Here is a 64880-nt window from a genome sequence, read left to right as displayed (position 1 = left end):
TGCTATTAGGTCTGTTCTAGAAGATATCGACAGCAAATTAATTTTAAAAGAGGAACAGAGAAACGCGATCAAGACTCATCTTCTTATTCTAGGCGTGAAACTGCACGCTTTGATTTTTGTGGACAACAACTATGCTTCGCTTAACATACGTTACGCACTCCGTTGCTCTTATTGGTTGTAGGTCTATCCAATTGAGTGCAGAGGCATTTTTTTTCCTGGTTCGTTCGAAACACGCCCCATAATCACAGCTCTATGGAGCAGCATCAGACTCATATTCTGACTAGAATTGAGTCGGACTACGTCAGGCTAGCCAGGCCCCTCCCAAAGAGCCCCGGACTGACACAGATGTCATTGTTAGGGTTGTAAGAGTGCCAATAGTGGTCATGGAGAATCTGAGGGTCAACAAACAGGACGTTCATGCAGACGTGCTCTGACCGCAACCTTTGTTGTCATGGTGCATCTTTAAATTTTCTGTTGGTAATCAGGTTTCCCCTTAACCCTTTTTAGGGCAAGTTAGACTAATGGAAGTTTTGGACTAATGGACTGTCTGTAGAATAGGTCTAGATCTAGTGCTGAATTTACCACAAATAGCATCAAAAAGTGGGAGTAGAAAACTGTAAGATAAGCTTAATGGGTCTTTTTGAAAATGAAAGAATAAATGAGAGTTTTAGCTATTTTCTGCATGGAGAACAGGCGGTAAGCTCTGCTCACCAGCAGTCAGCAGTAGCCAATATGCTTTAAGTGTGGAGGCAGAAAGGTAATAGCGTGGCACTGCTCTTACGAACACATTCTTTCCTCTGGTTGGAAGAGAAACAGTTGCTGTAGCTGATTAGGTGCTGGATTTATTTTTTGGTTGTGAATCATTCAGAGTTTGATGTGAGGAAACATCAGCGACACATCTGGATGCTTCTAAAACTCATTTCCTTCAGCCTCTCATCTCAGCATTTCTGAATATCTCTCCAATCATGGCAAACTCTGCTGGTTAGCCTGAGGCATGACTGGCCCCTGTCTGCCAGCGGAGCCCAGCAGGACTCTGCTTTTTCCATCTCACCCCTAATTATGAGCAGATTAAGACTACTGTAAGGTTCATAATGAGCTTATTAGTGGAAACAATGTAATCCCTATTAGTGGCTGATTCCTGGAGTTCATGTTACTTTTTTTTATTCCTTTCATTTGATGCTTTTCTAATCTCTAGTTTCATCCAATATGTTCATTTTATGAATGGAAGGTCAGTTTTTTGCAGAACTTTTCAAAACTTCCAAGTTTTTCATAGTTTTTTTGCATTTTAATCACCTTTTTTTTTAATTATTTTAATTAGAATTCTAGATAATAAATCAACATAAATGAGACAAAGCATACTTTTTTATGTTTTAATAAAAAATACTGTATGTTTGTGTTTTTATTCCTTCTGCTAAATCAAAACTTTTTATTGCATTTACTGCTGCTGCAGATTTTCCTAACAGCTCAGACTCAGACTGGGTAGAGAGAGAATGAGTGGAAACAACCATCAGGTGTGACACAGGATTTTAATTGGATTCAGAGAAATGTCCTCAAGCTTGGAAACAAAGTTCAGTGGATTGTTTTTCTAACTTTAACTTTTTGAAATGACTATGACCTGGATGCCTGAGAATCTCCACCAGCATAAAGCCAGCACTAATTCATCTGTGGCTCTGTTCTGTGATAACAAAGAGAGCATGAGCAAACCGCCTCATCTCCTATTTACAGTCAGCTGACTCATTTTGTTGGTTTTCTGACGTATCCGGCTTTGTAATTCACCTGTCCACATCACCAACTTCAGCCTGTTAACAGTAAATGGCATCAATAGAGCGCGGTGCGACCTGGGATGATACCCAGAACAATGCCTTCTCTAACAAACAATGAAATATCACTAATATAAACAAACATAAGTTCCTGAATGTTATAAACGCCGCCGTTTTTGTTTGAGTAATTCCTGTAGTATGGTGGCCCGCCAATAGGAGGCGAGGAGCTAGCCTGATGTGTAAATGGTCATAAGGACGGAGCTCGGCGCGGCTAACTGATCCAAGCTCAGTCTGAACTCTGCATGCATCGGTTTCATCGGGCTGGTGGAAATGAGGCGATATTGAAACACGTTTTGTCCTTTTTAAAAGGACCAGGTTTATTAATCCTTAATCCTTATTTATCTTAATATACTGTATGTATCTGGATATACTGTATATATACTGTTTATTCTTAATGCACCTTTTTCCTCCTTGTTTTGCACCTTCTTTAATTACTATGCCAATATGTGACGAGTGAATTTCTCCGCTGTGAGATCAATAAAGCTCATCTAATCTAATCTAATCTATTTTTCCCACCTGGTTCAAATAGTTTGTGCTGAAATAATCGCTGATCCAGAGTCTGATCCGCTAGCGTCTGCCTGGAGAGAACATTTGGTAAAGTCTTGAAGCAGACTATGTTGCAGTTTGCTTCTGATGTGAATACAAACCAGCCTCAATCTGATCCAAGCATATTCCTTTTTGGCCCTAACAGGCAACCGTAGCAGGACCTGAAGCAATGATCCAAGGAAGTAATACAAACTCAAGGCCTTTTGCCTATCAAGGCTGCTGCCAGCATGCTGTGGGTCAGGCCATGGTTTCCTTCATCCAGCAGCCTGCGTTCACTGACACCCTTCCAAATTTAGAAAGAGAATGTCACAAACCATCAGTGAATGAGCTCCCCTTGACACTCCCATTGATTCCACAGCTGTGATAACAGCACAAATATGCAAGAAAGAAAGGCAGGACCTCTATAATAGCTTTCTTCTAATTTCACACCAGAAAACAATATTATGATCTGCTTTGCCAGGAGGATTACCTACGAAAAAGAAAGACGTTTAGTTTTCTCTGGTGCAGCAGCGGTTTAACTTTAGAGGATTTTGCTTTATGTGACGATATAATGTGCAGAAACAAGCTGATAGCTGATTGTGTGCTGTTGGTATGAACACAGCGGTAAACTCATTCTGTGAATAAAATGAGTGAAAAGGCATCTGGGCTGCAAAAAGAAGGATTTCAGTGGAACGTTTTTGGGAATATTATCTCTTCCTGACTAGCACTGATAAACTCTTTCAGTTCCTTTAAGGATCTCTGTCATAATTATTCTAAAAAATATTATTGATGCTTTATTTATTAGAGTAAAACATTTTGATCACAATAAACCAGATGTTTATATTCTTCATTAAGGCAAGCAAATAGATAGGAAACCATGTATTCCTAGAAATGTAGTATAATATATAATAAAAATACAACAGTTATGTAGTATAATATATAATAAAAATACAACAGTTATGTAGTATAATATATAATAAAAATACAACAGTTATGTAGTATCATCACTGATTGCAGTTATTTTATCGTAGTTTATTTTCTGTAGTGTACATAAAAACTGTCCTAGGTTACGTGTTTTAGGAATTTTTCCCACTCAAACTCAAATGAGCCGGCATGATCAAATGTCCATCATTTAGTGTTTGGTGCCAAATATAGTTTAGCAACATCCTGGCAATCTGTAACCAGACTTAATTAAAAACTTGGATATCTACATTATCAAGCTCTGTTGCCATGGAGAAACTCAGCTTTATGATTAAGGGTAGGGTTGATGCCATTTTTTGGCCCTGATACCGTTACTGATACCTGGCTGTGCAGTATCGGCCGTACCAATACCATCTGTTTGAAATTGATGTGTGTGTATATTTTAGTGCTGGATCGGGGCCCCGCCCCATACTGGTAGCAGTATTGTTGCAACTCAAATTTTTTTTTTTTTTTTTTATATTTTTTATTGAATTTTATAACATAACAAAAAAAGCAAGTGACAGTGATACACTTAACACAGATTCTCATTAAATAACTTGGTCCCCAAAACAAACAAACACAAATAAACAATAATGAACAATGAGAGAAAGAAGACGAAAAAAAAAACCCAGCCATCTCAGCACAGTTCTCTTAATGTCCTCTGTAACGTTTCAGAAACTCGGTCAACGGTGACCATGTCTTTTGCTCCTTTTCCTCTGACAATATAAGTGAGTCGCTCCAGAGCCATACACGATGTCATCTCCTTCACCCACATGTGATTTGATGGTATATCCATTTTTTTCCAGTATAGAGATATTAATCTCCTGGCCTGCAGGAGTCCAAAGATAATCAATTTTAACTGTCTGGAATTAAAGGCACAGTTCTCTGGATAAATACCCAAAACACACATTTTGGCCCCAGCAGGTACATTCACTCCAACAATCTCTGACAAAGTTTGCATAACCAAGTTCCAATATTGTTGTAACTTTGGACACTCCCATACACAGTGAAAGAGAGCACCCTTTCCAACCAAACATTTACAGCAGATATCTGGGATGTTAGGTGCCCAGCGATTCAATTGGACTGGCGTTAAGTAAGTTCTCATTAACCACTTGTACTGAAGGAGTTTCATGCTTATATTGATCGATTGCTTTTGGGCCTTTACGCATGCAGTATTCCAATCCGCTACTTGTATCTCTTTTCGAATGTCGGTGCAACACTAATTAAGGGTAAATATTGTTTGTTCACAAAGATATGGGAACAGATTTTCCTATTCTTGGAAAATATTAATACTTATGATAATTTATGTAACAGCTGATGTTGGAGCAGTTAGCATTTAGCAATGTTTTGCATTTGATTTTATTTCTGTCCATCTACCTTATTATGATTTGTATTCTTTATTGTTATATTTCTCCTTTTCACTGCTGTTATAAACATGTTCGCAGTAGGGGTATCCCGATATCACCTTTTCATTTCAGATATGATACCGATATTGGACCTTTAAAATACGATACGATATTAGCATATTTCATACCAGCTTTTATTTCTCCATTTTTTAGGGTGTTAGAAAGGCTGGATAAAATAATATTACTAAAACAAGGAATGCAATTTTCAATTCTATTCAATTTATTTCTATAGCTCCAATTCACATCATGTCATCTCAGGTCACTTTCCAGTTCACCAGATCATCCAGTCAGATTGATTCAAAGTTTTCTATCTAAGGAAAACCAGCTGATTGCATCGACTCATTGACTCTTCAGCAATCCCTCACACTAAGCATGCTTGCAGCGACAGTGGAGAGGAAAAACTCCCTTTGAACAGGAAGAAACCTCCAGCAGAACCAGGCTCAGTGTGAGCGGCCATCTGCTGAGGCCCACTGGGGTTCAGGGAGACAGAAGCAGACATAGAAAAAGAAGCATAGATACAAAAGGCAACTGTCAACCAGCTCCACAGGCGGCCCCGTCCAGGAAACACACAGCCAGGCAGACGAGCTCCGAGCCAGCTCCCATGTCAGAGGATGAAGAGAGCACATCCAGTTAGTCACAGTCAGAGAAACAGGACTACACTGGAAAACAGGCCAAGCTCCAACATCTAGAAACAAAGGTGTTGATGGCAGCATTCAATTGAACTGAATCAAATATTCAAACTGGAACTACTGTTTTAATTCAAAGACCAGTTTTAGTTGAATAAATGCTAAATAAAATCTGTGCATCGCCAGTAAACAGGTTCACAGGGAGTTCTCGGATCACTCCCCCTCCCCAGTGAATCTTAAAATGAGAGGTCAGAGAGGAAGAGGAGGCCGTATGCTTGCATCCTCTCGCTGTGGACGGGTCTGTGGATCATCGCTCACACAGTGGTCCACTGTAGCCACGGCCACTTGACTCTCCAGACCATCAGCGTGTTTTTGTTTGAAGAAAGAGATGAGATAAGTGGGGACAGCCGCAGGATGGGGGGGTCAGCACACAGACAGTCTTTGTCCTATAAACTGACTCTTTATTGTTCTCATGGGATCAATAGCTTGTGTAAGCCGTGAACCGCCAAGACCCTCAGCACACACACTCACAAAGGTTTGTGGAGGAAAACATAATTAGATGTGTGTTTTGTTTCCCTTTCAGGCTAACATTGGCCAGATGGACACAGCCAAGGACATGTGGAAGATGATCATGGGGAACTTAGCCCTCATCCAGGTAAATAAAGCAGTGATGTGTTTCAGCTCCCCAGCAGAGATCAGGTTGACTGTCCTTACATAACTTTAACAACCTATAGATCTGGATCTGGAATGCTTCTCTAAGTTCTGAAGAAAACCTTTGACTGATGAGAAAGATTTAACCTAAGAGTTAGGAAGAAATATGCTCTCATTAGAATCAGACTTTTTTAGACAATTCATGGATAACACTAAATGTTTCCATGGCACCTGAACTATAGAACTCCAAAAAGCAGAAGTTCTTTGTTGAAAGAGTTATGGATGAATATTTGGTTGCTCTAATGTTAAGGAACCTGATCTCTGCCCAGTAAGCGGTGCTTCATGTGACGGAGCGTATGTGAAGCACTATGGTGCAGGTTGCTTTGACCCCACTGAATATGGGTTGAATTTTGTTCCATTATTCCTGCTATGGAAGCCCGTTTCCGCCACTCTGTAAAAAAAAAAAAAAAAAAAAAAACTATCTCAATATAATGAGATAGTAACTCAATATAATGAGATAGTATCTCATTATATTGAGATACTATCTCATTATAATGAGATAGTAACTCAATATAATGAGATAGTAACTCAATATAATGAGATAGTAACTCAATATAATGAGATAGTAACTCAATATAATGAGATAGTATCTCAATATAATCAGATACTATCTCATTATAATGAGATAGTTGTTTTTTTTTAACCAATTTTTTAAGTTAAAATTGAGTATTTTTGGTCAATAGCTCCCAGGTCATGTGACTTATTGATGCAAAATCAGTGTGAAATTGTTCTACTAGTCTCTGTAGATGGGGCACACTCATTTGTTTTTCATTTTAACTCTTTTTTTTTATTTTTTAGCAATTTTTTAAGTTAAAATTGAGTATTTTTGGTCAATAGCTCCCAGATCATGTGACCTATTGACGCAAAATCACTTGGAAATTCTTCTACTAGTCTCTGTAGATGGGGCACACTCATTTGATTTTCATTTTAACTCTTTTTTTTATTTTTTACCAATTTTTTTAGTTAAAATTTAGTATTTTTGGTCAATAGCTCCCAGGTCATGTGACCTATTGACCCAAAATCAGTGTGAAATTGTTCTACTAGTCTCTGTAGATGGGGCACACTCATTTGTTTTTCATTTTAACTCTTTTTTTATTTTTTTTTACCAACTTTTTAAGTTAAAATTGAGTATTTTTGGTCAATAGCTCCCAGGTCATGTGACCTATTGACCCAAAATCAGTGTGAAATTGTTCTACTAGTCTCTGTAGATGGGGCACACTCATTTGTTTTTCATTTTAACTCTTTTTTTTATTTTTTAGCAATTTTTTAAGTTAAAATTGAGTATTTTTGGTCAATAGCTCCCAGATCATGTGACCTATTGACGCAAAATCACTTGGAAATTGTTCTACTAGTCTCTGTAGATGGGGCACACTCATTTGATTTTCATTTTAACTCTTTTTTTTATTTTTTACCAATTTTTTTAGTTAAAATTTAGTATTTTTGGTCAATAGCTCCCAGGTCATGTGACCTATTGACCCAAAATCAGTGTGAAATTGTTCTACTAGTCTCTGTAGATGGGGCACACTCATTTGTTTTTCATTTTAACTCTTTTTTTATTTTTTTTACCAACTTTTTAAGTTAAAATTGAGTATTTTTGGTCAATAGCTCCCAGGTCATGTGACCTATTGACCCAAAATCAGTGTGAAATTGTTCTACTAGTCTCTGTAGATGGGGCACACTCATTTGTTTTGCATTTTAACTCTTTTTTTTATTTTTTACCACATATGGACACCCTTATGCTTGAACATGGTGTTCGTTATGGACAATCCATGACGAGCACAGAAGTCCAACAACAGAACACCACTTGAGTTCAGATCGGGGGGGCGACCATTCCTCCCAACCATGCCCCTCCAGGTCTCACTGTCATTGCCCACGTGAGCGTTGAAGTCTCCCAGCAGAACAAGGGAGTCCCCAGGAGGAGCACCCTCCAGTTCTCCCTCTAAGGACTCCAAGAAGGGTGGGTAATCTGAACTGTTGTTCGGCCCGTTAGCACAGACAACAGTCAAAACCCGTCCCCCCACCCTTAGGCGGAGCCCTCTCGTTCACCGGGATGAACCCCAACGTACAGGCGCCGAGATGGGGGGCAACAAGTATGCCCACTCCTGCCCAGCGCCTCTCACTGTGGGCAACTCCAGAGTGGAAGTATGTCCAGCCCCTCTATAGGAGACTGGTTCCAGAACCAGAACCATACGTCGAGGTGAGACAGACTATTTCTAGCCAGAACCTCTCAGCCTCACACACTAGCTCCGGTCCCTTCCCACCAGCGAGGTGACATTCCACATCCCAAGAGCCAGCTTCTGCAGCCGAAGATCGGACCACCAGGGTCCCCTCCCCCGGCCAACACACATTGCATACGACCCTTATGGCCCCTCTCACGGGTGGTGGGCCCATGTAAGGGGGGACCCAACAATTCACACTGATTTTGGGTCAATAGGTCACATGACCTGGGAGCTATTGACCAAAAATACTCAATTTTAACTTAAAAAATTGCTAAAAAATAAAAAAAGAGTTAAAATGAAAAACAAATAAGTGTGCCCCATCTACAGAGACTAGTAGAACCATTTCACACTGATTTTGGGTCAATAGGTCACATGACCTGGGAGCTATTGACGAAAAATACTCAATTTTAACTTAAAAAATTGGTAAAAAAATTAAAAAAGTGTTAAAATGAAAAATAAATGAGTGTGCCCCATCTACAGAGACTAGTGGAACCATTTTACACTGATTTTGGGTCAATAGGTCACATGACCTGGGAGCTATTGACCAAAAATACTCAATTTTAACTAAAAAAATTGGTTAAAAAAATAAAAAAAGAGTTAAAATGCAAAACAAATGAGTGTGCCCCATCACAAGAGACTAGTAGAACAATTTCACACTGATTTTGCATCAATAGGTCACATGACCTGGGAGCTATTGACCAAAAATACTCAATTTTAACTTAAAAATTGGTAAAAAATAAAAAAAAAATTATCTCAATATAATGAGATAGTAACTCATTATAATGAGATAGTATCTCATTATAATGAGATAGTATCTCATTATAATGAGATAGTAACTCAATATAATGAGATACTATCTCATTATAATGAGATAGTAACTCATTATAATGAGATAGTATCTCATTATATTGAGATAGTTTTTTTTTTTTTTTTTACAGAGTGGCGGAAACGGGCTTCCATACCTGCAGCATGTTTTGTGAATAGAAATTTGAAAAAAAAAAAAGTAATCTAGAAATTATACTTTTGAAAAACATCTTAATAAAAAGAAAGGAATGTAGGGTAACTTTTATTGTTTTTTATATATTCTTTTCATATTTAATGTCTTTCAACTGTTTTTAAAGTCATTCCTTTAAGTTATACAATTTGCTTTCCTTTCAAATTTCCTTATTCTTTTAACTTGTGGCACAACACAAATGCTCACATTTGATGCTCACGTTGACCAATGAAAATAACGTCCATTAGGACCAATAGGATAAACTCTGGGCTCTAATCTCCAGAGGAAATCCCTCCCCCAGAAGGGCGGCCTAGTGGTTAGAGCATTGGGCTTTGGTCCCAGCGGTTCAGACTTCAAGTCCAACACAGTCCCACAGACTGCCACTCTTGGTCCCTGAACAAGACCCTTAACCCCACCCTGCTCCCCGGGCACCGCACCATGGCAGCCCACTGCCCCCTAGATTCATTCAAGAGAATTGTATCTGTAGCATGCAGTTTGAAAAGAATGTTGATAATTGAAAAAAAAAATACAATTTATAAGAAAATCATATATTATAATAAATAAAAGAATGCACTTCGTTGGTTAAAATAACACCTCACTAACACTGAATGTGTTGCACCTGTGGCTCTGCAAGGAACCCCATTTGTTAAAATCCACGCTCTCATCAGCCATGGTGCAGTGCTGGTGATCAAAGTGTTTCTACAGAAAAAGAAGTTTGGCCAGAGGCTGCAGCCGTCCAAACATTGGGCTCCTGAATTTCACTTGCTCAACAGGAAAAGCTGACCCCAGAGGGTAAAATAGTGCAGCGGAATTTCAGAATAGAATCAACCCACCAACCTAAGCTAGCTTCACTAATCAGAACACAGAAACAGTGTAAACCCAGATGAGAGAAAGCCTGGTCGCAGCATACCCTGTGCAATAACCTGTTTCTCTATATTTGACACCCAGTGCAATAACAATATGGAAAAATATACATTTTTATCTATATAAATACTCATGTAAACACCCTGTGCAATAACCCTGTACGATAATATACGGTATATACTGTATATATCCCATGCACCTTTTCTTCCTCCTTTTGGACTATTTGAGCTGATGGAAGGAGTACATTTCTCCACTGTGAGATCAATAAATCAGTCAATCAATCATATAGAGTGACTGTCTCTCTGCAGCACGGCTGCAACGCGTTCAGTCTGAGCCTGACATACAGCAAAGTTTCATTTCTAAAGGATATATTTTTCTCAAATTGTCATTTAACAATCGAGTTCTTTGCTTGCAGGGAACAGAATTGCCTCCATCAACATAGTAGCAGATTTATTTCTGCAGCTACAGAGTTTTCTGCAGATGAATTTCTTACATGTCTCTTTTTGAGGGTCGTTGAAGACCTCTAATCTAGACGGTGGGCTTCCACTCACCTGGGTTCAGTACAGATTGATCACAGCTCGTCAACCTCACTGAAATACTAGTGAAATAAAACGGAAATATTCCAGGATGTACATTATATAAAGTCTGCTAAAGTGGTCCTCAGCTTCTAAACTATAAGACTTGTCTTTACTGAAACAGTGCATTGAAGGAATTGATTTGGTTGGAGTTTAGAAATAATCTTCCAATGGAAAGATAAGTCTAAGCATATCTAGTTCAACAAAACTGAAGGTTTCTCAAGGTTAAGCATCATCTCTCCTGCAGCTCTGATGAAACTCCTGCAATGTGTTCATATCAGTAAACGTAGATTAAGAAGGTAATCCTTGCAGCATCTCATAGACAGGACAGGCTTTGGCGTCTGGAACATGCCTGACCGCGTTTTTACACCCATCGTCTTTCTCATCTCATCACCCATGTTTCCCCTGATTTAAATGAAACTCATAAAGCATCTATGATTTAAACTTTTAAAGGTTATCTTTAAAAAAACAAATGAAGTCATTGCTTGATAGTGTGGATGAATGCAAACACAACTGGCCACATTATTAAAATCATACCTGTAACCTAGCAACAGAAGTGTAATTTACTCAGTGATATATTACATGGAACAGAAAATACGACATGACTAAATAATCTAGATTGCTTAATTATAACTGTGTGAGGTTTTATTATTTCTTTATTTAAGGTTAGTCAGTGAGCTTTAGAGATGAAGTAATCAGCCTGTTTCCAAACCTGGGCAGAGATTGAGTTTAAGAAATCAGTAAACAGTGTTAGAAAGCTGTTATGTGGACTTAGGTTCTCAGTCTAGTGTCTGCTGCTCTGCCTCACCCTCTGCTCAGCAACACCAAGCACAGCTCAGTTCTGAGCCAGAGCTAAAGGAAAGAAGAACACAGACATATGTTTATGTCTGTGTTCAGTCTCATCCCCTTGTTTAAAGGAAACGTCCGGTCAGCCAAGAATAATCCATCGAACTTCTGGCCAGAGAAAAAACCCGTAATATGTAGCAAACATTTGGAAGAAGAATGTTTTCAAGATGACTTGCATAATAGCGCGTTGTGACAAACACCAGATACAGCACTGGGACTTGATCAACAGCCGATACCACACCGTGACGTCACAAACCAGTAGGTGGCAGTAGTGTTCTTTGACAAACATGGATGCCTCCAGTAAAGCAAATTCACATGAAAATTACTCTGAATTAGAAACACTGATCATTTATTGAACAGGATGGAATAATTTCAGATTTAATGAACTTTCAGAAGTTTGAATTCTGAATATTGAGCGGACTTTTCCTTTAAAGTGCAGGTGCAGACCGGTTATGGTAGGTGCTTCCTAGCTAAAGCTATTCTCCATCCGCTCATTTTTCCAAATCAGAGAGCTGAACTCATAAGGATTACTTAGACGTGAAAGAATCCAGCAAAATACAGCTTTATTTAAGATTTTGAGAAAGTAATAGCATTATAACTAAAGTTGTGTTTCCATCATCCGTTTACATTAAAAGAGCTTAATAGAAACAGTTCAACTGAATCAGCTAATAATCATAACAAAGACGTTTTTAATGTTAATTGAATTTTTTTTGAAAAAGAAGAAACTATTTTTTTCCAAAAAGTTCAGGAGATAAAAACTTTTACCTGACATGACTGATCACCTCTTTCCGCCGCTGCTGGCGTCCTGAATGCAATTCAGTTTGATTCAATTAAATTTATATAGCCGCAAATAAAAACACGTCATCTCAGCTCACTTTCCAGTTGACCAGATCATCCAGTCAGATTGATTCAAAGCTTTCTATCTAAGGAAACCCAGCTGATTGCATCGACTCATTGACTCTTCAGCAATCCCTCACACTAAGCATGCTTGTAGCGACAGTGGAGAGGAAAAACTCCCTTTGAACAGGAAGAAACCTCCAGCAGAACCAGGCTCAGTGTCAGGATAACATTTCTCTCTCAACGTCTCTGGATGGCATGAAATGTCACTGATGCTAGCTGATACGCTAAAGAGAAGTTGGCCATAAGTGACATATTAGGTAAAACTTCGCTCCACCACTGTGGTCTGTGCTACGTTGTTGACTCTACGGCCAAGCATATGATCAAGGTATGATGACCTAACACCAGCATGGCCTCCTTAATTCCTCCTTTCTTTATTTCCAGTAAATTTGTTTCACATTGAAAACTTGAATATCGCAAAAAAGGTCCTTTTAGCTTGAAAGGAGGCTTTTTAAAAAATTGTTATGAAACTATCATAAATAAATCCAATAACTCCTTTGAAAAACATCATAAATAATTCTTAACGTAGCACAAATCTGCGCTTTTAGGTAGAAAACATCAACCTGAGAAGCTTAATCACGAAGCAATGCTAATTATTTAGATTTAGCTAATGAAATCAGCTTTTTTATCTCAGGATATCTGACTTTTCTAAGTCTGCTCCTTCCAGGTTTCTGTAAACTGGTCTTCACCCATTTGCAACACGAGGCAGCACATTATGTAATATTTAAAAGAGTCTATCACGTTTCCTGGAGCCTCCTACTGATGGTCGGAGCAAACTCACATGGCGACCAACAGGTGCTGGGCTTCCTTTACGGCGCCATGGGTGTCATATCCACTGCTTGTTGTGGTAATTGCATAGTTGTGTCCAGTGACAGGCGTTGGACAGCGCTGGGTTCAGCAGGATGGATTGAAAGCTTCTCAGCGTAACGGGATAGTCTCATGCACTTTAAATGTTCACAGTAATGGAATCTACATTTGAATCTTTGTGTGTGTGCTTGTTTGCATCCAGGTCCAGGCCACAGTTGTGGGGTTCCTGGCTTCCATAGCTGCTGTAATCTTTGGCTGGCTCCCAGAGGGACAGTTCAAGCTGGGCCATGCAGTGCTGCTGTGTGCCTCCAGCGTGGCCACGGCCTTCATCGCATCTCTGCTCCTGGGTACGGTCGCCGCTATAAAGGTTTTAAATGTCTGAACAGCTTGTTTATCACACAAATCAGGTTTATGGAGGATCTGTTTTTATCTGGCCATGGTTGGTCACTGCAGTTCCTGTGCAAACATGACAAGGATTCATGTGGAATATTAGATGTCTTTTGACCCTGAAAGCGTGTGAAATGTTTATGCTCATCCTGTTTGTTAGAACAACCTGTGCAGTTTAAAAAGAAACACATCTACATATGAAAAATTTCAAAAAAAAAATTAAAAAAGCTAATCGGCCATTTTAATGTTAACCTCAGATGAATCTGTCCAATAATCACCCTTTTTTTCAACATTCTTTCATGGAGTCCTCCACTGCTCTAAAATCAGATGAGTCTGTATCTAACCTGTGATTATGCAGAACTTCAAGTCGGGTTTCTGTTCTAAACGCTGTGATACCAACCTCCCCCAGCAGGGGGCAGAACTGGCATCATTCAAATTCAAAAGACTGACTTTGGTTGTTCGGCTGAAGATTCTCCAGAACATTTTATGCTTTTATGTCAAATATTAATAGAATTTAATTTCAGATATTAACAGACTTTAACCTTCACAGACAGATGGTCAGACAGACGGTCAAAAAGACAGACGGTCAGACAGACAGACAGGCTTAGTTCTTAGTGTAAAGATATATCTTGTTTTCAGCTTTGATGTCAGATCTAATGGATGATCTGAATAGATCATTTGGATCAGTGATTCTCAGAGTCGGACTCTGTTTCCCAACATAGTAGAAGCAAAGGGAGTAAATCCTATCTGTTACCGTAGCGATGTCCTAATTAAGGTGACTTTTCTCCACTCATGCTGATCCGAGTGAATTATGAATAAAAATTGTCCAATAGAGACTCCAAGAAAAAAATAATAATAATTAGAGGTTGTGAAATTGCCTAGTCAAAGCCTGGAGTCAGATCAAATCAGCAGGCGGCTTCATGGGCGGTTTAGACGGGGGCATATGGGGGCCAGTGCCCCTGTAGATCATGTCCTGGCCCCTGTTATGACCCCTGTACTGAAGACATAATACTAAGATAATATAAGAAACTTTTATGATGCTATGTGGTTACTAATGGGTCCTTTGGATCTATTTCTGTTTTTTTTTTTTCTTTACGGATTCTGTTATACTAATTATTTTAAATAAAATAAAGTTATAGCTTCAGTGGCACTGAGATAGGATCCAAGTTTTTATCTGCTTAATGCTTTTTTCAAAACAAATAAAAAAGAAAACTCAAATTTTTACAGCTGAATTTATCAGTTTTTATTGAGTTTAATTCAGATTTTATAAAAAAATGGGTATTTTAAATTAAATTAAGTCAAAAATATGTAAAATTCCTAAATTCCGAATGTATATTGATTAATTAAATTTAATTAAATCTAATTGAATTGAAATTTCACTTCATGCAGCTCTTTTAATATATTTGAATCTCTTGCCCAGTTTTTTTATTTCATGCTTTTCTGGGCCCCCATGAAAACACGCTGGCCCCCTGGTACATTTATTTAGAACCGCCACTGGATGGCTTGACCATAAACTTTACAATGTAGCTGAAATAAAACAAATTGACAAAGAAGAATGGGTCAAAGTTCCCCTGCAGTGCTAAAGAAAAAACAAACTAATCAGAACCTGTAGTAGGATAGATTTCTGCATTTATAATGACTTAAAATGAAAAGTAGCACTTTCAATGAATAAAAATAATTAAAATATTAGTTTTGTCTGTGTAGCCTGGTTGCAGTAATAAGTTCAGCCCGTCACTGAATGCATGAGCGTCTTATCCGTCCTTTAGTGCAGACTTCTTGGCATCACTGAGCTCAGCTTTAAATGTCTCATAAAGTCTAAACTTAGCGTTTGCTTTCCATGTTCTGATGCTGTCTTCAGGTCTCATCATGATCGGAGTTATTGTCGCATCCAGAAAAGTAGGCATCAACCCCGATAATGTTGCCACACCCATCGCCGCCAGCCTTGGAGACCTGATCACCTTGTCGCTGCTGGCGGGCATCTCCACGGGGCTCTACCAGGAGCTAGGTACCAGCCGTCGCTTCACATAACCCAACACATTATTCAGTTACTTGGTGAATAATCTCACAGTAGTGTGCAACGTTCATTTAAGCTCTCTGTGAAAGAAAAACTTCAAGAATGTTCACAAAAATGTTCATGAGTGTTATTTCTAACCAAACTCTAACTGAGCAATAATCTGCTCTCACATGTTTCTGTTTCCAACTTTAAATCCTATCTATACTTTATTCCAGAAGCTTAACTTTATTTTTCGTAATATTTATTTAAATTAAATAAAGAGAGCACATGTAGTACACAGACGAAATGATCAAGGTCGGGCTACACTGTACGAGTTTTTCATGCCGATGTAAGAATTTTTTTGAACGGGTTGAGTTTCTGCCTCATGGTGCGTCCTGCATGGTGTCGTATGCAGCGGCTAACAAGGGGTGATCAGCCGCTAATGAACACCTCGCCATCAGGAATCTTAGGGTCTGGGTGAAATCAAACATGTTAGAAATTCAGTCAGTGAGGTCTTGGTGTGTAAATCCTGCTGTTGAAGCAGAGCTACGAGCCGAGTTATCAGAACCTGAGAACATCAGCAAACAAGGGAGTTGATCTCTTTTTTTTTTTTTTTCCAGTGTCCAGTCTGGCAATGTGGCAATAAGAATAATTGCCTTGATGCAAAAAAAAGAGCCCAACAAATTTTACTTTCACCAGTGGAGCAGTATGGCTATCGCCATAGTGTTCCGCTTGATTTATGCATATAAATAGCTTTATTATAATCATGCAGGGAGTTTTACAGATTATATGGACACTGCAATGTAAGTAGAACAGGAAAGGAAAAACAGAAAAAAGGAGAAAAGATGAAAGAAAGAGGAGATAAAAAGGAGATAATGATAAAACATCTTCAGGCTGCTTCATCACCTGCAAAGAGATGGAAAAAGGACAGCACAACTAACGGACATGGAAAGAGACATACAATAAAGCAACACCTTGATGCTATCGCTGAAGTATCAGAATATGGGCTTTCTGTGTGGAAGTGAATCTCTGAGTACCTGGAACCAAGCACCTGTGTTTTTGTGCATGAAAAGTTTATCCAAAGGAAAAATGCTCAATAGTGGTTGTGGAGAGCCGAAGCCGGCAGTGGGAGGTAAATAAGGATGAAAGCCTTCCTACGCCTCACCTCGCTGGATTTTAAGGTTAGGAACTTTAACAGCGTCTTGGCTTGAGACACACCCGGCCGCCCGGAGCTACCTCGCCGCTCCCTCCTTTCCACATAAACAGACAAGCCCACAGAGCGTGGCGTAATCCCGCATCTGTCAGAAACAGGCCAGAAAATAAGTTTGCTCCCTTTAAACGCCACACTCGGCATATTTGGGATATTTTTTGCTTAGACACACAAACACAGCTGGCGTCTGGGACTCGTTAGCACACTGTCTACTCGGATGTTGTGTTTCTTTGTGGCTTGGAGTCCCCTGCAGTGTTGGTCGAGTAACACTGCATCACAGAAAGCACTGCGCCTCCAAAGGTATTTCTGCCTGGCTCATTATAATAAGATGGAGGGATTTTCTTTTTTTCCTAAATATTTTCTTTAGAAGATGCCTTAATTAGAAAACAGAGTCAGTGGGTGTGGTTCAAAGGAAACCGAACCCTGGGGCTTTGTGAAGGAGGTTGGTTAGAGAACATTGGTGCATCATGATGATCAAGAAAAGTTAAAAAACAATCCACTGGACTTTGTTTCCAAGTTTGAAGACGTTTCGCTTCCCATCCAGGACTCAGATTTCAGCTTTCAGAAACCTACAGTTCAGCGATAGAGTTGATTCCTTCCCGCCATCAACAACCCCCCTTTCAGAGACATAGACAGGTATGGGGCATTGCAGGCTAACAAAGAAGCCAAATGACCCCCATTCCAAAGGGGGGGACCCGTTCATCCGTTTCTATTTGCATGTTTTCTAAACTAAAACCAGGCTTTGTTGGGCTGCTGGATAAAACCTGGAACTCAATGCTATTTCTGACATTTTGAATTGAAAAAGCTTCCTGGATGGAAGAGAAACGTCTTCAAACTTGGAAACAAAGTCCAGGGGATTGATTTTTTTTTTTTTTTTGGAACGACCTGGATGACTGAGAATCTTCACCACCACTTAAAGATCAAGGAACGCCACAGATTGTGTCGGTTCATGACATCACTGACCTTTGGCGTAGCAGCATGGTCAAACTGGGCCGGTGTTAAACATCGATCTTTGCTCCTCCCATTCAGAGTATAACGACTATGCAAACCCGCTGGTGTGTGTGGCGTTCGTGGCCATGTGTCCTATTTGGGTGTTGATTGCAAGGAAGATCCCGTCTACCAGAGAGGTCCTCTATTCTGGCTGGGAGCCAGTCATCATCGCCATGGCAATCAGCAGGTAGGACCTGTGGTCCATCTCCATCTGGCTAATCCTTTTCTATCATTCTCTCTGTAACTGAACCTTTTCTGTCTTTCAGTGTCGGGGGTCTGATTCTTGATAAGACTGTTAGTGACCCAAACTTTGCTGGGATGGCTGTTTTTACTCCTGTCATCAACGGTAAGGATAAGAGTCAAAACATGTGGTTCATATCTGAAAAGTGCTGATTTTTTCACTCCGCCTGCCCTCCTCTTTGTGTTTACCTGGAACAGGTGTAGGAGGCAACCTGGTGGCCGTTCAGGCCAGTCGAATCTCAACCTATCTCCACATGAACGGGCTGCCCATGGGGGACCCCAACCCAGCTCCCAGGAAGTGCCCCACGCCGTGCACTTCCTTCTTTGATTCCAGTAAGTAATTAGGCGGCTGCAGAAGATTTTCTTTTTGCATTAAAGGATTCATGATGACCAATCCGGACGGTTCTTCAGCCGTCCTCTTCTAGATTTTATCTTTAGCATTTTTCTTCCATATCTTTACACTGAAATGTCAAAGAGCATGAAGTCACTTTTAATGTTAAAGAGAACATGCCTGAACAAAAAATCCGTCTTATTTAGGGAATAAAGATGCAAAGCTGCAGTTGGGACACCTTCTCATTCAAAGAGTTTTCTTTATTTTTATGACTCTAAATTGTAGATTCACACTGAGGGCATCAAAACTATCAATTAGTGAAACATCTGAAAATATGTCTTATATTCGAGGTTCTTCTAAGAAGCCACTGTTGCTTCGATTACTGCTTCGCGGTGCGATTCACCTATAGGATTGCCATAATTTTACTAATGAAAATAAGCAGCAGTGGAATTTTTTATTTAATGTCACTACTTTTATTAAAGAGGTATTCAAAAAAGAAGCTTAAAATCCTCCATTAGCAATTGATCATTTTTGGTAAAGCATTGCTGCATGTAAAGTTAGCAAACAATGAGTAAAAAGGGCCCTATGCACACTACAGTTATATATGTCTATAATCAACCACTTGGCAGTGGCACCTAAAGGTTGTTAGTTTGTAATAAGAAATATTGGAATATATACTAAACATTGAATATCTCCTGCAGTAAATGCTTATAAAACTCTTCTGAGAACTAAAATAGCATCAAACTCATCTTCGTTCTCCATTGCATCAAACTTTAATGATAACTCCCTAATATTTGATGACAGAATACTCAGTTCTTACAATAAAAATACAATCCACAAAAAAAGATGTTAAAAACACTTTCAAACTAAAAAAAAAACATGCTTACTTTAGCCATATTTGTTGATCTTTATTAATACTTAATTCATTATTTTTTACCAGGATTTACTCTTTAGAAAGTCACTCATATTGACTAAATTACATAAAAAAATGATCATGAAATCCATATAAACATGAAACGACTAGTCCACTGTGAGTCGCTGTGAACGCTTAGAGCCTGACATGATTAATCATTTTCCTTGTACTCATCAGCATCGTTATTCAGTCAGGGATTTGATTCTTCCCATTCAACCCTGTATTTTTGAAACCTTTTAATTCCAAAGAAGGAAACGTTAGTGAGGATTAAGTGAGTATCAGGTGTTAACATGAGTGACAATAAGCAGTGCGGATGCACATGTGACTGTGGAAGAGTTGCAAAGATCAAATTCTATTTAGTTTATGTAAATAGTGCACATTCACAACAATTCACCCCCAAGGTTCTTTACAGAGATAATTTAGTCAGATTGGTTCAAATGTTTCTATCTATGGAAAACCAGCTGACTGCATCAAGTCCTTGACTGTGCAGGGTTTGCTCCTCCTGGATGACAGTAGTCATTTGCTTGCAGTTGGTGAAATCCCTGACGCAGATTGTTTTGGCAGCAACGGTGGAGAGGAAAAGGAATGAGTCGATGCAATCAGCTGGTTTTCCTTAGATAGAAAACTTTGAATCAATTTGACTGGATGATCTGGTTGAACTGGAAAGTGACCTGAGATGACATGATGTGAATTGTAGCTATAGAAATAAATTAAGCTGAATTGAAAAACTCCTTTTAAGAAGAAGAAAGTGTGAAAAAAACAGAACATGGAAATCCTTATCTCTTAAAACCTTCTGTATTAGAAAAGTTAACAGTAAACATGCTCCATACTGTTGGTGTCTAGGAAAGAAACAGATAAGCAGGTGATCTCTGAACTACGTTTCATGCCAAAGGGGATGAAGGAGTGCACATACTGAGATATGTCTAGGAGATAAGCACGACTAAGCAGAAAAAAAACACATTTCTAATTGGAGGTGTGGATGTCAGGAAACCAGCTGATATTTCTTACAGAGTGGAGTCACAGCCAAAGAAGAACCAGACCAGATGAAGCTACTATGACAGGAAAAAGCTACTGGTTAAACTGACAAACAGAGAATTAGTTAGTAGAGATGGAATAAAGCAGAATGATGAAAAGTGGTCCCCAGGTCTTCCAGCAGCCTAAGTTTATAGCAGCATTCTTTACATTTGGCTGTCACAACATGTGTAAATGTTTTAAGTTTATGGCAATATTTTTTATTCACTTTCTGCAGACATATCTCAGAACTATCCTGACATGTTATCCCTTCTCCTCTCCAGCTGTGAATTCTCGCTCAGCCCGTGTGCTCTTCTTCCTGGTTGCTCCTGGTCATCTCATCTTCCTCTACACCATTAATTCCCTGAGAGGGGGTCACACCACCCTGACACCCATCTTTATCACCTTCTACCTGGTAGCTGCTCTACTGCAGGTAGACATACAATTATCTCCTTAATCTTTTCCATGATGACACTGATGCCTGTTCACTATACTGTTACTATACTTATAAAAGCTTTTCTAAAATTCACATGCAATGAAATTAATGTCCAATCAGCCATTTTTTATGGAGATTTTACAAGCTTCATTCAAATGAACCATTAATTTACAGATAAAGATATTTATTATTGTATTTTGAGAACAAATAGATTTTGTTAGATGGCTGACGGAATCCTAAAGGTTCAAAAAGTTTACATGAAAACAACCACGCTTGTGTTTTCTTTATTTTTAAATCAAACTGCCGATGTTCTGCTATAACATGTAAAGTGAAGAATAAAATAACAACGACCATCTTTCATAAACATATCTATATTTTCATGTTTAGTAGTTTGGAATTGAGGCGGATTGAACTCGATCAGCTCTATCTACTCTGTGTGCGCTCCCGATGACGGGATACAAACTCTCTCAGGGATTACCGACAAGGCAACATGGCAGCAGGCCAGACATGTACAGTATTTCCGGTTGGTACAGACTGACTGAGCAGCAGCGCGCCCTGCTGTCCAATCAGTGGTACTACCCACAAGTCACAGATTGTTTTTACAGGTGTGACATTTGTGTCAAAAGTGAAAATGAAGACGTAACTGGTTGAAGTTTAATTTGAGACTTATAGCAGCAGATTAGTGCATTCGTATTCATTGATTTGTATTATATATATTATATATATTTTGAAGATTTTAATAGACATGTTTGAATTAGTTCTGCGCCATTTGTTTTAGATCAACTGTAGCAAAACTGAATGGAAGACATTTTTGATTTCCAACTCGAAAACAATTTGTGTACTTCTACTAAAGAAGAGGTGTAACTTTATTTTGTAATTGTGACACATTTTTTAAAAATCTACAGTTGCAAAACACAAAATTTACAGTGCAAAAATAGTTCTGGACCATCTGGAGTTAAACTGAGAATGTAAGAGGTTTTTGATGTGCAACTTGCAGAACAGAATTGGTGTTCTTGCACTTAAAAATTTTGTACTTGTGATTTTTTTTTTTTATTGTACAAATACAAAACTTAGAATGTAATTCTCTGCAACTTCAAATTCACACTTACAATGCACAAATTGTTTTGAAACAAAATAACCTTCATACAATCCACTCTGCCTAGTGTTGAAAGTAGATACGCTACTTGTCTGTCAATCAAACATTTCGCCTATGTGCCGCCATGATGTTTTTGACGTAGACTCCAAGTGTAACTCATACGCTGTTTAGCTAGCAGTCTGCGATTGCGCCGAAGTACGAAATAATACTTTTACGCTTCTTCACTCCAACATTTCCATCCTGCCTAGACCATTTTGCAAGATGTCAGGGGAGTAAGGGTCTGGAAAGATATAAAGGGATCATCTAAGTAGCTAAGGTTTGAAATTACTCACTGAAAACAAACAAGTGTTGTTATCAGTAATTACATGTAGGATGATGAAACTAAAGTCTTATGGCAGGTTAATGTTTCAGATGTCTTCATTGTTATGTTAGATGTAGTAGGATGTCTTCAATTCAGTTTATTTCTATAGCTCCAGTTCACATCATGTCATCTCAGGTCACTTTCCAGTTCACCAGATCATCCAGTCAGATTGATTCAAAGTTTTCTATCTAAGGAAAACCAGCTGATTGCATCGACTCATTGACTCTTCAGCAATCCCTCACACTAAGCATGCTTGTTGCGACAGTGGAGAGGAAAAACTCCCTTTTAACAGATAGAATGAAACAGAATGATGAAAAAGGGGTCCCTATGTCCTCCAGCAGTCTAAGCCTATAGCAGCATAACTATAGAGATGCTCAGGATAACCGAGCCTTTCTGACTATAAGCTTTATCAAAAAGCCAGAATGAAACTCTTCAAAAAGTTAATTATGCTTAAGTTGGTCTCAAACTTGTTCGGCAACTACTTTCTCAAGAATTTTAGATAAGAAAGTAAGATCAGATATAGGTCTATAATTGACCAAGTCATCAAGGGTCTTGTTTATTCTATGACTATAAACCTTTGAAGAAAACATCTGAAAAGACATCAGTCTTTTTTTCCAGGCAGAATTGGTCTAAAAGTGCCTCTGCTTTACCTTCCTACAGGTTGCAATCCTGCTGTATCTGGCTGACTGGATGGTTCACTGGATGTGGGGCCGAGGTATGGACCCCGATAACTTCTCCATCCCGTACCTGACCGCTCTGGGGGACCTCCTGGGAACCGGTTTCCTTGCCCTCTGCTTCCACATGCGTTGGTTTATTGGGGACAGGGACTCCAATTTAGGCAACTGAATTTGTTGAAACATACACACAGAAAATTAAACGTAAACACACTGTAAGCGTGCATGCAAAAAACGAAGACGAAGATCACCCTTATGCCTGAGCGTGAAAGTGGACATCCACAGTACAAGGCTGATCTCCTGAAAGGCTCTGGATGATGATGTTCTGAGCAGAGTTTCATCCTCAGATATCATGACGCTGCTTTACTGTTGGAACAGCAGCAGCATGTAAATCCTGACTGTCTCCCTGGAACACAGACCTCTTCATCTCCACCATGAAAAAAAACTCTGACCAATGATAGATCCAGCCTTAAAGGTCCCACGGCTCCTTAATCTTACTAAACACCCGAGTCCTGCCGCTTTTATTGATAGTTAGAACTGGTAACCAACAAGCAATTTAATATATGGTGTTATGTGCAAAGGGAGTCCTTATTATTTTCAATGAGGACGTAAACCCTTTGTTTGAATAAGACATTTAACAGCGAAAAAGAGCACAAACCCCCCCACCCACCCACCCCACCCCCCCCCCCACACACACACACACACACTCACCAAAATGAATGTTTTCATCACCAAGTGCTACTGAAATTACCTGTAAGGTAACATCTTGTGGTTTCTTTATCTGTTGTTTTTTGGTAAAATGCTTTTCTCTCCTGTTTTATGCAAAGCAGGAGTGATTTTACTTGAGGAAACTGGACCTATTGTTTTTTTAGCACAGCTTCCATGTCTTGGTGTGAGGATGCAGCCTTTGGTTTGCTCTCCCTTATGAGAGCAACTCTAAATCCTAACAGCCAAGTGTCCATCAGGGACATTGGTTTTTGATTAACCTCTTCTATAATTAATGATTTCAATTATCTTGTCTTTATGCAACATAATGGCCGTCGATCCATATTCCACACATATAAAGGATGTTACAGAAAGCAGTTGGTAACTTTGTAAAGTTATTCCCAGGTGCTTTATATATATATATACACAGTTGTACTTGAAAGTAACCCTTACAGAAAATCATCAATTTAGACCAATAAGTCAAATAAAACAAAATTGAGAAAAGTTATAATATATATATATAAAAATGTACCGTACTAAATGATCATTTAGAGAATAAAATAGAGAACTAGGACTCCGTGTCAAATTAAAATGCCTTGCTCAAGAACAGTGAACAAAAATACATGTTTATTCAAAATCAATGTCAAAATCTCCATTTTTTATAGTTTTATTTTAGTATCACTTTTGCCAATTTCAATGTATTCTACTGGGAGCAGATTTTTTTTTTCAAGCACAACTGTATGTATATATATATATATATGAATATATATCGTATTAGAGCTTTCTGCATAACATCAATAAGGTTTTACACAGAATGTGGATTCTTTTTTTATTCCTTTTTTTTATTAGAACAAATTTCATGGTTTCCAGGCCGGGCAAAAAGAAGTTCAGCTGCAGAGTTTAAATTCCTGCGAAGTGGGTTAATGGCAGCGTTAAATAGTGTCCTTCTTAAATCCCCAGGACGTTCTAATGAACCTGAGCGCTACATGTAATACTGTAGGAACATAGATCGTTGACAGAGGAGTAGACGGATAAGAAATGTTTGGAAGTCCTTGATGTGTGTTTTTTTTCGTCATGGGCTGTACCGATACAGACCAACGTTTTACAAAGTTCTGTTTCAAAACCACAGGATTTTCCCCTCATATTGATTATTTGATTTAACCTTCCTTTAATAAGATGCCAGAGCCAACCAGCATTGAGTTCCAGGCTTATTGAGTAGCCCACACTAAAGCTTTGTTATGTCCTAGAAAACATGCAAATTGAACAACAACAAAAAAAACGGAGCCAAGCCTGCAATACGGAATACTGGTCCATGCTTCTGAAAAGGGAGGCGGTAGGGTCACTGTTGGCCTGGCTGACCAGGCAAGATGTTTTAGTCCCCTGCATGGCGATGAAGATTGAGATGATAGCGGGAAGGAATAAACTCTATCGCTGCATTGTAGGTTTTTGAAAGCTGGAATCTGAGTCCCCCCCCCCCCCCCCCCCCCCCCCCCCCCCCCCTCTGTTTAAGGTTGTTATTTTCTTTCTTAACATAGATGGCTTCCTTCACATCCCTCTCAAACCACCTGTCTTCTTTGTCCAAAATGTGAACATTATGTTTCAGGATCTGTTTGGTTTGAAATGTTCTGGGATTTTGTGTTTAGAGAACGCATCTCTTGGATTTCCTTGCTGATTTGAAAAACGCCCAGTTTGGGTCTCCACAGGTTTAGAGAGCATCTTTGATGAGTTTATGTTCTTTGTGCTTCTGTTATAGTAGGGTCATGCTCTGCCCACTGCTGGAAGGTCCTGATGACAGAAAGTTTGTGTTCCAGTGGGCGGTGTGAGTCAGAAAGAAGATATTGGTCTGTGTGAGTAGGTTTCCTATAGGCATCAGTGTGGAGGTTTCCATCCTTCAATGCTCATCGAACAGTCCAGAAAAGGTAGCTTGTTGTCGAATCCCCTTTTTTAAACATTTAACTCTGTTATAAATGCTGTTTCTTCATTAAATTAATATCTAAAATAGCATTTAGCTTTATTCATTTATGCCTGAGTAATCATTGTGAACTCTGCTGTCAGGCATGAAATTAGAGACACCCCCACATGGAGGGGCCGCGTTGCAGGAAGGCAGGTGTCTGTCTTATCATTTGGGGGGGGGGGAAGGATCACAAAATAAATAATAATTCATAAGAAATGACTACTCTGATATTTGGAGGCTTCTACAAAGCATGATTATACGGTGAGAACCTTGCACCAACTCATGCAACTTAAATATTGGTTTTGTCCTCTTTCTCAAAATTCTTAAAATGAGCAGCATTTAGTTTTCTTGTTCTGTCCACAAGCCCAGCCTGATTAGCACAGTAGTAAAAGCAGCTGATTTAATGCTTTATTTTACCTACATCCACTTAAAAAAGCCTAGGACGGTTTGTGCAGACTAGAGCCAGTGGCAGCTGGCCAATAGAGGGTGCTGGTGCAACACCCCACTCACCCATAATCTTTATTAAGACATAAAAAAGACAAATAAAAATTTTATTTTAAAAATAAAATGTTTCAAAATATGTTAATTCATTTTTAGATGTGCAAGATAGATATTTAATCTTTAATACCAAGTAAAGCTTTTTCGTTCACCATTATATTAGTTACCATTTCCATAAATCTTCCCCCGTAGACTCTGGTTAAAAGTTATCCATGCTCAGTAGCATCGTGCTGAAAGCAGCTCGATTAGCGCACCACGTCCCTCCACCGCGCCGGCGTCACATTCGTCTGTTAGAAAGTGCGGCTGATTGACAAGTTTATGGGATTATTTAGCTCCAACGCTAGGCTTACTGCGTGCAGCGAGGCTAACTGCGTGCAGTGAAGCTAACTGCATGCAGCCAGGCTAATTGCGTGCAGCGAGGCTAACTGCGTGCAGCGAGGCTAACTGCGTGCAGCCGCCACCGACTAGAATCAAGGGTAACAAAGGAAAGAGAGTCCAGAAAACAGCAAGTTAACAGTTTTTAGATGTTTAGGAAACTATCATTGGACATAACTTGTTGCGGCCCATTGTGTCTTTAGCAACCGCTAGCTTGAACTCATGGTAAAACCAAGTATTTTATTTACAAATAAATAGCTTTTCCAATATTTTTTTTTTAAAATAAGTTCATGTAAATAAAAATAAAAAAAAGTCTGCCATGAAGGCACGTAGAATGAATAAAGAACCTTGGGATTTTTTCTAAGAAACTTCATTCATTAGCAAACAGTCAGACATTATTGCTATGGAGTTCATTCATAAAATATGATGACATTTGATACATAAATGATGCAAAGAACTGATTTCAAGACACAAGTGATAGTTTAGTAAAATATTGGTTAAGGTTAGTATCGTTCCTTGTCATCCAGCTCTCTCATGCATAAAACATCCTCTCCTGTTTCTCTTTGTCATAAAGGAGATTCTTTTTTGTTTGATTCTAAAAGCGTTACAGTTTGTTCCTTCTTTCTTGTAAAACATTATCGTTTAACATTCATCTTTCTATTTGTAGAGAATCTGAACACTACATTGATGTAGGGGGTTAATTTAAGGTATATGTCTTCTTCTTCACGCCGCGTGAGCGCCATACCTTCACATCATCTCTGTGGAGTCATTTAACAGACTGAACCAAGATGGCGGCTAACAGATCACAACGTTATGTTTAAGTTTTAATTTTGTTTGTATGTTTAATTTTCTTGAAGGGTCCAGCAAAATGCACAAACAGGGCACATAGTGCTGATGTACAAAAATCTACTTTAATGGTTGCTTTATGCTCTTAAGACTTTTCTGAATGCCATGTGTTATAAACTAAAACTTTGATTGTTGTTTTTCTTTTGTACTCCTGTTCTTTCTCCTAATCTTTGAAATGCACAGATGATCTATTCTAAATGAAGTCCTACAAAACACCACTTTAAAGAAAAAGCAACTGTTTCTGTGCCTTTCACATGCATCAGCGTACTGTAGTTTGAAAACCCACCACCAGATGGCAGTGCAGGGTTGTGCTCAGATTAGAACTGTTCGCCCAGAGAGATTTTGGCCACTTTGCCTTCTGCAGAGTGTGAGTGCATCCTTCCATCTCTCTACATCAGTTTGTGTCCTTGATGCTGTTATTCAAACCGGTGCCAGAATTCTCTCTCTATTTTAAAGGAAAGTTGTTTATACTTCGAAAAAGAGGAAATTAATGCTACGTCTATTTATTTTTAGAAGCACACAGAGCAAATTGTACATACTATATTTATTCTATATATACGGTTGTTTATTTTGTCATTTTCTTCAGGCTCAGTCTGTCGTCTGTTCTGTCAGATTTCCTACCTACATGTCACCCTGTGCTTTGGTGCCTCCACGGCGCCTAAAGGGATCAGATGACCTGCAGAAACCAGATGGTCAAAGTTCAGATCAGAGTAACCATCTTATGAAAGCCACAAAAAAAAGTTAAAGTAGCTTGGATCAATAAAAGATGTACAGTGTGATGATTGCTCTATCGAAATGTAAAAATATAAAAATACTCTGTGGCAGTAGATAGAACTGTGATTATCTCTTCGTTTATGTGACGTTTTGGAAATTGAAGTAAGTTTCCAAAATATAGGATGGATAACTTTCCAAAAGCGATCTAATAACACTCACCGTCCAGCTTCTGCTTATTTTATCTCTATATCTTTAAACTATTGAGCCCTCATGGGGAATCCTGCCTCCCTGTTAGCTTCCAGAGCCAGACTGAGCTGCTGAATGAATTTCCACTATGCTGTCTTTTAGGGAAAACTGATGTAGGCAGCCTACAACATGTAGATGTAGGTCTGACATCTACATGTTTGTCTCCTTAAAACACCCCTTCTGTGAGGCGGGGGGGAGGGGGGCTTTCTCTCTGCAGGATATTGTAATTTGCTGGAAATAAATAAATGACTATATTATTTCATACAGTTGCTCTGTTTGACTCTGTTTCTTTTATTTTTAATTATATATTTTCCATCAGTATTATTTACTCACTGACAAGATGTCGTAAATAAATCTTAAAATAAAAAACATCCTTGATACAGATTAAAACACAAAAACTGTTAAAGTGCATCGTTTAGTTTCTTAAGTGAACCATAAAGTCAGGGACAGCCGATCTAATCCATTAACTCTGGAATCCTTTTTTGATATAGTTTGAGCTTAAAGCTGATAGTAATTTCTAAATATCTGTAAAAGGAAATTGTAAAGGCAAAAATGAAATAGGTCCAAGAGACTAATGAGTCGTGATCTCATCTGTTAGCATCATAACTGATTTAGGATTGTCCTACAAAAACTGATCTAAGAGACAAAATGTCATAAATTAAGGGTGTTTGTTGTTGATATGAAGAGATGATGATAAAATAGTATAAACTTGAAATAAAATATTGATGTTGTTTTATTTTGAAATCAGTTTGTCAGATTGCATTTCCTACCTGTGCAAATTAAAAGAAAATACACAGAAAATGTACTTATATTTGAATTTTACCAACATATGTTTTTAGTACCGGGGCCACAACAAGGAGCAGCTCTACAGCGGCCACTTCCCCCCCCCGACCCCCTTCTGTGAATGATTTGCATCTAAAGTCTTATTCAAAGTTTATTGGTTTAATTCAGATTCAGGACAGAAACCTAGGAATTCCTTTTCCTAGATATATTCTTTAGTTTATTCTGAAGGAGCAGCATTCTGGGTCTTTCCCTGATTCATCTCCTCCAGTGGATCCTTGACAGATGTCTGGGCCACTTTAGCTGATTAATAATTATAGAATTAGATGTTCCATCCAATTACAGAACAATACAGGATGTCTTCACTCTGCTGGAGGCTTTTTATCAGCACTCTATGAGTCATCATGGATCATTACACTATAAAGAAGATGGTTACAGGCAGGCATCCTAGGGTCTCCCAACATTAAAAAATACATTGGCTTTGTGCAGAACAGCTGGACACACCTCTTGCTTTAGTTAAGCAAGAACCAGTTGCTCATAATTTTACAGCAACCTCCACAAAACTACGTAATTCTATTCAGTTTATTTCTATAGCTCCAATTCACATCATGTCATCTCAGGTCACTTTCCAGTTCACCAGATCATCCAGTCAAATTGATTCAAAGTTTTCTATCTAAGGAAAACAAGCTGATTGCATCGACTCATTGACTCTTCAGCAATCCCTCACACTAAGCATGCTTGTAGCGACAGTAGAGAGGAAAAACTCCCTTTGAACAGGAAGAAACCTCCAGCAGAACCAGGCTCAGTGTGAGCGGCCATCTGCTGAGGCCGACTGGGGTTCAAGGAGACAGAAGCAGACATAGAAAAAGAAGCATAGATACAAAAGGCAATTGTCAACCAGCTCCACAGGCGGCCCCGTCCAGGAAACACACAGCCAGGCAGACGAGCTCCGAGCCAGCTCCCATGTCAGAGGTTGAAGAGAGCACATCCAGTTAGTCACAGTCAGAGAAACAGGACTACACTGGAAAACAGGCTTCATGATGCTTTTTTTATGCTAACATTCCATATGGAGTCCTATGAAAATATGCTGCTACAGATGAAATGTGACAAAAAGTTGAAAGAACATCAGAATAACCTACCTCAATAATTTGCTGCTCAGTCAATAAAAGCATCTTTTCATAAAAGTGTGTTGAAATGTTTCTGATGGATCAAAGTCAGACGTCAGGTAGTAGATATTTGTTTTTATGTTTATTGACCATTTCGTAAAGGAAAGCTCTGTGTTTCCAGCTTGAGGCTTTCTCTCTCTGCGGTTCTCATCCTGAGAAGAGATCAGTTTGGACAAACTCTTTAAATAACACCTCATCATTTATATGTATTAAACCAGGAGATATGATGACAGATTTAGGCAGAAATTGTAGATCGGAGAAAACAAAACATGCAAAGAGCAGTGTTGCTAACTTAGCGCTTTAGTCGCTATACAGGTGCTGGTCATAAAATTGGAATATCATGAAAAAGTAGATTGATTTCAGTAATTCCATTTAAAAAGTGAAACTTGTATATTATATTCATACATTACATACAAACTCATATATTTCAGATGTTTATTTTGTTTAATTTTGATGATTACAAATGACAACAAATGAAAATCTCAAATTCATCATATCAGAAAATTAGAATATTACTGAAGACCAATAAAAACAAAGGATTTATAGAAATGTTGGCCAACTGAAAAGTATGAACATGAAAAGTATGAGCATGTACAGCACTCAGTATTTAGTTGGGCCTCCTTTGGCCTGTATTACTGCAGCAATGCGGCGTGGCATGGAGTCGATCAGTCTGTGGCACTGCTCAGGTGTTATGATAGCCCAGGTTGCTCTAATAGTGGCTTTTAGCTCTTCTGAATTGTTGGGTCTGGTGTATTGCATCTTCTTCTTCACAATACCCCATAGATTTTCTATGGGGTTAAGGTCAGGAGAGTTTGCTGGCCAATTAAGAACAGGGATACCATGGTCCTTCAACCAGGTACTGGTAGCTTTGGCACTGTGTGCAGGTGCCAAGTCCTGTTGGAAAATGAAATCTGCATCTCCAAAAAGTTGGTCAACTGCAGGAAGCATGAAGTGCTCTAAAACTTCCTGGTATGTGGCTGCGTTGACCCTGGACCTCAGAAAACACAATGGACCAACACCAGCAGATGACATGGCACCCCAAACCATCACTGACTGTGGAAACTTTACACTGGACTTCAAGCAACGTGGATGAAGTGCCTCTCTTCTTTTCCTCCAGACTCTGGGACCTTGATTTCCAAAGGAAATGCAAAATTTACTTTCATCAGAGAACATGACTTTGGACCACTCACCAGCAGTCCAGTCCTGTTTCTCTTTAGCCCAGGCAAGACGCTTCTGACGCTGTCTGTGGTTCAAGAGTGGCTTGACACAAGGAATGCGACAGCAGAAACCCATGTCTTTCATACGTCTGTGTGTGGTGGTTCTTGAAGCACTCACTCCAGCTGCAGTCCACTCTTTGTGAATCTCCCCCACATTTTTGAATGGGTTTTGTTTCACAATCCTCTCCAGGGTGCGGTTATCTCTCTTGCTTGTACACTTTTTTCGACCACATCTTTTCCTTCCCTTCGCCTCTCTATTAATGTGCTTGGACACTGAGCTCTGTGAACAGCCAGCCTCTTTAGCGATGACCTTTTGTGTCTTGCCCTCCTTGTGCAAGGTGTCGATGGTCGTCTTTTGGACAACTGTCAAGTCAGCAGTCTTCCCCATTATTGTGTAGCCTATAGAACTAGACTGAAAGACCATTTAAAGGCTTTTGCAGGTGGTTTGAGTTAATTAGCTGATTAGAGTGTGGCACCAGGGGCCATCAATTTTGAACCTTTTCACAATATTCTAATTTTCTGATATGATGAATTTGAGATTTTCATTTGTTGTCATTTGTAATCATCAAAATTAAACAAAATAAACATCTGAAATATATGAGTTTGTATGTAATGTATGAATATAATATACAAGTTTCACTTTTTAAATGGAATTACTGAAATCAATCTACTTTTTCATGATATTCCAATTTTATGACCAGCACCTGTATAGCGACTAAAGCGCTAAGTTAGCAACACTGCTCTTTGCATGTTTTGTTTTCTCCGATCTACAATTTCTGCCTAAATCTGTCATCATATCTCCTGGTTTAATACATATAAATGATGAGGTGTTATTTAAAGAGTTTGTCCAAACTGATCTCTTCTCAGGATGAGAACCGCAGAGAGAGAAAGCCTCAAGCTGGAAACACAGAGCTTTCCTTTACGAAATGATCAATAAACATAAAAACAAATATCTACTACCTGACGTCTGACTTTGATCCATCAGAAACATTTCAACACACTTTTATGAAAAGATGCTTTTATTGACTGAGCAGCAAATTATTGAGGTAGGTTATTCTGATGTTCTGCAACCCAAAACATGACTAGACAACAATACACATTATTTTTTTATAGGTCCACACAAGTGCTAAATGGAAGTACAATTTAAATTAAATAAATGTGTATATCAAAGGGTAAATGGTAAAACAGCTAATAATGGATTTACTTAAACAGCTGTAACAGAGATGAGCTTTTTAACCAGAGATGAGCAGAGAGTTGCTAGTTTGACACCCTGAAGGTGGAAGCAGATGTTTCTTCCCACTGTGGCCTTCTCCCCTGTCCTCCGGCCCTCTGCTTTTGGTAAGGTCACTGGAGGTCAGGTGGATGCTGAGGGCGTCAGCGGCCTGCATGTGAGGAGGTGGAGCTACACAGCAAAACAAAACGGTTTAATAAAGATGCAAAGCCAGAGCATGAAGAAAATGTAGGACAGAGCAGACTACCAGCTTCTCCTCTACGGCACACGTCAAGGCTGTCCAACACCATCTTCTCCAGGACCCTTCGTGACACATTCTAAAGAAAGATGGAGGAGGCTGGTCAATCAGAACAGCTTTCTGCACACTGACTAAAAGTTTAGCATCATTCTTGTTTTATCTGTTTCAACTGAGAAGCACTCAAAGACTCTGATGTGCAGAGACACGGTGGGAAGAGACAGGAAGTGTACCAGCAGGTCAAACATCAGATGGCTCTGTGTGAGAGCCACGTCTCCCCCGGTGGGACTGTGTGTTTTCATCCCATCTGCTCCATACTGAAGATTATTTACATTTTTCTCTGTAAAAACAGGCTTAAAATTGTATGACATAAAAACCTCACTTTTCTAACCTCCACATTAAAGGCGACTAAAGCGCTAAGTTGGCAACACTGCTCTTTGCATGGTTTGTTTTCAAATGGTTTGCTGCTGTCAGTTTGGACCTTTCTGAACATGTGCAGCAAATGGACTGATCCAATATGGTGGACACCACGGTAAATCCTCCCCTGCATCTCACCCCCCCAGGTCAGCGGCCGTTGGTTTAGGTACCTTATTACGGAGCTGCAGCAGCAGGCTGAGTGAATCTGTCAGTTTGTCCTCTAGCAAAGACAGACGTGTCTTCTCGGCCTCCTCATCCGGCCTCTGGGGAGACAAACTCTGTTCATGTAACCAAAGTAAAACAAACTTTCTCCACTTTCTCTATCCCAAACAATGTCCTGTTATATCATCAATTTTAAGTTGTTTCATATTTTAAACTCCATATTGTAAAAGCTAAATAATTCAAAGTCAAAGTTAATGGTTGAAGGCAGAGCCCGAAAAGACCCAAATAAAATTATCTGGTTCTTTTATCTTATTCTAATCATAAATAATCTTTTTCAATTGGCAAATTTTCTGCCTTAGCTGCTCAAATCACTTATATGAAGAACACGGACTGACTAATATTTAAATGTTTGCCATGTGTGAGGCACTTGACATGTTAAATACCATGGATGTGAATTTTTAACACCAAAAATACCTTTGCCCCGTTGGGCACATTTCCATTTCCCTTCATACCTACAATAACAGTGGCTGTTTTCTGGTGCTCGTGATTCTAAAGCTGACAGCAAGTTCAAGTTAATTGCTATAATTTTTTAACTGCAAAGCTCAGCAATAGCTTTGGAAATAATATGTTTTCCTAATATTTTGCAACCCTGATCATGATCAACCAAACAAACACTAATAGTCCTTGATAGTTTTCGAGGTTTACCTTTGCATCCAGACACACCTTTAAATCTCTGCATGTGCACTAAGGTAGGCCTGTTTTTGGTAAGCTCTGTACTAAAACCTCTCATGTCTTTCCGAACCTATGATGTTGGGGAAAACAGAGTCCATCGCCTTGGCCAGAGCCTTTTCAACTTTTTGTCACATTTCATCTGTAGCAGCATATTTTCATAGGACTCCATATGGAATGTTAGCATAAAAAAAGCATCATGAAGCCTGTTTTCCAGTGTAGTCCTGTTTCTCTGACTGTGACTAACTGGATGTGCTCTCTTCAACCTCTGACATGGGAGCTGGCTCGGAGCTCGTCTGCCTGGCTGTGTGTTTCCTGGACGGGGCCGCATGTGGAGCTGGTTGACAATTGCCTTTTGTATCTATGCTTCTTTTTCTATGTCTGCTTCTGTCTCCTTGAACCCCAGTGGGCCTCAGCAGATGGCCGCTCACACTGAGCCTGGTTCTGCTGGAGGTTTCTTCCTGTTCAAATGTTGCACATTTAGCAATGAAGTTGTAGAGAGATCTGCAGCAGTGCTAAGTAATACAATAATTTTATAATTTTTTCTTTTTCATTGAACTTTATTGAACTAATATTGGAGAAATTTACCTCTGCATTAAACCCCTCCCCTTGGGGAGCAGTGGGCTGCCATTGTGCGGCTCCTGGCGAGCAGTGTGGGGTTAAGGGTCTTGCTCAGGGACCCAGAGTGGCAGTTCAGAGGACACCGTTCAATCCATTATCTAAAATCCAAAATAATGGGACCAAGCTGTAAACCTACCAAAACATGGACACTCGTCAAACCCACCGTCCATCAAGAGAACAAGTTACCCTTGGCAACCATGAATATCCACATCTAAGGTTCTGCTAGCTTGTATTGCGATGGGTGTTGTGATACGATACGTGTCGTAGTACTTGGGTCACTATTCATATTATCACAATATTGCGATATCACTATGTAATGCGATATTTTACCCAGGTCTCAAAATGAAAGGTAAGTGCCGTATATGTTCATCAGAATCCATATTGTTTGGGGTTTGAGTCAGAGATGGTGACCTGCTCCACAGCGCCATCTACCAGAGTGATGGTGCAAAGGTACTCCATTTTCCCCTCATTGTTTTCGGTGAAATGCTTTGTTTTTTTTTTTGTTTTTTATTCTTATGAAAATTGATATTAGGAGCTGAAAGATTGATATCATATTGGGCAGCCGAATATCACGATATATTACCAAATCGATTTTTTCCACACTCCTACTGGTAACATGGCAGCTTATAGTCCTGCATCTCAGAAATTTCACCTTTATGGAGCGAAAGCCAGGGTTGAAATAAAGATTTTAGACTTAGAGAGTCAAAGTGAATTTTTAAATCAAGGTTTTGGGGATTTTTATGCTGTAAACTACAAGCATGACGCCTAAAAAACAAACAGCAATCCAGTGCTTTGCAGACTTCCTGTTAAGTGGGCAAAAAAGTCTCAATGTAAAGGTGCTCAGCGGTCAAAGACATACATTTATGAAAAGATGACATTAAAAATAAGATTTGTGATTTTTGTTTTAAGCTGTTCAATAAACAATATTACTATAAACTCTTTTTTGAAAACTGTCTTCCTATTTACCGAAAAAGAAAAATTACTAGTAAGATGCTTTCCAGTTTTGGATTAAATTAAAGAAAATACAAAAGGTTAAAACACATTGAAATATAATAATATAATAATTCCCCCCCCCCCCCCCCCCCCCCCATGATTTTCTATCACGTTTAAGCTTTCCCTAATTAATAAAACTAAACTTTTTCACTCACCTTTACCGTTGTGAAGGCTCCACATCCATTTTTCCTCCCTTGCTTTGGTTCAGTCCAGCTGCAGCACGCTCTGGCATCTGCAGATGTGCTGGTTTGCTTTTCCTGCTCTGAGGAGCTCTGAGACGGAGGCTGGTGGACGTCACTCTGACATCTAGAATAAGAAAGGTGACATTTCAAATGATTTAAGGAATTGTTTCGCTAAATGCCACCAACAATTTAGATATGAGAAATCTATTGTTATGAAATTATATCTTAAGGGAGTAATTCTCTTCAACCTGCACTTGTCCTGTTAGATCTCAGTGCATAAGGTTGATTAGGTGTTCGTAATTCCCTTTAATGATTTAATCTTTTAATTTTCTTACACATATATAAATGGTTTGGAATATCCCCAGATCGGTGCTTCTCTATTCTTTTTGCACAACTTTAAGACAAGTAATCTGTCATGGTAACTGTTGACTCACCCGTCACCACAGCCATGGTTGTGTGAAAGGTTCCTCTTCTCCTCTAAGGAGAAACTCTGTTCTTTCTTCTTCAGAGCCCTGTCATCTTCCTCTTCATCAGAGGCAGCTCTCCCCTCTACTGCCCTCTGCAGACATTCAGCATCTGAAAAGAGATCAACTGGATTTCAATATGTGAAATCCTTTACTGTACAGTGTAATAATCCCCAGTATTTCACCCATTTTACCAAATAATTCCTCAGGTTGAGATAATCGACCTGCGGCGACAGAGAGGCATGTGCAGCCAGTTCTGCTGGAGAATGAGATGAGATGACAAGCATTTATGAAACAAGATGCAGGTTTATTTAGCACTGTCGCCTTTTAGTTTGTTTAAAAAAAAAAAACATATCAGCAGTATTTGTTATAAACTAGGTCTTAATCCTGATTTAAGTGGTCGAATGGTGGCTATTGCAGTTTTTTAACAGCTCAAATGGTATAAACAAGGGAGTGTAAACAACTGCAATCCTGAAAAAGAGAATGTAACAGTGAGAGGAAAACTGACCAACATGTCCTCCGTCAGACTAAGCCTCTAGCAGCATAGCTACAGATACAGCTCAGAATGTGGATTAAAGACATCCAACGCATCTGCAGGGAGCAGTGTAGCACCAACAGAGACAGACCCCAGATCTATTTCAGTTGGACTACGTGGCAATTCAGGGCTACTTCATGGGTCTGACAGGAACACACAAGCATGTCATGTTTTAGTTTTTTTTAATGCACCAGTAGTCTTATTCGCAGGGGAAGTTTTTATTTATCAATATGGGTGAGATGTATCCCGCACCTCCTCAATGAGATATGGGCTAGTGCGCGCCCTCAAACACGTTCAGTAGGGGTTCCCTCAGGGAAGCGGGTACAGGGTTGTGCATTTATTTTTTTTCTGTTAAGTGGAGAGGGCGGGTCTACCTTTACGTATAGTGTACAAAATACCTTGTTTTTATTGAGACACAATTCTTAGGCCGCAATTCTCTGCGACCATTTATCTGTTAATGTTTCAGATTCCCATCTCTTAACACTTTTGCACTATTTTGCCTTATCTAAGTTTTTGAGTTGTAAGCAATGGATCTAATCTCTGGCTACTGTAGCGAGGCGCTGTACATGTCAGTAAAGGACAAAGGGAAATGATGTGTAACTGGATCCTCCAAACCACACCCAGCCTTTGTACCTGTACCGGAGCAGCTCGCTCTCTAGCTTGCTGATTTTGGACTGGAGCCGCGGCACAGACTGGGCCTGCTCCTGAATCAGCCGGACCCTCTGCAGCCCCAAACTCAGAGCCTCTCTAGCTTCCTCTGCCCGCCTCCTGTTAGCAAAGATTATCAAAACGTTTCATTGAAATAAATAAAAACAAACTTTTGTTCAATTAAAGGTTATATGCAGCACCTGATCTGGTTGTTCTCCTTCCTCAGGGAGGACTCCACCCCCTGCAGCTTGCGCACCTCCTGATAAGCCCATTGCAGCTCTTCCTCCAAGCGCTCATTGAATTTGATGGCCTCCTCTAGCTGCCCATCCCGTGAGGATCGAATCAGCTTTAGCTCCCTCAGTATGGGGTCCCTGATATCCCACCTCCTCTGTCCGCTCCTTGTTCCGTCTTCCCGTTGAACCCCAGGCTGATGTTTAAGTCTGTCAGTTGGCACCAGCTTTGCCCGCATTAGGCTCCCTGAGGGTTTAGGAGTGGAAACAGAGGCGCTGTGGGTAAAGGGGGCAGTGAGCGTCTGGCTCCTCTCCTGTCTGAGGGCCACTTCAAGGGCCAGACAGCGAGCATCGCTCCCCTGCAGAGCAGAGCGGAGGTCCTCAACCAGCTCTCTGAGAGCAGCCACCTCATCTGGAAAAGATAAGGTTCAATTCAAACTTTCTGTGAGGAGTGGAAATCTCATGACATCAGAATTCCCAAAAGAATTGTTTAGTCTGGGCCCGGGGTCTTTCTGCATGGAGTTAGCATGTTCTCCCTGAGCATGCGTGGGTTCTCTCTGGGTACTCCGGCTTCCTCCCACATTCCAAAAACATGAATGTTAGGTTAACTGGCTTCTCTAAATCCTCCTTAGGTGTGTGTGAATGGTTGTTTGTCTCTGTGTTGCCCTGTGATTGACTGGAGATCTGTCCTTCTTATTGGTATTTAGTCTTTTCTACCAAATATTGCCACTAAGAGACATTTCATGCAGGTACCTTAAAAATTCAAATACCCAAACTAATGCGCTGACTACATTTCTTAATATGATACATCAGAGGTCAGGGATTAGGTCCGGATCCGGATCCACCTGCTGGCTAATCTGGACCCAACCTAATTTGAAATATTTACAAATTACCGCATGTTGTCCAACGGCAGTGTCTAATTTCACTTGCGCCGCTTCTCCTGTTAATACGGTAAAGCCCTGGGGAGCGTCCGGCTCCAGGCTGCACGTGATCCAAATGAGCCAATGAGCTGTCAGTCTGGGTTGCTGCTGCTGCTACTTTTAGACACAGCAGGCAAACCTGTGGCAAGCCGGGCGATGGGAAAGAAGGAGAAGACCATGAGAAAAAGAGAGCAGAGAAAGTGTGGACTGCTGGAAGAACTGTGGTGAACTGGTGAAAGAAAAGTGAAATGGCGTGCTCAAAGATGACCCTGAACATTTAGAGGATGTTTGGCTCAACCTGCTGCTGTGAAGCAGGATTCTCCACCATGAACAGAATCAATATATATATATATATATATATATATATATATATATATATATATTTTATTTTATTATTTTATTTTTTTTTACAGTGTCCTGTCTGGCAATGTGGCAATAAGAATAATTGTCTTGATGTCAAAAAAAGCCTGACAAATTTTGATGCGGGGATGAGTCCGCAGGCTCCGCCAGCAGCCAGCCACCCCGAAGTGGAACCGGCCATTGGCCCCAGGGACCCGAGGCCCCAGGGGTGCCCCTACCACCACGGGAGCCCCGGCCGGGCCCCGGGTGGTCAGGCCCTGCGGAGTAGCCGCCAGGAATAATGGATGCCTGGGTGGCTACTGGCTTAATCCTTTGGGCTGCTCCACGGGGCCTGGCCCCCCTGGGCCCAAGCTGGGGATCCCGCTGGGAGTAGGGCGCCCCTGGGGCCCTTTACCAGATCCACTTCGGGGTGGCTGGCTGTCAATGGTTGACCCAATAGGTGAACTTAAAATCCGGATGGGGGGAGGGGCCCCACCGGCCCCCCACCCGGCACCAGACGAGGGATGGGGGGAGCCGACAGTGGTGAGGCCCATGAAATAAGCCCCCCCACCCCCAGTGTCCCCACCCCCCAGACAATGCCTTACATAGATGTGTGTTGTGAAAATGTTGTAGATTAAAGTGTCTAAAATGGAAAATAGAATTGGGGTGGGGGACATCATCAGAAGGTGGGGCCCTCCAGTAACAACCCCCTCCCCAAAAGCCAACATGTGTGGCAGTTTGATGGAGCAGGCAGAGGGAGGATTTCGGGGTTGGGGAGCAAAGGACTGGGAGGCTTACTGCACTCCCAGAGAGCCAGCTCCCCCGCTGACTCCAATAGGCGCCCCTGTTCCACGAGAGCCCCCACAGAGAGGGGGGCCCCCACAGAGAGGGGGGCCCCCACCGGTCGCACCACCATAGCCCGGGGGCCAGGGACCGGTGACAGGACCCACGATCCAGCTGGCCACCAGGGCCAAAATCACCCCCCAACCCCTATCCTGTTTATCCAAAAAAATGAAAAATGTGCGTTCTAATTTTACCAGGAAAATTCCTCCATAAATGAATCATCAATCAATCCATGTTGAACAACAAGATCCCAAATAGTCAAAACCTCAAAAAGAACATTTCCTAATTCATTTCTTTTTTATTTGTCATGATCTGGCCTGTTTGCTCTCCCTTAATTGGTTATTTCTTTCACCTGTCGTTTTCCCTCCCTGCCTCAATTATCATTTATTCCCCTCACCTGTTTCTTTTGGTTTATATTCTGTTCAGCCTGTGCATTCGGCTCCAGATCATAATTATTTGTTTTCAGTTAGTCGTTCTGTTCAGTCTGTTTTATTCCAAGGTTCATGCATCCTGGATCCTGGTGGCCAGTGCATAGAGGGTTTAGTGTCTGTCTCGTCTCCTGCTCGTCCACTGTTCCTCCCCTGCTGAGTCCTCTGGGTTTTTGGCTCTATTTGTGGGGAGGTTCAGTTTTTATCCCAGTAAGCCTGGTTTAAGGGTCCTGCATCAAGTTCCGGTTCCACGTCCGGTCTCGGCTACCCTCTTCCACTGAGCCTGCTCATCTGCACCTGATCCTGTCTGCTCCTGTGCGTGACCACCTGGTCATGCTTGCGGTCCTAGTCAGACTCTGAACCCACCTGGGAGCTCTATGATGCCTGGAAGCCTGGATCCTGCCACCTGTCTGTTCCAGCCTGATCTGGATCCTGTTCTGTCTGTTCCTGTCTGTTCTGAATCCCTGACCAGGATCGGCTTCCTGAAGGACCTTTAGAGCTGCAGCACTGGGGACATTCCTGGACTGGACTGTTAAACCAGAATGTCTGTGATTGGGCGGTGCCCCGCCCCCCTCCTGCAGTGTCCACCAGTCACAGCTCCACTGTGTTTTCTTTATTTAATAAACTTTTTGAACTTTCCTACTGACTGTCTCTCCTTGAATACTGGGTCCATCTGTCCGGGTTTCTTGACATTATTTAAGTTTGCATTTATATTCTGCTGTAGAGCTAAAAGTTATAAACTGGCTTATTTGTATAGGATACATAAGCATAAGAAATGCAATAACTCACCAAAGCATCACATCTTTATTTTATCTTTAATTCCTATCTGTGTCTCTTACATTTCTAAGGTTTTCACAGTAACAGAACTGGTTAATGCAGCATCCCGGCCTATAAATGCTGTGGGTGACTGGATTAGTCCTTTCTGATGACCTTGAAGCCTTGCTTCCTTTAATCCAACCACCCTGGGAGGATTAAAGCTTCTGCTCCTGCAAGGAACCTCCTTAGATTCTTGTTCAGTTTATGAAAGAACAAGCAGTAAATGAACCAACATTTAAAGGGAGGAGAACAAGATGGAAGGAACCGCTGCTTATAACCAATACCTTTCACGGCTTTGCCACATGAATGCTGCTGAAGCAATGAAATTACAGGGAATTAGAAGTTAAATGCATCCTGTGTAAATACAGGCTGGTGCAGATGCAACAGTCACTAAAACCAGTCGCTCTCTAAAGCTGATTCTGTCAGGTTTCAACCTCTGACTAGCATGTATTTTTTTCTATTTAACTTTCATTAATCCAGCATGGTCCCAATGAGATTAAGAAACTCTTTCTCAATGAAGTTATGGCAATAACTGCAGTTCTATGAAACAGAAGGGTTGCTTTATAATGATAAATACAACTGAGAATTGCAAGAGAACATTAGTAAACAAACTGCATCATGGAGAAAAAGCTTTGAAGATCATAAAAGCCACAATAGACCACAACATAGAGCTGAAAGAGCACAGTTGAACCACAAATCTAATAAAAGAGGTCAATGGTAACTATGGCAACTACAGAGGAGCACCAGAGATGAACAACTCTGAGGGGAGAACATGTCAATACAAACATCACTTCTCCACTCCCCAAAAATTAGCCCTAAGAAGGAAGACAAAAAAACAAAGTGCTCTTACATGGTGTAAGGTAACTGTCAATAAAAATATGTGATAAGTGTCTGAATTTGTTGATTTAAATCAACAAACAAGTGTTTGTTCCTCTTGTCAACTCAATTCTTGTCAGGACTCCTGTCTGTGTGTTTGTGTTTCTGTGTTTGTCTCCCTTCCTCCACCAGGAGGCGCCTGGTTCTGATTCTCCTCCTCACACACCTGCTGTTGATTTCCTCGTTAAACGGAGTGCTCTTAAGCTGCTGACTGCCACTACCTCGACACCAGAGTGTTTCCCAGTTTTGGGTACTCTAGCCAAGCTGAGTTTTGCTTAGTCAAACTGAGTTCTTGTCAACCTGAGTTTAACTTTGTTTTTTGTCTTTGCCTCTCGGCAGGAAGTCATCCTGCAAACTGGATTTCTCTGACCTTCTCTCCCTGTAAGGATCAACTGAGCTTCAAACTGAGCTGGGGTTCAAACAGGAGGTTTGGATCCACTTTCCCCAAGAGATTGTTTGAGCTTCTCACTGAGAAAGGGATTCATCTCCACTACGAGACGTTCGAGTACCGCAGGAAATCTGAGTGGCAGTCAGCTTCTCCGTTCACCAACTAACAACCTAATTCTGGGTAAACCCTGTTTCGCCCTCCGCCCAATCAGACAAACACTGGAACCACAGCACATAGACAGGAGTTAAGGATCCAACAACTTCTCTGAAAACGTGAGTTGGCAACCAAATCCTCTTCTCCAAGTTCACGAGTCAAATTCCCCACTGAGCCTGAACTAACCGCTGTGTCTTCTCCTCACTTTACAGTTCCGGATGAGCAGTGTTCAGAGCAACACTTCTCCCTCTGTTTAACTTCTTCAATAAAACCTGTTAAACCTTTTCCCTGGTCTCTCTGTTTGGTTTTCTGCATTTGGGTCTGAACTTTGTAACATCATGACAATTCTATTCAGTTTATTTCTATAGCTCCAATTCACATCATGTCATCTCAGGTCACTTTACAGTTCACCAGATCATCCAGTCAGATTGATTTAAAGTTTTCTATCTAAGGAAAACCAGCTGATTGCATCGACTCATTGACTCTTCAGCAATCCTTCACACTAAGCATGCTTGTAGCGACAGTGGAGAGGAAAAACTCCCTTTGAACAGGAAGAAACATCCAGCAGAACCAGAACCAGGCTCAGTGCATAAACCCCTTCAGAAATATTACATCAGAGGCTCCATCTGTGAGAATAAGAGTTAGAGTTACAACTTATCAAAACTATGAGTACGAATGACAAACTTACAAGATGAATTACAGGTTTAGGAGAACAAATCAGAGATTTATGAGTACCATTAATAAATGTGCAACTGAGAATTGTATATATTTACGAGTAAGAATTACAAATGTGCGAGTATGTATCACAAATTTATAAATATGAATAAACATTTACAGGTACATTATCTACAACTACTGATTAACCTCCTTAACAGTAGGTGGCAGTAATGATCCTGTTGGGATCCAGAGGTTTGCCCTCCAGAGGGCGACGTGGATCCCTTTCTGAGGGGTTCTGCTGTCTGTCAGGATCTAGAGGCTTGCCCACCAGAGGGCGCCGTAGATCCTCTCCTGAGAGCTTGTGCTCATCTGTTCCCCATCAGCTCATTAAGGTTCCTACATAAGCTGGAAGAGAACTTCACTCTGAGCCGGATTGTTTTGACCCTGTTGTGGTTTGGCAAGCCCGAGCCAGCCTGCCTGTCTGATTCCCTGACTTCCCTGGAACCTGAACCTAACCTGTTTTGTCCTCTCTGCTTTCCAGGAAGATCCCTGTTCTGAACTCAATAAACCTTTGGACTTTTCCTCTGCCTCTGTGTGTGTGTTCTGCATCTGGGCTAGAAATCCTGCCGATCATGACAGATCCAGAAGGTTCTTCCAGGATCCAACCGGCATTAAAAAGGAGAAAAGAAAGAAACCCAAACCAGAACCATCAAATAAACATTATATTTGTTTAGAAATATATTTTAGCAAAGCTGGAACTTGATAACTCTTGTTTATAATTTCTCAACTTTTACCAGCTATAGTGAGAAAATTTTTTATCTTATTTCATACATTGATTTCACTAAAACTCTGTTTCCATGTATGGTTAATACATCTGTTCCTTATTTGTGCACATTAATTATGTTTTTAAAATGCCATCAGAACGCTGATAATATTAAGTGTGTCTCAGCCCCCCCTTCAGTGTCCACCATATTGGATCAGTCCATTTGCTGCACATGTTCAGAAAGGTCCAAACAGACAGCAGCAAACCATTTGAAAACAAACCATGCAAAGAGCAGTGTTGCCAACTTAGCGCTTTAGTCGCTATATTTAGCCACTTTTCAGACCCCTCTAGCACTTTGATTTCTAAAAAGCTCCTAGCGCCAAATCTAGAGACTTTTTTCTGCTACTGGAGACTTTGGAGACAACATCTAAAAGCAGCGAACTCTGCTCTCCAGAGCAAGTAGATTGGTAACCCCGCCTCCTGCTCTCCTCTATCTTGTCTGCTGTCATGATTCATGCAGCTATTATTTCATCCAAATGAAAAATGGAGAACAGAGAAGCAGATCATGGCTTGTCTACAGTGAAAAGAAGGACTGGGTTATTTACTTTGGCCTTTTTGGAAACACAGGAAGGAGCAATCAGCTAAGTGAGCTTAGTGCTTGGAAAAAATCTTTCATTCCTTTAGAGACAGCATGAAAAGTCAGCTGAGTACAAAACATAGAGAGGAAAACAAGAAGAAAAGGGACAAGAAGAGAGGGACACAACCTAGAACAGATAATGGATGTCTATTCTATTAACATTTCTCTATCTGTAGAATGGATCTGTTCTATGTGTTGTCTTCTCCATTCAGAGGGGCCCCCTGCCTGTCTTTGCCTAGGGTCCCACATTTCCTAAATCTGCCCCTGGCTATTAAAATAATAGACATTAAATTTGTGGATTTGCTAAGCTGGTGGAAACAGACCCTAAATGGCCTCAAACTGCAGCATGAGGTCTGTTATGTTTTACAGAGCAATAAATCAATGAAGGTGAATCCAAAGTTTCAGATCATTTCATTATTTAAGTCTCTATAGTTGGACATATAGAACATGAACCCTAAAAGGATCAACCATCCTGTTACCTTGGTCTCGGAGGTCCTCCATGGTTCCCTTTTTGGTGGATTTGCTCCTGGTTCCAGTCTGATCTCTGCTCAAATCGAAACTAACACACTTCCTCTGCCGGACGCGGGGCCAGCGGAGTCGGATCTGTCTCTCCACCAGCTCCGTGTCCTCAGACACCGGCAGACGCCAGACGCAGTCTCCGCTGACTGCGGGCGCACTGCGCACACGGAAATACCCACAGAGCCGCGAGTGAAAGTCTTTAAAGGACAGCTGGTGGGGTAAACTTGCGCAAACGTCCAAAAAGTCTTCCTGTTGCAGGTCTACTCCACCATCTCCGCTTCCATCCTCTGCTTTGGGCGTCCTTGTCTCTGCGGGAAGTCCCAGCACAGCGCAAAGAGCCTTGAAGTCCTCCGCGGACACAGTATCCTCCTGGTTGGGGTGAGCCAGGTGGTGGAAGACCTCCTGCAGGTACTGATCCATCCCAGTGGCGAGGACCACTATTTCGTTTTCGGCTCCTGGATCGGGGCAGTGATGATGCGCCAGGGCGCTGCGGAGCCACTCGCTTTTACGCGCAGCTCGCGGTGAGGGCTGCACGCGCGGAAATGCCAGAGCGGTGCGCCTCATGACAGCACTTTACCTTCACTGATTAAACCTGAGAGCAAAGCGGGAGATGCGAAGGAAAATTGAGACCCTAAAGGCATCCTGCAGCGGTGGAGAAACCGCAGATTCAGAGCGCATCTCCTTCCATTTCCTCCTGCGGCTCTTCGGGTTCAGATCGATCCCTGCGGCTCCACCCTTTTCCTGCGCCCTAAACCGCTCTGCCTAGAATGTGTTCATAGATGCAGTTACAAGTGCTTGTTTGATCCCTGTTACCAAAGTGGTCAAATATCAGTGCGACCCCAGAAAACCGAGAAGCCCGGAGGTAGAATAAGACAATGAGGCCTGGCAGAGCACTGACTCATTCCTGACAGTTTTACAGGATCTGAGGAGGTTTTTAATGCACCTGTCCTATGGATCCAACAGTCAGCCATAAACAATGAAGGTTTTTGTTTGCACCTTTCTGACTCACGTCCTGTACTCTACCAATAACAATAAAACAGTAACCTGACTCCTGCTGCCTCACCTTCATGCACAACTCCAGGTGAACTTATCATAGATGTATATAGATTGCTATTTCCCTGTTTGCCAAACAAAGCATGTTTGAACTTAATTTCTTTAATTCTATTCAGTTTATTTCTATAGCACCAATTCACATCATGTCATCTCAGGTCACTTTCCAGTTCACCAGATCATCCAGTCAGATTGATTCAAAGTTTTCTATCTAAGGAAAACCAGCTGATTGCATCGACTCATTGACTCTTCAGCAATCCCTCACACTAAGCATGCTTGTAGCAACAGTGGCGAGGAAAAACTCCCTTTAACAGAAAGAAACCTCCAGCAGAACCAGGCTCAGTGTGAGCGGCCATCTGCTGAGGCTGACTGGGGTTCAAGGAGACAGAAGCATAGATACAAAAGGCAACTGTAAAAGGCAGCCCCATCCAGGAAACACACAGCCAGGCAGACGATCTCCGAGCCTGGTGCTGGTTCTGCTGGAGGTTTCTTCCTGTTCAAAGGGAGTTTTTCCTCTCCACTGTCGCTACAAGTATGCTTAGTGTGAGGGATTGCTGTGAGAGCTGTAGCCTGACGTTTCAACATTCTCTTTCTGATATCTTAACTGATTTATTTAGATTATTTCAAAACATCCTTCTGGTGTGTTTGAAGAGCCTTAAATTACATACAGGTGACTCATATTCCACAAATGGAAAAGATTACACTGGTTTGAGGTCAAACTGTGAGAAGAAATAAGTTTATGTATCTTCTAATACATGTATATTAATATCTAATTTCTCAATCTTGTGCTGGAAATGAAAGACAGATTTGTTTCCAGGGAATTGAAAAACTCCTGGAGCTGAAATACCATTCCCCTCCCTGACCTCACTACGTTTCCAGTGTTTGACAGCAAAAACAAAAGCAAGCTTCTAGCCTGCGCTCACTTGGGCATGACCAGACAGCACCGACATTAATCAGCCTCCTCTGTTTGACTTTGACTTCACCGATCATACTGACAGTAGGAAAGTATTCAGACACCTTGAAATAATATTATAACAAACTATTAAGTATTATATTGGGATTTTGAATTACACACAGAGTCAAGGTAGAATATACTTTAGGTTTAAAGTGAAAGAATATCATTAATGATAATTCCATCTGTTCACAAAGAAAAAATATGCTTTGCATTTGTATTAAACGACAGTCACTTTAATACCGTAATCTCCAGACTTTACTTGAAAGACAAGAAAGACTAGAATTAAATATTTTCATAACTTCCTCTGAACAGAGAAAAAAATCAAATGTGGTTTTATTGAACACTGAAGCTCTATATTCAAATACTTTGATTGATTGCAATAATTACGTTGATTTATTATGTCCTACAGAAACCTGGCTGACAACATCAACTGGGCAAGAAGTAAGATTTGCAACCACATTTCAGCCCAAATTATTAATCAATTTCAGAACAACTAAGCGCTATATTTCTTTTGAGTATTTGATCAAAATTGCAAAGTACTAAGAATACTCCTGTTTGTTGATTTGTCTCATCCACTGGGCTCTTTCTCTCAATTTTCACCAGTTCTAAGAATTCTTGTTTGATTTTTGTTAAATGCTGATAAGGTAAATATATCGGATAATTTTAACATTAATGTTAGGAGTCACTAAAAGGGAGTGCCTCTTTATAGGCTATTTTAGACTCAACTGGCATTGCTCAAAATGTTAGTACACTGACCCATGTTTATATTCATACCCTTAACTACGCGCTGCCATTTGGATGTGATTGTAGAAAATACTGCATCTCCTCATAAACCTTTCTCTTTTAAAAAATGTTTTAAATCTTTGAGTTGAATTTCCTGAGGGATTCAAGTTTTATTATAGTAGAACATTGTTAGACAATGCAATAACTTCTAGGTGCTGCCACTGGAAGAAACAGAGCATAATTCAGTTTTAACATTCTTCCTCTACCTTTCAGTTCAATTCCAGACACACTTTTAAATCCCTTATTTATGTTTTTAAATGTCTCTGCATCTCTGCCCCATTTTGTCTCTCTAATCGGCTTCACTCATAGTGGCCTTTAATGTTTTCATGCACCATAAATGAGCTTTCAGACCAAGCTTGCTCTTTTAAATGTCTGTTGAGCAGCTTGGTTTCTTTTAAACCTTCTAACAGTAAGAGAAGTTAGTGTGAACCTTCTGTCCATATGTTCAGCCGCCACCCCCTTTATGTAGAGGAGACTGTGCTCAGTATTCCTGTCCCCACTGTAATTCACTATGACCTCCATGGTCTTGCTAGTGTTCAGGATAAGGTAATTATTTGATCACCACTAAGCCAGATCAAGGGCCTCTTCTCTACAATTGTTCGATATCACAGCCGACTTTGCTGTGTAGATAACGAGCAGTGGTGGGTTTCATCATTTTATGCATTTTAGCATCTATCAGATTTCACTAAGGTTAATAGTTCTCTCCAGGTTATTAATGGTTTGATGACAACAAAACTAATATCACTGCATCACTCTAGTTATACTGTACAATTCTAGTTTGGTAATTGAATTAAATAGATGCTAACATGCTGGGCTAACACTGGAAATTAACCTTTCAAAGACAAACCCAGAAATCAAGACACATCTCCTTCATAGAGGCTCTGCTCCTCTGTCGCGACTCCTGCTTAGAGTCTGGACTTAGACTTAGACAACTTTTATTGTTGTTTTGTATACACAAAGTGTATACCAAGCAAAATTTCGTTTTATACAACCCTAATGACATTTCCATTTCTTAAAATGCAGCAGTGATCAAGAGTAAACATTGGGGGAGAAAAAAAGAGTGCAAAAACCACATTGATATGGTCAATCTCCTTTCCTATTCTATTTAATGCTTCTTTTTCCTAATAATGATGGGTCCAAAAATGCACTGGCTTAACATTGTGACATAATAAATGTTTTGCCCCGAGTGTTGGGAGATCAGCTGTGCATCTCTGAAAGACTTCTCCTGCTGTCGACCCGCCTCCCTCTGAGAAACAGCCCTGCAGCTGCTGCCTGCTGGTGAAAGGGCTCCATCTGAAAACGAAAGGATGGGAGGAAAGAGGAGGGAGCCATAAAGAAAGGGGGGTGCATGGTCTGCAGTCATATGTGTGAGCTTGCTTGTGCATGTGTTCTTGCGTGCGTGCACGATTGTCCTGCTGTTCACCTTTCAAAGCAGGAGGTGAACACTATGAGTATTGACAGGAGGTTGAGTTAAAGCTTTGTGTTGTTCTGCCATATGGTCGCCTGGGGGATGAAAAAAGGCAGAAAAAGCCACAAACCACTAAAGCCCTGCTTTGAAGTAGTGATGCTGACTAACATGTTGTGTCCGGTTCATTTAAGACTTGGACCTTTGGCAGCCAAAGCCAATCATTTCTATAGCATTAAAGGCTGCACTTAAGCCGTCACCTTCAATGTCAGCTTAGATGTTAAAGGAAAAGTCCGTTCAGCAAGGAATAATCAATGGATCATTATCTAAATGAAAATTACTTATTTAAAGTACTTTCAGAAGTTTGAATTCTGAATATCACCTGATTTTTTCCTTTAAAATCTCCCACTATGATGACCCTGTCAGTATTTACTACCAAATCAGAAAGGAACTCTGAAAACTCATCTAAAAATTCAGATTAGGGAGCTGGTGGACGACGCAAAGTTACAAAGAGAAGAGGTTTTCTTGCTTTGAAATTTGGATGAGGGAAATTAAGGGTTAATTTTTCAAAAGAGTTGTAAGTATTAACTGCCTTTGAAGTAATCAGTAATTCAGAATGAAAGATTGTTGCTACTCCTCCTCCTCGCCCAGAAGTTCTGGGGATGTGAAAATTTAAATAGCTTGAAGGAGTTGCCTCATTTATGCTCACATAATCCTCTTGCTGCAGCCAGGTTTCTGTAAGGCAACATAAGTCAATGTGATTATCACAAATCTCAAACTAACAAAACACTCAAACTAACAAAGAGACACATTCTATCTATAATAAACCACCATGCAGGAAGGCGGCGTTACGTGAGCAACAAAGTGAAGAGTAGCAAACATTCAATTCTATTCAGTTTATGTCTATAGCTCCAATTCACATCATTATCATCACGTCATCTCAGGTCACTTTCCAGTTCACCAGATCATCCAGTCATATTGATTCAAAGTTTTCTATCTAAGGAAAACCAGCTGATTGCATCGACTCATTGACTCTTCAGCAATCCCTCACACTAAGCATGCTTGTAGCGACAGTGGAGAGGAAAAACTCCCTTTGAACAGGAAGAAACCTCCAGCAGAACCAGGCTCAGTGTGAGCGGCCATCTGCTGAGGCCCACTGGGGTTCAAGGAGACAGAAGCAGACATAGAAAAAAAAGCATAGAGACAAAAGGCAACTGTCAACCAGCTCCACAGGCGGCCCCGTCCAGGAAACACACAGCCAGGCAGACGAGCTCTGAGCCAGCTCCCATGTCAGAGGATGAAGAGAGCACATCCAGTAAGTCACAGTCAGAGAAACAGGACTACACTGGAAAACAGGCCAAGCTCCAACATCTAGAAACAAAGGTGTTGATGGCAGCAGCACAGCTGATATTTCTCATCAGGATGGAGTCACAGCCAAACAGGAACAGACCAGATGAAGCTACTATGAGAAAAAGCAGAGAGAGCAGAACGTTAGAGATTGAACTAACAGATTCTGCAGAGTGGGAGAATAGAGATAGAATGAAGCAGAATGGTGAAAAAGGGGTCCATTGATTAAATTCATTGAACAGGAACCTTCCTCTTCATGCTCTTCCAGGTGGTTCTTGATGAGCTGAAGCTGCCAGTCAGACCATGCAAACCCACTCCCACAGTCCAACCTGCACACAGGCCAGTGGATCTGTTCCAGTGACCGCTCCACCATAGTCTCGTTAACCATCTGCAGATGGTTAAACTTCTCTCACCAATTTTTCAAAGTCAGTTTCTTTGCTGTAGGTTGTATAGAAAATGTTTAACAACAAAAAGAACTCACCAACAAAGCCAAGCCACAGCCTTTAGTAAATATCCTTATGTTTTGTGTGAAAGTAAACACTTGTCACCTTGACTGATCCCCTCTTGGAAATTCATCCAGTTCATCTGAACCAGAGGAGCAGTGATGGATGAGGAAAGCTTTGCTGTGAGAAATAAGGAAAGCGGATTTGGATTCTCTCCTTTGAAAGGAATGTGATTTATACCTAAATTTTTCAACTGTCTTTTTCTCTCTGTGACAGTGCAAACATTTCCTCATTCCTGAGTTATCAAAGGAGTACTGGTTTACCTTTGAGCTGTCCCACCTGGGTCATGAATAAGGTATGCACACATTTAGACGAGTTCATGTGCAATTAACTGGTTACATACCAGAGAAGCTGTGTTAGGGGTAAAATATAGCTGCAGACAAGGCATGTGGCTACAGGTAGTAGCAGATCTCAGGACATTGCCAGGGTGTGACTGCATAGCACATCCCACTGCATCCTCTACTTCTATTAGTAGTTATTACTCACTTGTAAACATTTAGTGCAACTTCTTTTTTTACGGTCTACAGCAGGGGTGGGCAATTCCAGTTCCTGAGGGCCGGTTTCCTGCAACTTTTAAATGTGCCTTTGGTTAGACACACCTGAATCAACTAAATAGATGATTGAGAGGACTCTGGAGGAATTGACTGCATACTGAGAATGCATACTGCATACTGTTTTATGAATTTCTATTATATAGAAATTCATAAAATAGAAATTCATAAAACAGTGAGACAGTGTTGCTGCCATTGTGGCCGCTAGATGTGAAAGTAACAGACCTGGCGCCCCTAGTGGCCAAACGTTTCACGGTTGGCCTTTAAAGAAATGCAGGCAAGCCATGACACCATTAAAGATAAGATACCTCAGTTCAATCCAGCTTCTCATTATTCTGCTCCTTTGTTCACATCAAACCCTGTCAATTTGAATCAAAATCTAAAACAAAACAAAAAAAGGTATAAATGCTACAGAAAGCGTGAGGAGCAATTTAAATACAAGCAGATTGTTAGGAATCAAGTTTGTGTGGGTTATGTTTTTTTGCGTTGTTCTCTCCCTCCACCACCAGGTGGCGCCCTGTTCTCGTTGGTCCTTCCACACACCTGCGGCTGGTTGGCTCATTACGGAGGACTATTTGAGCGATGGACTGTCACTACCTCAATGCCAGAGTGTTTGCCAGTTTTGGGAAGCCTTCCTGCAAGCTGGATGTTTGGCCTTCTTCCCCTGGAAGGATTGTTTGAGTCTCACACTGAGCAGGGGATTAACCTCCACAAGTTCCGTTCAAGTCCTCCTGGATTTCCTAGTGACAGTCTGCTCAATAGCTCCTCAGGTCTCTACCTCTAGATAAACCTACACGTACTGGATTCTGGGAAGAAAGTCTTCTCCACTAACGTGAGTCCCGTTTTCTCTGTCTCGCCAGCCATCGCTCAAAGTTCCCACGGATCCTGAACTAACCGCTGATACTCTCCTTCCCTCTTCCAGTTCCGGTTCACCAGCACACTGAGTTTCCTGAATCCAAACCCCGCTGACCTTATCAATAAACCTGTTAAAACCTTTACCCTGGTTCTCTGAGTGGTTTACAACATGTGGGTCAGATCTCTTAAGAAAATCATGACACAGATGGTATGTAAAGCTTTTTGCTGACAACCTCAGACACAACAACAGTGTTAGTGTTGTATCTTGAAAGCACAGTGTTCATTCAATTCAAAAATACTTTATCTTTGGATGTTGATGCTGAAGGATCTCCTGTAGAGGTCTGTCTTGCACTGGATCTGGAGAAGCCTCTGACTGTTGTATAAAAAAAACTTCTAAGAAGGATGCTCACTGTTGTCCATAATGTTTTTCCACTAACAAAGCAGGAGCGTCCTAGAGATCAGGACTTTGGACTCTGTGATGTTGCTTTAATGTGGATCAACTGCAGGAATTAAAGCACCGTGGCAGAGTGTGGGTGAATCAGGAGTGTAAAATGTCAAGGCTCAGAATTCGGGCTAACCTGGTTTGAAGGTTCAGTCCTGTGCCCTGAGAACTAGGATGATTTCAGCCGGTTGGCTGACAAGGCACAGTGGATGCTGCCACAGAGTTGCAGAAGCCAAGAAGTGTCACGGTTTTGTTCTGTTTAAGTTTTCTTCTGAGTGTTCAGTTTCACTTTGATCCATGTTTTCCTTTTTTTCTAGTTTTATTAATTTAACTATTTTGTGTCCTATTTTGTGGTGGTTTCTGGATGTGTTTGAGTTCTTAGATAGCCCTCTGTTGCCCTCTTGTGTCGGTCTCCTTTTCCCTAGCTCCCTTCTAGAATCATCTGTTCACACCTGCTCCCAATCAGCTCATTAGTCCTGTTCCTAATGGTTCCTGGTTCCTCATCTTTTTCTGAGGAACCAGCAAAACGTGAGTTTTCCCATGTTTTGTTTTTTGGTTCCATGTATTGTGTACTTTGTTTTTTGAATGTTTGCCTCAGTTCAGGCCAGGCATCAGATCAGACAGGGGCAGGAAGGCTCAAAAGTTGGAATACAGAAACAGGACAGGATCAGAACACTATAGTAATGCTCGAAATCTCTCTACACCAAAGGCTCCGGAAGAATCTGGCACTGATGGCTGAGGGCAGAGCTAGACAGGTGGATGAAATGAGCAATCAAGCCAGCCAACAGCGCCGAGATAATGAGAGTAAAAACTAGGATAAAAGTTTTACATTTTACTCAACAGGAGTTGCTGTGAAGTCTGACCCACTATTAGCTTTATTACAATAATTCAAATGCTTCATTTGGCTCCAGGACAGTAAGTTTCTCAATCAATTCCTAACTTTTATGAATTTGCTATTTTATTTTCTGGAAGCCGAACACAATGAAAGAGAATAATAACTTCAGTCCATTTTATTTCAATTCCCTGAAGTGTTTCTGTTCGATGTGTCATCAGAACAATATGGTTCATTTTCTCAGAACTGAAGCATTATTAACATTATTAATGATTATTGTTACAACCTAATCAGCTAACTTAGAAATTCAATACCATCTGAAGGAGCTTTTTACAGTCTAGCAAGCTGTGACCTGCTGAAGCTTCTCCTGGTAGTCCTGTTTATTTTCCACTACATGCGGGTCCCTCTCACACCCCAATGCATGCTGGGACACCGCAGGCTAATCTGCAGGATCTGATGTTCAAACTGTTCTGAGACTGAGGTGTGAAATCATACCCCCAAGCCATTTAACAACCTGATGTAATGCTGCCAAAAACATGTTTTATGCAGACTGAAGCACATCATTACAGATTTAAAAAAACAACTTTATGGCTCATTAGAATAGCATAGGTCATAGGTCAGAGGCGTCAAGTAACAAACTACTAATACTTTATTACTTTAGTAGAAATGTCTATCTATACTTTTCTGGTTTTATTATTTTTTTAGACAACTTTTTACTTTCTACCCCTTACATTTTAAAAATAGACTTGTTAGTGTAGCTTAATTTAAGCTCATTATGGCCTGTTGTTATTTTAAAAATATACAAACCATCAAGTTAATTGGTTTCATCCAGACAATTAATTTCTTAATGTGGTTTGACTCGGTGCTGGCCCAACTGGTTGCTCACCACATACCGAAATAAAGAGTTTCTCAAGATGATGCAAAGTTAAATGTGACACTGTTACCATTAATTATAAAACAAAGAAAATTAAGTCTAAGGAAGTTATTGTATAAAAATGTTCCTTTAATAGGGTAGTGCAGTAAAGCTTCTGCCCTTAACAGTTTTTACTGCATTACTTTTACTTTTATACTTTGAGTAGTTTTAAAAATTGTACTTTTACACTTTTACTGGAGTAAAAAGCTGAAGTTGATCCTCTAACTTCTATAAAAGTGTTTTTAAACAGCAGGGAAATTTATCCCTGGAAAGGAATAAACACAATTTTTTTGGGGTGGATTAAAGATTTCAGTTGTGCAACAATTGGATGGGGAACACCAGCAATCCCCAAGAAGAAAGTAAATTTTGGGTTTTTATTCCGGGTAAATTAATCCTTTAAAGAAAACTTCCATCTAATGATCAGCTCTTAATTAACAGAATAAAACACATTTCAAATTTAAATAGTTTTTACCAGGCTTTGTTTAATGAAGGAATGAAACAATCTCTATCATTATATTTAAACCCAAAAAAATCAAAATTTTTCTTTTTTGTCAAAACCCAAAACCTTTTAAAATCAGAATTTTTTTTTTGATAAATGAAAAAATTTATCTTCCTGTTTTTGGATGGGCCCTTCCCCCTTTTTGGGGTTTAAACTGAGTGTGCAGCCTTTCAAAAGGAAAACCCAAAACCCACAATTAAAGTTATTTTTCTCTGTAAAAACCCCTGTATCAAAGTAACCCCAAAATGACTTTTTTAAAAAAAAACACCCTTTTGCGGGCCCCTTTTCTACTGGCAAAAATTTCATTCCCCCACCGGAAATTTACTGATAGAAAAGGGGAGTACAACCCCCCAAACCCCCCCCCCCAAAAGCTTAGCATTCTAGGGCCCTGTTTTTCTCTCCCCCCCTTTTGACCCCTTTTTCCAACTCCCCCTTTTTCCCTTTTCCTCTCCCCGCTCCCTGTGTCAGATGTTTCAGTTTATTCCCCCCGCCCCCTTTTTAGTAAAAAAGGGAAATTTTAATAATTTGTAAAATTTTTTTGGGTAGTTTGGAGGCGAGGGTTTGTCAGATTTTAGAATCCGGGCTTCAGGTTTGTTTAAACATCCGGGAAATTTAAAGTAGGCCCCCCCACTAGCTGTCATTTTTGGGAGGACAGTACAGCGGGCCAGGCAAAGGGGTAATGAAACGCAAAAAAGCGAAAAGTCGTGGATTCTCCCCAAACGGGTCACCCACCAAACCCTTTTCAGGGTTCAAAACCGGTTTTCCCCACTAAGTGACCCCACCCCCCCAAAAGAAGCCCCCCTCTGGGTAAATTTGAAACCTCCATATCGAAAACGGCATTAGGGGAAAACCAGGGAACCTTAGTAAAAAATGTTTGCCGGGGGGCCAGAACGGGGCAAACACCCAAATCCAAAACCGGGAAACTCCCCTGGCTAAGGTTTAAAGGTTAAAATACAGAAAGTTTGTTTTTCCCAACGCTGGGGGAAAAGGAAAACCCGGGTTCGCCGATCGGGAAAGGCCCAAAATAAAAATTAGTGTTGTTTCCCGGTGTGTAAAATTTTTGCCAAAAAAATGTTCGGATTTGAATTTTCTCTGGCCCCCTCCCTGATCTAACCAGTAAAATACATTTTTAAAAGCTGCAACGCATTCAAACCCCCCTTTTTCAAAGGTCTGTCCTGAAAAAAAACTTTTGGGCTACTTTTAATAATTTGGGCCCCCAATCCTTTTTGGGGGGGAAAACCAAAGGTCGATTGGGAGAGACGGCATCCCATCCCCTTTGGGATGGGGGGCAGCTTTTCTTTCAAAGGATCTGGCCACATTTATTATTTTCCCCCAAAACCCTGCCCAACCCAGGGTTTGAAAAGGAACTAAAAAAACCAGAGTTGTAGTTTAACAACACATCTCTGCAGCTTCTCTACTGTTTACCCACCCTTTACCCCCCATCCAGACAGTGTCGGGCCCAGGGGCCCAAAAAATTCTAAAAAATTTTAGAAAAAATTTCCCAAAAGGGGGGGGAAAAATCATGAAAATCTAATTAAAATCAAAATTTACCCCCAATTTGGGGGAAAAATTTAAAATTTAAAATGCGGCCCTTTTTTAAAAAAAGATCCCCTTTCCCTCTAAAAGTCTCCCCTAGTTAAGGGACTTGTTTTTGTGAAAAATCACATTGACTTGTTTTGCCTTACAAAAACCCTGGCCCGAAACAAGGGGGTTTTATGTGAGGCTAAATGAGGAAAACTCCTTAAAGCTTTTTAAAATTTTTTAAACATCCCCGAATTTCTGGGCGGGGGAGGGGGAAAGTAAAACCCTCTTCCAGTCGGGCCCTTATGTTTACTCCCAAAACAATTAAAACCTACAACCCCTTTTTTGAAAAATTTCCCCCTTTTAATTTCCCGATCCAAAATTTCTAGGCAAGAAAATCTTCTTTTTTTTAAAATTTTGTATCGTACCAGGGTCCTTACCCCTTGGAATTTTTAAAATGAGTTTTCCCAGAGCTCCTTTTGTTTTTTGGTATTAAATACTGAGGGGGTTCATCTTTATTGGGTGATTTTAACATCCATGCGGAAAATTAAAGGGCCGATAGTTTAAAAGGACCCCTTTAAAAGCTATCTTAGCCCATTTTTGGTTTTGAGAGTTTGTGAGGGGTTTCCCAACGCATCTCTCTTCTTTTTTTGGGTTCTTGTGCTGACATAGGGCAAAAAAAGGGAAAAAGAAATAACGTTTTTCCCTTTAACAACCCTGCCCCTCTTGACCACTTTTTAAAACCTTCGGGGATTATTTTAATAGGTTTCCCCCCCCAAAAAAAGGTTCAATTTTAGTGATTTTTAAATCAGAAAAGTCCCAGTTCCTTTTAAAATTTTTAAAGAATCTCCCTTTCCCCCTTTTCCTCTCCCCTTCCGTGTCCCCCTGAAGCTCCCGCTGGCGTCCAAAAACCATGCTTACCCCCCCCCTTCCCCAAGGGTTTAAATTGAAAAACCCGGAAAAGGGGTTCTGCAGTCTCGGGAAATTTTCCCCTTTAGACAAACGAAGCCTTTTTCCTTTAAAAAGGGGAAAAAACCCCCCTTAAAAAATTTACGAAAGCTTGCCCCCTTGGTTTAAAGGGCCCCGGGGAAAAAGGGGCGTCTTTTGGGGAAGCAAAATGTGGGGGAAAACGGAGAAAAAATTTATCGCCCCAAACGGGCCCCGCAAGAGCCCCTTCCTAGTCGGGAAAAAAGGGTTTATGCGGGTTAATAAAAAGGACCCTTTGTAAAGCAAAGAGCGGTTTATTTCCTCTTTAAATAGAGGAAAATAAAAATAACCCCTAGATTTTTTTTTTTAATACAGTTCCCAAAAAACCCTAAACCCCAGAGCCATAGCTCTGTTAAAACCGTCCATTACCCCTGATTTGCAGAAATTTAAATTTTAGGGGAATTTTTTAAATAAAAAAGTTTAAATCTTTTTTAAAAATAAGATCTTTTAGCCTCCTTATCCGCGATGTACCTAAGGTATTTAGGGAAACCCCCAAACCCGGGTTTTTAGCTGTTTTTGATCCAGTTGAACTTTTTTGGAATTAGAAAAATTATTGTCTTCATCTAACCCTTTTAAAATTGTAGGGTTTAATCCATTTCCAACCAGGTTAAATTAAAATTTGGGAGGTATTCCCTTTGACTCCTCCTCCATTTTAGAGGGTGTTAATTTCTCTGATATGTCCCCTAAGTTTTAAGGTTGCTGAAATTTAAAACCTCTGCTTAAGAAACCGTCTTTTTTTCCCCCCCCCGGGATGAAGATACAGATGACTTGACCCAAAATTTCCCTTAGAAATATTTTGAAAAACCCAAGTTTGGGGGGAAATTCATTTACCCCCTAATGAAACTTTTTAAAGGGAATTTTTCAGTTTTGGCTTTAGAGCTCTTTCATACCCAACTGAAAAAACCTTTTTTGGTAAAAAGTCACTAATGATTTTTCTCATGGCCTCAGTTTAATTTGGACTTGTATTCTGTGCTCGTTCCTTTTGGGAAATTTTTTGTGCTGAAATTTGATCCCAGTTGACCAAAAAAAATTTTTCCCCTTTTAGAAAGATTGAATTTTTTGTTGGAATTAAAGGAACAGCCCCTAGCCCTGGTTTAAAATCTTATCTTTTCTGATCGAACCTTTTTTGTTCATGAAAATTTGAAAAATTTTCCCCCAAACACGCTAAAAGGGTTTAGCTGCCGGAAGTACCACAGGGATCGTGTTTGGAAAAAATTTCTTACTTTTTACAGGCCCCCAATTGGTAAAAATTTATTAAAAAGCATGGGATTAATTTCCATTTTTAATGCTGATGATATCAGTATATTTTGTCAAAAATTTTCCGATGAAGCTAACCCATTCCCATAGTTACGGGCATGTCTTAAAGGGACAAAAAAAACCTGGTTTGACTTTTAAAACTTTCTGCTTTTGATGAAAGAAAAAAACAAAAAGTTATATTTCTTTGGCCCCAGAGTTCTGAAAAAGGGGCTAAATTGGGCCCATAAACTTCATTTGGATGGGATTAAACGGGATTTCAGATAAAAAAGTAAAATATTTTGGTGTTATTTTTGATCAGGCCTGTAAATTTAAACCCCATATCAAAGGGGTTTTCTAGAATTTCCTTTTTTCTTGAGGAACATTGCAAAAATGAGAAATCTCTTTCCCAGGGTTTATGCTGAGAAACTAGTCCCCTGCAATTTTTTACTTCAAGGCTGGATTATTGTAACCCTTTACAAACAGGAAATTTCCCCAAAACTGTATTTAAAAGCCTTCAGCTGATCATAAATGCTGCAGCCAGAGTTCTAATGAAAATTAAAAAGAGAGATCATATCTCTCCTATCCTGGCTTCTCTTCATTGGCTTCCTGTTAAATCAAGAATAGAATTTAAAATCCTCCTTCTCACATATAAAGCCTTAATTGGCCAAGCTCCATCTGATATCAGAGATCTGATTGTTCCTTATGTTCCTAACAGAGCACTTCGCTCTCAATCTGCAGGTTTACTAGTGGTTCCTAGAATTTCTAAAAGTAGAATGGGAGGCAGATCTTTTAGTTATCAGGCTCCTCTCCTGTGGAACCAACTACCAGTTTTAGTCCGTGAGGCAGACACCCTGTCTACTTTTAAGGCTAGGCTTAAAACTTTCCTTTTTGATAAACCTTATAGTTAGGGTGGCTCAGGTTATCCTGAGCTATCTCTATAGTTATGCTGCTATAGGCTTAGACTTTTGGAGGACATAGGGACCCCCATTTCATCATTCTGCTTCATTCTCTCTCTGTTCTCCTATTCTGCAGAATCTGTTAGTTCAATCTAACGTTCTGCTCTCTCTGCTTTTTCTCAGAGTAGCTTTGCCTCGTCTGTTCCTGTTTGGCTGTGACGTCATCCTGGAAAAAAACATCAGCTGTGCTGCTTCTATCAACACCCTTGTTTATAGATGTTGGAGATCGGCCTGTTTTCCAGTGTGGTCCTGTTTCTCTGACCGTGACTGAGTGGATGTGCTCTCTTCGTCCTCTGGCATGGGAGCTGCCATGGAGCTTGTCTGCCTGGCTGTGTGTTTCCTGGACGGGGCCGCCTTTTACAGCTGCTTTTTGTATCTCTGCTTCTGTCTCCTTGAACCCCAGTCGGCCTCGGCAGATGGCCGCTCACACTGAGCCTGGTTCTGCTGGAGGTTTCTTCCTGTTAAAAAGGAGTTTTTCCTCTCCACTGTCGCTACAAGCATGCTTAGTGTGGGGGATTGTATTTGAGTCAATGAGTCAATGCAATCAACTGGTTTTCCTTAGATAGAAAACTTTGTATCGATTTGACTGTATGATCTGGTTGAACTGTAAAGTGCCTTGAGATGACATGTGTTGTGAATTTGGCGCTATATAAATAAACTGAATTGAATTGAATTGAATTGAATTTGTTAAAAAAAAAGAAAAAAGGAAATACAATTTTTGCAACTAGTTGCATAACACAAGATGGAGTTGAATTGAATTGAGCATCTTTTGAATCTTGTTCTGCCACCTTTAACAGAGTCAGGTTAAAACCTGCTGCGATGGACTGGCGACCTGTCCAAGGTGGACCCCGTCTCTCGACCGTAGACAGCTGGAGATGGGCACCAGCACCCCTAGCCACCCCACTTAGGATTAAGCATGCCAGAGAATGGATGGATGGATTAAAACCTGCTTTTTCACATCATTTCTCCCCTACGCTTCTGCAGTATGGGACCAACCAAAAGAAGGAGAGATCAGAAGCAGCGGCTTGAATTCCAATTAGACATAATATAATTGTAGACCCCGCACAGACTGTCGCGGCACTGGAATTACGGGCGCCATCTTGGGGAGGTCGGCCTGCTCCCCTAACCTGCTGCTTTAAGCAGAAGGATGCTTCTATGGAGGACCAGCTCTACCATATTTAAAAATAAATACAAAAACAAATACATGCTCAATAAATTAATAACCATACAATTAATTGCACCCAAAAAATAAAATAAAAAAATAAATGTCTGCCCATTGGTTGGTTAGCATTTTGCTGCATCGGTCAAATCTACAGGAGGAGAGGAGAGTCTGAAGTCCCTGGCAGTTTTTTCAGTTGATAAGAACTCGAGTACGGACTCGCGTTCTCGCCAAGTCTGTTCTTGGGAAGAACCCAGGAAAGTCTGGACTCTGAGGAGACAGAAGCGTACTGATGACATCACAACATTCAAAGCTAGTCTGGAGCTGCATTTCACCTCCTGTTATTAATAGTCTCTAGATAATATTAAATTGAATGACTTTTTTCATTTAGTGAAGGAATAATAATGAACACAGTCAGATAACGTTAACGTTAGCCTTGGCTGCCATTAGCCTTGGAGGTCCACTGGTTGCCGTGGTCCTCTCAACTTCGGAATTTTTTTTTAAACTATGCATTAAATCGGAAGATGGGCCATATAGTGAAGCTTAAAGTATAATTGACCCTTGTTGGGCCCCTGTTGGTCCATGTTGGGCCCCTTTTGGCCCCTGTTGGTCCATGTTGGGCCCCTGTTGGTCCATGTTGGGCCCCTTTTGGCCCCTGTTGGTCCATGTTGGGCCCCTGTTGTCTCCTGTTGTCCCCTGTTGGTCCATGTTAAGCCCCTGTTGTCCCCTGTTGGTCCATGTTCAGCCCCTTTTGTCCCCTGTTGGACCCTGTTGGTCCATGTTCAGCCCCTGTTGTCCCCTGTTGGTCCCTGTTGTCCCCTGTTGGTCCATGTTCAGCCCCTGTTGTCCCCTGTTGGTCCCTGTTGGCCCCTGTTGGTCCATGTTCAGCCTAACCTGACAACAGCCAGATGCATGTCTCGCTCCGCCTAGCTCCACTCACATACATCTGGGACACCGCCATAGGAATTGCCTTTACTGAAGGCTGGGCCTTATCAAAACTCCTTGCACATGATTGGATAAGCCACTTGTCTGTCATCTTTATTGACGTGCTATTTCAACCACTCACACTGAAGCTGACCCGTGACGCTGTGAGAGGAGGAGCCATTTGGTAGATCAAGCTCTTGCCAAATCCGGTCGGGAGAAGGGCGAAAACATCATTTCCACCAACAAAAGTCTTCAAAGCCGTTCTCTGATGTTCTTTTAATGAAACAATATCAGATAGATTGGACAACACAGAAGAACTAGCAGCATCAATGCTAACGCTTGCTTCCTCAATGCGAGCCGCCATTGTTGTTGGAATCTCACGGTCGCTTCTCCCCTCCAGGACACACCCGCCCTGCGTCCTGATTGGACAGACCATAAATTCGGTTGGGGAAATCACTTTCAATGAGCGAGGTTCCCAGATGTATGTGAGTGGAGCTGGGCGGAGTGAGACATGCATCTGGCTGTTGTCAGGTTATGTTCAGCCCCCATTGTCCCCTGTTGGTCCATGTTGGGCCCCTGTTGTCCCCTGTTGGCCCCTGTAAGTCCATGTTCAGCCCCTGTTGTCCCCTTTTGGTCCCTGTTGGCCCCTGTTGGTCCATGTTCAGCCCCCATTGTCCCCTGGTGGGCCCCTGTTGGGCCCCTGTTGGTTCATGTTGGGCCCCTGTTGGTCCCTGTTGGCCCCTGTTGGTCCATGTTGGGCCCCTGTTGTCCCCTGTTGGCCCCTGTTGGTCCATGTTGGGCCCCTGTTGGTCCCTGTTGGCCCCTGTTGGTCCATGTTGGGCCCCTGTTGGTCCATGTTGGGCCCCTGTTGTCCCCTGTTGGCCCCTGTAAGTCCATGTTCAGCCCCTGTTGTCCCCTGTTGGTCCATGTTCAGCCCCCATTGTCCCCTGGTGGGCCCCTGTTGGTCCATGTTGGGCCCCTGTTGGTCCATGTTGGCCCCTGTTGGTCCATGTTAAGCCCCTGTTATCCCCTGTTGGTCCCTGTTGGCCCCTGTTGGTCCGTGTTGGGCCCCTGTTGGCCCCTGTTGGTCCATGTTGTCCCCTGTTGTCCTCTGTTGGCCCCTGTTGGTCCATGTTGGGCCCCTGTTGGCCCCTGTTGATCCATGTTGGGCCCCTGTTGGCCCCTGTTGGTCCATGTTGGGCCCCTGTTGGTCCCTGTTGGCCCCTGTTGGTCCATGTTCAGCCCCTGGTATCCCCTGTTGGGCCCCTGTTGGTCCCTGTTGGCCCCTGTTGGTCCATGTTCAGCCCCTGTTATCCCCTGTTGGGCCCCTGTTGGTCCCTGTTATCCCCTGTTGGTCCCTGTTTTGAACTGTCCATCGACTGTCAGCTCTGAGGTTAAACCACTGAACTCAATCCATCCTTTAAATTTTTAAAATCAAAAGATAAAACAGAATGTCATAATGCTTCCTGTTAGGGCCCAGACATGACATGTCCTGCAGCTTTGGATTAACAGGTTGTTGCTGAACTGCAATCATCAGAATCAGCTGATCTGAAGCAGCTAAACGTTTAAAACCTGCTGGATAGCTTTGGACATGCCTGCGATAGGCTGTCCATTTCTTCTAGTTTCCTGACATGGTTTGTGGATTTAGAAATTCTGTGAAAAAAACACATGGGAAGCACTAAATGACATTTTAAGAGACATTTTTCAAGCTGCTTCAGCAGTAACAATGGGAATGAAGGGAATACATGTACTTCTTTTATTAAGTTTAATGTCATTTACAATATTTTTGTCAAGAGCCATCCTTATGTGTTCCCACTGACACAGGAAGTCTTCACCTCACCGGACTGACGTTCTTCTCAACGCACAGAGAAACTGAGGATCTCTGCCCCTTAGAGGCAAAATATCAGCACATCTGCCTGGTTTTAATGTTCACCTCACAAAAAGGTTGGAATCTTATTTAAAAGGTAGATATTAAGCAAGTTATTTATATTTATTACATTTGGAAAGTAATGATCCTTATTATATGTATATTATTTATCCGTTCACAGGATGTCACAGAAAAGCTTCATGTTGCTGAAAGGCTCCCAGCATCACATCAGAGCACACAGCCAGCAGTGTTTCCTGGGTTGACCTGGGTTCCTGCAGTTTGTCTTCAGTACATTTTTACAGTTCTACTGCCACCATGTGGTGCAAACATGGTACTGCACAGGTACAGGTACAGTTTCTCAGTACACCTTGAACCGTTCGCCCTAAAAGCCATCTTATCTGGAGGATAAGAAGTGACACTGACTTATTGTCTCACAAATACCAATTAGGCAGGGATATCTTATGCTGCTGAGCTTTTTTTCCTCTCCTTTTTTCCAATCATTTTTAATTAGCTAAAAAATGAACAATCCACAGAAGAATGATAGACTGTCCACATTAACAGGGCCTACCCTGCCTCTCATTAAATCAGTGGTTCCCAAAGTGTGGGGCGCGCCCCCTAAGGGGGGCGCAATGCCATTGCAGGGGGGGCGCGGGAAGCGGTATGGATGAATGAAGAAAAAAAAAAACAGCGCTTGCTTGACTGAGCATAATGGACAGTTGTGACACTGCAACCCAGATTTGAGAAGATCTACAGCAAAAAGCAGGCTCACTACAGCCACTGAAAAGATGGGAGGATTAAAGTACTAAGAAAAAACTCTCAGGGAGCTGTTCAATGTTTTCACTCCATTTTGCACAGAGGCTTTTTTAATGTATAGATTATAGCAAAGTTAAATATTGCTACAAATAAAAAAAAGAAA

General features: G+C 40.9%; 2 protein-coding genes and 1 long non-coding RNA gene across 3 annotated transcripts in view; 2 read left to right on the top strand and 1 right to left on the bottom strand.

Annotated features, from left to right (window-relative positions):
• Positions 1-23472, top strand: part of slc41a1 (solute carrier family 41 member 1) — a 41726-nt gene extending 18254 nt beyond the window's left edge. The window contains exons 4-11 of the mRNA XM_038279724.1: positions 5921-5992; positions 13453-13597; positions 15496-15642; positions 17870-18017; positions 18097-18176; positions 18269-18403; positions 20610-20758; positions 22879-23472. Of these exons, the coding sequence (XP_038135652.1) occupies positions 5921-5992; positions 13453-13597; positions 15496-15642; positions 17870-18017; positions 18097-18176; positions 18269-18403; positions 20610-20758; positions 22879-23064 (1062 nt within the window). The 3' untranslated portion in view covers positions 23065-23472. The remainder of the gene's footprint in view (positions 1-5920; positions 5993-13452; positions 13598-15495; positions 15643-17869; positions 18018-18096; positions 18177-18268; positions 18404-20609; positions 20759-22878) is intronic.
• Positions 23473-32394: 8922 nt separating this feature from the next.
• Positions 32395-46145, bottom strand: si:ch211-112f3.4 (EF-hand and coiled-coil domain-containing protein 1). Its single transcript, XM_038279655.1, has 9 exons — positions 45140-46145; positions 37811-38252; positions 37596-37730; positions 36622-36686; positions 36398-36539; positions 35937-36087; positions 33447-33596; positions 32872-32941; positions 32395-32795 (listed from the first exon to the last, which is right to left on the bottom strand). The coding sequence occupies exons 1-9, from the start codon at positions 45741-45743 to the stop codon at positions 32626-32628; spliced, it is 1929 nt and encodes a 642-aa protein (XP_038135583.1). The 5' UTR covers positions 45744-46145; the 3' UTR covers positions 32395-32625.
• Positions 46146-50984: 4839 nt separating this feature from the next.
• LOC119779828 lies at positions 50985-52598 on the top strand. The gene is made up of 3 exons (XR_005280300.1): positions 50985-51144; positions 51300-51517; positions 52283-52598. It is a non-coding gene; the product is annotated as an uncharacterized LOC119779828 (long non-coding RNA).
• The last annotated feature ends 12282 nt before the right edge of the window (positions 52599-64880 follow it).

Source organism: Cyprinodon tularosa, unplaced genomic scaffold, assembly GCF_016077235.1.
Source record: "Cyprinodon tularosa strain WSP-4 unplaced genomic scaffold, ASM1607723v1 ctg152, whole genome shotgun sequence".
Lineage (NCBI taxonomy): Eukaryota > Metazoa > Chordata > Actinopteri > Cyprinodontiformes > Cyprinodontidae > Cyprinodon > Cyprinodon tularosa.
The sequence above is the reverse complement of the archived record's forward strand: the minus strand, read 5'-3'. Positions and strand labels throughout refer to the sequence as shown.

Bases quoted from the DNA above. Each gene is read 5' to 3' on its own strand.
- si:ch211-112f3.4 (XM_038279655.1), bottom strand. From the start codon at position 45,743: ATGAGGCGCACCGCTCTGGCATTTCCGCGCGTGCAGCCCTCACCGCGA. The intron at 38,253-45,139 runs GTAACAGGATGG...TATCTTTTCCAG, and splicing joins GGAGGACCTCCGAGACCAAG to ATGAGGTGGCTGCTCTCAGA. The intron at 36,540-36,621 runs GTAAAATGGGTG...ATCTCTTTTCAG, and splicing joins TCAACCTGAGGAATTATTTG to ATGCTGAATGTCTGCAGAGG.